Source organism: Oncorhynchus mykiss, chromosome 4 (assembly GCF_057628025.1).
Source record: "Oncorhynchus mykiss isolate SJ-2025 chromosome 4, ASM5762802v1, whole genome shotgun sequence".
Classification (NCBI taxonomy): domain Eukaryota; kingdom Metazoa; phylum Chordata; class Actinopteri; order Salmoniformes; family Salmonidae; genus Oncorhynchus; species Oncorhynchus mykiss.
The window spans coordinates 78,600,166-78,672,254 of record NC_143025.1 but is presented as its reverse complement, the minus strand read 5'-3'; the positions used below and the strand labels follow the sequence as shown (position 1 = coordinate 78,672,254).

General features: G+C 43.6%; 2 protein-coding genes and 1 pseudogene across 3 annotated transcripts in view; 2 read left to right on the top strand and 1 right to left on the bottom strand.

Annotated features, from left to right (window-relative positions):
- The window catches only part of LOC110522452 (bromo adjacent homology domain-containing 1 protein), a 41,885-nt gene extending 24,115 nt beyond the window's left edge, over positions 1-17,770 (bottom strand). Inside the window, exon 1 of one of the 2 annotated variants that reach the window (XM_021600854.3) lies at positions 17,232-17,770. The gene's annotated coding sequence lies outside the window, so the exon portion shown is untranslated. Of the gene's footprint in view, positions 1-6,231; positions 6,653-17,231 lie in introns of those variants that run through there. The other variant, XM_021600855.3, reaches the window with a different exon arrangement.
- Positions 17,771-22,497: 4,727 nt separating this feature from the next.
- LOC110521074 (uncharacterized) lies at positions 22,498-27,927 on the top strand (annotated as a pseudogene).
- A 6,249-nt stretch (positions 27,928-34,176) lies between these two features.
- Positions 34,177-58,005, top strand: LOC110521073 (uncharacterized). The gene is made up of 24 exons (XM_036976065.2): positions 34,177-34,306; positions 35,613-36,988; positions 37,146-37,890; positions 38,061-38,139; positions 38,354-38,488; positions 38,652-38,768; positions 41,297-41,843; positions 42,060-42,285; positions 42,375-42,603; positions 42,725-42,915; positions 43,112-43,273; positions 46,352-46,391; positions 46,512-46,753; positions 46,961-47,197; positions 47,447-47,774; positions 47,976-48,302; positions 48,388-49,274; positions 49,406-49,500; positions 49,602-49,641; positions 52,950-53,126; positions 53,333-53,444; positions 53,599-53,742; positions 54,328-54,480; positions 54,721-58,005. Exons 2-24 carry the CDS (start codon positions 35,718-35,720, stop codon positions 56,301-56,303), a joined length of 8,067 nt encoding a protein of 2,688 aa, XP_036831960.2. The 5' UTR covers positions 34,177-34,306; positions 35,613-35,717; the 3' UTR covers positions 56,304-58,005.
- Positions 58,006-72,089: the final 14,084 nt, after the last annotated feature.

Sequence of the window (72,089 nt, the reverse complement as noted above, 5' to 3'; positions counted from 1 at the left end):
GTCTCAATGTCCTTGAGTGGCCAAGCCAGAGCCTGGACTTGAACCAGATCTAACATCTCTGGAGAGACCTGAAAATATCTGTGAAGCGACGCTCCCCATCCAACCTGACAGAGCTTGAGAAGATCTGCAGAGAAGAATGTGAGAAACTCCCCAAATACAGGTGTGCCAAATCTTGTAGCGTCATACAAGATTCAAGGCTGTAATCGCTGCCAAAAGGTACTTCAACAAAGGGTCTGAAGACTTATGCAAATGTGATATTTCAATTTACGTTTTTATGAATATGCAAAAATTCCTAAAAACCTGTTTTTGCTTTGTCATTATTGGGTATTGCATGTAGATTGACGTTGGGGGAAAACGATTTTAGAATAAGGCTGTAACATAACAAAACTAATAAAAAGTGGTCTGGATACTTTTCGAATGCACTGTATACTGATTACTCATTCTCTGCTATCCATTTCTTACAGTGAAGTGGTAGGGGCCCTAGGGGAAGGGCTTAGGGGCCGAAATTAAACCATGCCAACAGGAGCCACATACCACAAAGAAGGTGGGTATCTATATCCACAAGACATTTCTCACAGAAAGAACTGTGTATTCAAAAGTTTCCAAAAATGAATTCTACCATCTTATCCATTACCTTCACTTATCCATTACCTTCTCTTATCCATTACCTTCTCTTATCCATTACCTTCTCTTATCCATTACCTTCTCTTATCCATTATCTTCACTTAACGTCAAACATGATCATATGTATCAATCAATAGTCTGGTAGAATCAGGAGGATTATTTTTTATAAGCAAACTCACTAAAAGGGATGAATAAAATGCAATGTGCTTTACGAAGAATCCAAACAGCCATTATTCTTAACATCCAACAGTATGGCAATTGATGGTTATTGACAGTCTTAAGTGTTTGGAATTTTATACTGAAGCTGAAAAAGGTAGTCATTATGTCTACATTATGAGCAACACAATTAAATACCCTATAATTTGTAGGTATGCACAATATACATCGGTGGGTATATCGGAATCGGACGATATTAGCTAAAATGCCAACATCGGCATGATGTCTAGTTTAGCGCTGATGTCCAAAACCGATGTCAAAGCTGACGTGCATACCTATATAACGTAGGCAGATGACGTGCATACCTATATAACGTAGGCAGATGACGTGCATACCTATATAACGCAGGCAGATGACGTGCATACCTATATAACGTAGGTAGATGACGTGCATACCTACAGTGCCTTGCGAAAGTATTCGGCCCCCTTGAACTTTGCGACCTTTTGCCACATTTCAGGCTTCAAACATAAATATATAAAACTGTATTTTTTTGTGAAGAATCAACAACAAGTGGGACACAATCATGAAGTGGAACGACATTTATTGGATTTTTCAAACTTTTTTAACAAATAAAAAACTGAAAAATTGGGCGTGCAAAATTATTCAGCCCCCTTAAGTTAATACTTTGTAGCGCCACCTTTTGCTGCGATTACAGCTGTAAGTCGCTTGGGGTATGTCTCTATCAGTTTTGCACATCGAGAGACTGACATTTTTTCCCATTCCTCCTTGCAAAACAGCTCGAGCTCAGTGAGGTTGGATGGAGAGCATTTGTGAACAGCAGTTTTCAGTTCTTTCCACAGATTCTCGATTGGATTCAGGTCTGGACTTTGACTTGGCCATTCTAACACCTGGATGTGTTTATTTTTTAACCATTCCATTGTAGATTTTGCTTTATGTTTTGGATCATTGTCTTGTTGGAAGACAAATCTCCGTCCCAGTCTCAGGTCTTTTGCAGACTCCATCAGGTTTTCTTCCAGAATGGTCCTGTATTTGGCTCCATCCATCTTCCCATCAATTTTAACCATCTTCCCTGTCCCTGCTGAAGAAAAGCAGGCCCAAACCATGATGCTGCCACCACCATGTTTGACAGTGAGGATGGTGTGTTCAGCTGTGTTGCTTTTACGCCAAACATAACGTTTTGCATTGTTGCCAAAAAGTTCAATTTTGGTTTCATCTGACCAGAGCACCTTCTTCCACATGTTTGGTGTGTCTCCCAGGTGGCTTGTGGCAAACTTTAAACAACACTTTTTATGGATATCTTTAAGAAATGGCTTTCTTCTTGCCACTCTTCCATAAAGGCCAGATTTGTGCAATATACGACTGATTGTTGTCCTATGGACAGAGTCTCCCACCTCAGCTGTAGATCTCTGCAGTTCATCCAGAGTGATCATGGGCCTCTTGGCTGCATCTCTGATCAGTCTTCTCCTTGTATGAGCTGAAAGTTTAGAGGGACGGCCAGGTCTTGGTAGATTTGCAGTGGTCTGATACTCCTTCCATTTCAATATTATCGCTTGCACAGTGCTCCTTGGGATGTTTAAAGCTTGGGAAATCTTTTTGTATCCAAATCCGGCTTTAAACTTCTTCACAACAGTATCTCGGACCTGCCTGGTGTGTTCCTTGTTCTTCATGATGCTCTCTGCGCTTTTGACGGACCTCTGAGACTATCACAGTGCAGGTGCATTTATACGGAGACTTGATTACACACAGGTGGATTGTATTTATCATCATTAGTCATTTAGGTCAACATTGGATCATTCAGAGATCCTCACTGAACTTCTGGAGAGAGTTTGCTGCACTGAAAGTAAAGGGGCTGAATAATTTTGCACGCCCAATTTTTCAGTTTTTGATTTGTTAAAAAAGTTTGAAATATCCAATAAATGTCGTTCCACTTCATGATTGTGTCCCACTTGTTGTTGATTCTTCACAAAAAAATACAGTTTTATATCTTTATGTTTGAAGCCTGAAATGTGGCAAAAGGTCGCAAAGTTCAAGGGGGCCAAATACTTTCGCAAGGCACTGTATATAACGTAGGCAGATGACGTGCATACCTATATAACGTAGGCAGATGACGTTATATAGGTATGCACGTAGGCAGATGACGTGCATACCTATATAACGTAGGCAGATGACGTGGATACCTATATAACGTAGGCAGATGACGTGCATACCTATATAACGTAGGCAGATGACGTAATGACGCCACAGAAAATACAGCGTTACACAGAACAAAAGCAGAAAAATACTAAGCGCACACTTCCAACAACTAAACAAGTTCAAGTCCAGCAGTCATTTGAAAGAGTAAGAACATTTCAGCGAGACAACTCAAAGGCGAAATCCATTAACGCCAAGATAATGGAATTCATTGCCCTTGACAATCAACCGTTCTCTGTCATGGGTGATGTTGGCTTTTGTCGACCAAGAAGGCACTCTTTTTCAGATGTTGCCCTACCGGAGTTACACAGTATTGTTGAAACACATCCATGAGCTACTTGCTATGGGCATCACTGCTATTAGCTTCACGACTGACATTTGGACCAACGATGTCAGCCCCATGAGCATACAGTCTGACAGCACAGTGGGTCAACAAGGAATTTGTACTGAGGAAAGCCGTATTGCATGCTCAAGAATGTGCCGGTTCTCATACCACTGCTTCCATTTCAATGGCACTTGAGAACATGTTTGAAACATGAACACACTCCTAGGGCCATTTTCTCTGAGCCTCTATACTGTGTCTCCACCATGATCGATGCTAGGTACAAGGACCGCTACTTCGATACAGACAAGAAACAGGGTTTACGTGAAATGTTAGACACAGCTGGACAAGATGGAAACGGACACAGTGATAGTGAAGCTCCGAGGAAGAGAGGCCACGGACAGACAGAGTTGAAACTTCACTGCTTGTCATGTATGATGAAATCCTGGTTGAGAATGAAACAACTGAACAAATTAACAATGAAAGAGCAAGTAAATGGAAAATAGGTTCCGATTATATTTTACTGGTAATGGGGACATACATACATGCCAACAAAATAACTTTGGTCAGTGTGTGTGTAACCTTTATTTAACTAGGCAAGTCAGTTATGAACAAATTCTTATTTACAATGACAGCCTAGGAACAGTGGGTTTACTGCCTTGTTCAGGGACAGAACAACAGATTTTTACTTTGTCAGCTCGGGGAATCGATTTAGCAACCTTTCGGTTACTGGCCCAACACTCTAACCACTAGGCTACTTGCCGCCATAATGTAGAATGTTCATTTAAATTATGTTAACTGATGTAGCTCATGCAATGGAATGCATTTTTTAATGCCAATTGAGCTGAATCAACTAATCACAACCCATATTGGGGCGGCAGGGTAGCCTAGTGGTTAGAGTAACCGGACGGTTGCAAGTTCAAACCCCTGAGCTGACAAGGTACAAATCTGTCCTTCTGCCCTTGAACAGGCAGTTAACCCACTGTTCCTAGGCCGTCATTGAAAATAAGAATTTGTTCATAACTGACTTGCCTAGTTAGATAAAGGTTAAAAAATAATAATAATAAACATTTAAAAAAAGTATTGATGGGTACACTTCCTGCTTAAACTGGGAACACACGCAATGGCCGCCACCCATTATGCCATCATTCATTTGAATGAGGATTCCTGTTCTATTCATTATATTTCTATGGCAGTACATGCATTTATTTTTAAATGTGTTAATTTAAAAAAATGTAGATAACCAATGCGATTCAAAACGGTTAAGATCGAGACCACGGCCGAGACCAATGTTCCATGACTGTCACAGCACTACCTTTTAATTCACAAATGTATATTTTAGTCAATAACATCAACACTAATCTACGAAATAATCCAATAAATCATGAAAATAGAGGTGTGTGTCAAAATACGACTAATCTATTTATGCTGAGCTGCGAATGATATCAATTTGGCCTTAAGTAGTCATAAAAAAAGGATTCCTTGAAATTCACTTTACATCTTCAGCAGAGATCATTGACCCTTCCACAGCACGATCATGTATAATTGGGTCGAACTGCACTTCACACCCGCTTGAGAAAATGTTGCTCTTGGTGGGTTTCTTTTTCATTTACTACCAAGAAGCAGTAAACTTTCCACAATGTAGTCTATTCCATATGCTTCTTCTGAAAGAACGTTCTGGAATTTCTGATTCGCTGTAAAAATGAAAATGCGGAGATGCTAAACAATACTTAATAAAAGGATTGCAGCAAAATCGAAGCGCATGCCGACGCACTCAAAGCAAACAATATTGAAGAGATGAAAATAGTCAAAACATGATTGGCCCGTTATCGAGTACGTGAGAGGTCGGGGAGATTTCCATATGCATGAAGACAATCTGACACATCTGGGCATTTTAAACAGAATGAAATTCACCAGACATTCTAATCCAGCAGACATTACATTTCAGCAAACATTCTGAAATCAGCAGAAACCAATTAGGCAATTACATATTATTTGTATGAAATAATTGTTACATGACTGTAGAGCCCACTGCCACTGGTTTCATTCGGTAAACAAGTTAGAAAACAAACAGTCATGTCCTGTGTTGCCTAGCCTACAGGCTATACAGACACCTAATAAGTATGTATCTATCTTGCCTACCATTTCTCAGTGCAAGCTACTCCACATTTAGACACAATTATTTCCATAACCAGGCATTCACGCTGACATTAATCTATGTAATTACACCTTAACACCGTGTGAGATATGGGGGCAATGACAAGGGGACCGAGAACTTCCCCAAAATAACCCACAGGGTAAGGTGTTTTGAACTGATACAGGGGGGTATTTTGAACACTTTCGATGCCCGAACAAAAACAATAAACACGAGGCGTCGGCTTGTTTGTCATGAAATGGTTTTCAGAGGGTCTACTCTACAATCCATCTAAATCGTTTTAAGCGCTACATGTAACACCTGAGTTTCGCCCTGGTGACCTATTTGACTTGCTCAAACATACACAACGTCCTATAGCCTACTTGAGGACATCGGGGCCGACATAACGTTACAGTAGGCAGGCTGCGCCTCGCTCGCTAGACGTCTGTGAGTAGCCTGCCATCTGAAGTAACTGCTATCTATGGGGCTGTGGGCGACCCGAACACAAACCGCAGCCAAAATAATGGTGCCACAAACACTTTTTCCATGCTATTTATGAAAATAACATCGAAATAATTAGCTATTATACCACTACTTAGTCTGAAACCCCAAGGATATCGTATGCTAGCAAGCTACAGCTATCGATTTTGCATGGCAGAAGGGGTTTCGTTCTCCGAAGCGAAAATCGGTTCTGCACTCCTTTTTGGACGGGCTCCGAACGCAACTTCAACACTCGGCACTCGAAAATCGTTTCGGAAGAAATATTTGAGAGATATTAACTTACACACTCCGACGACTCCGTCATACTATGCCTGGAGAAGCGTCGAAATAGTGCTGGACTGGTGTGATGGCTGAACTGATCTCTGTACTGACTGGGGGAGAGCTGGGGAGTGGAGAGAGAGAGGACGGTGGCTGCCTGCGCGATGTGCTTTGCTCTTCCTGGTTCGGCTTCACGGATTTGCAGAAAACTTCATTTTAACCAATTGCTATACAGACAAGCCTCGCTGACATCCCAGTCTTCCAATAGCGAAAAGGCCTGGCGGTTAATTTCAAGACTAAAACCCAAAATATTTGTCGAATATGCGTCCCCCTGCGAAGTGGCTCGGATTAACTTGATTCAACTCGGTTAATTGCACCGGCTATGGAGCGATGTTGTCCGCCCTCAACGCCAGCCTCACCCTGTCATTTTGTCGTGACCAGACCACATTGAGTAAACCAATAGCTATATTTCCACACGTCTTCTGGTGTGTACAGCTATCACAACATTGTAATGTACACCCAAGAGAATGTAAAACATGCAGGGAAACACCAGTTCATTCTCATTGCCTGTGGTGGAATAAAATGAGAATGCTTTTCAAATAATAACCCTCCATTTCATTGGCCTAATTGATTTCTTAGCGTGCCCAAACAGTTAATTGGATATGGAAATAATTATAATTTCAATCAATATATTACAAACCTCTCACTAGTATAGGGTCCAAATGATTGAACCTTTGGACCAGGCATAAGCTGTTTCATGTGCATTAGGCTACCGCTATTACCGGTTTTATTAATCGCTTTATTACAGTATCTATTGCTGTATTATAGGTACATGCAAACACCACTCAGTCATATTGCAGAGGAAATGAATCGAGCGCATTAATAATATGCGGGCCTCCACACTCCGTGTAATAACGGGCAAATTAATATGATAAATTATAGTTATCAGGTCCTAGTTTTGTGTAGGTGTCAGGTGATTACAATGTAATAATGCATAGGCAGCCATTCTCAATAGTCTGGAGTTGCTTCCTCTCATTGTCTCCTTTCCTTCAGCAGCACAGATATGAAGGAACTGGACAGCTGAAAGCAAATCCCCAGTGGGTATCCACCATATTGCTTTTCCTTGGTATGGGTTTTCAGATATAAGCAGATGAATGAGAGGAAGCTCCTTTAGACTATCGAGATTAAGGAGAGGAGACAAGTAGAGGAAGCTGTTGAACACTAAGATTAACCCTATACGATTTTAAATCCCCCACAACACCATGTGCATTAAGGTGAAAAATGTGTAATTTCAAGGCCGAGACATCTGGCCACGCGACCACCAATGTTCGCTCTTTCAGATGTAGGCTGTTTCCAGACTATCCATATCGAAGCCATGGTAATCTTTGTTAAAAAATGTAGTTGAATGTCTGTCAATTGCATCATTTCGGTCAGAAAATCGGTTGAGGAAAAGGATTTGGGCTGCAGACTGAACAGAATGTAAATTATCAGATGACTTGAAGGCTTCAACTGAGACAACTGACATTGTTTCTGTATGCCATTTCTATAGATAGAGCCATCTCGATAGGTGCAACATCTGTCCTATATACATACACAAGTTAAAAATTTCACTTTAAATTACACAGCAGCCATTCATGGATAATAATAACCAGTTCATAAACATTTTACACAGCCGCTCATATGACTGACAATTTGACATATTTCAATGATATGTCAATAACTGAGGGCACAATCAGTAGTCACTTCAGCTAAGCTAAACGCACTATCGTTTTTCAGTTTCACACTGCACTGTCACAACAGTCCCAAGCCAGTAGCCTATCGGGAGTCCACTGCATTATAGGCTGATGACACCTCTGTGACACAACCAAATTAAGCATAATGCAAACAAGAACAAATATCTTATTGTCACATACACAGAGAGATGCAGTGAAATGTGCTGTTTTACAGGGTCAGTCATAGTAGTACTGCAACCCTGGAACAAATTAGGGTTATTTGATTTTTCACCTTAACCACTAGGCTACCGGCTGCTTCCCTACAAAACTACAGCTAGTGACTGAATAACTTTTATATACTATAGCCAACTACAGTACCCTCTACCCCAGAGATTAATGTCTAATCGGCAACAAACCAGGACGTCAAAGAGTAACTTTATCTGTTCACCCAAAGCCTTATAATCCTGCAAAATGGAGACAAACATCACTTTAATAATATTAAAACAAAAACATAGAACCAAAAATCCTTGCATTGACTAGATTTAAACTACACTGTTTTAAGGTGATATATTAATCACAAACTCTATCTGTGGGCTGTTCACAAACAACAAAGTCATGGAATTGTTTTTCAGCTATGGTAATATGTAGCAGGAAGGAGAGAAAGAGCAGAGTGACTAATACAAAGTGGTAATTTCCCAAACCATTTATCTGATGACACTTCCATGCTGTACCATCTTCCCCACCTAATGGCAAGGGAACATTTCTGTGCTGTTGTTTCCAGGGGAGTTTTATCACAGTCAGTGACACCCTTTAGTTTAGAATGACAAATACTTCCCATTCTCCTGTCCTCCATACAGGTCTGACTGGACTTGTTGTAATGATGTTGCACCCCAAACTTCATCTACACCTGTGAGAGATGGGCTCTACTGTGTGAGGGGAACATCTGTAGAAGGGCGGTTTTGTGTAAAAGTCAACCTGAGCATGTGCCGCCACCTGCGCCAGCAAATAGCTAGCTTTTTGTGTGGCACCGACTGGTAACATGCTTCAGGAGGGCGGCTACGTGTGCTAGCAAGGCAGGGGTCCTGGGTCCGAGCCTCGTTTTGAGCCGAATCAGGAGGAAGCGGTACTGACTAAGCAAGAAGTGTGACGTCTTTTACACATGCACATTAAAGTTAGTAATTTCCATAATTATCCTTAAGGTCTACAGTATATGTTGGAGTTCAGGCTTTAATTATCCTTAAGGTCTACAGTATATGTAGGAGTTCAGGCTTTAATTATCCTTAAGGTCTACAGTATATGTTGGAGTTCAGGCTTTAATTATCCTTAAGGTCTACAGTATATGTTGGAGTTCAGGCTTTAATTATCCTTACGGTCTACAGTATATGTTGGAGTTCAGGCTTTAATTATCCTTAAGGTCTACAGTATATGTTGGAGTTCAGGCTTTAATTATCCTTAAGGTCTACAGTATATGTTGGAGTTCAGGCTTTAATTATCCTTAAGGTCTACAGTATATGTTGGAGTTCAGGCTTTAATTATCCTTAAGGTCTACAGTATATGTTGGAGTTCAGGCTTTAATTATCCTTAAGGTCTACAGTATATGTTGGAGTTCAGGCTTTAATTATCCTTAAGGTCTACAGTATATGTTGGAGTTCAGGCTTTAATTATCCTTAAGGTCTACTGTATATGTTGGAGTTCAGGCTTTATTTGAAAAGGATGAATTTTACTAAATTTTAACCATTACAGAGTAGGTGTCCAAGGCTATTAGAATGGGCACAAATAGCTTGTTTTTCCACTCACAGCTGTCCCCCAGTGTTAGTTATGAAGATGAGATGTTAATGAAGCAATACAAACCAAATTGAAGTGTCTTGAGTTTTTTTGTGCATTCTAGTCTTATAAAGATAGCAGGTGACTGGGACAGACAATGTTACAAAACATTTGTATGATTTTTTGGGGTAAAACATGCACCTTACATCAGATCTTGAAATGTTCTCTGTGAAGCTAACTTTCGTCAAGGTTATATATGGTCTATAATTGGTTACTCCCTTTTCATTGTCAGTATCCTTTTTCAGCATGTTGATATCTGTAACACCCGTAACAGCTGTGGATGTGATGGCTATTGAGATACATATATTACACACATATCATACACACAGTGCATTCGGAAAGTATTCAGACCCCTTGACTTTTTCCACATTTTGTTGCGTTACAACCTTATTCTAAAATTGATGGGAAAAAAAGCAATTTAATCAATCTACACACAATACCCCATAATGACATAGCAAAAACAGGTTTTGCATTTTTTGCTAATTTATTAAAAATAAAAAAACGTAAGTATTCAGAACCTTTACTCAGTACTTTGTTGAAACACCTTTGGCAGCGATTACAGCCTTGAGTCTTCTTGGGTATGACGCTGCAAGCTTGGCACACCTGTATTTGGGGAGTTTCTCCCATTCTTCTTTGCAGATCCTCTCAAACTCTGTCAGGTTGGATGGGGAGCGTCGCTGCACAGCTATTTTCAGGTCTCTCCAGATATGTTAGATCGGGTTCAAGTACGGGCTCTGGCTTGGCCACTGAAGGACATCCAGAGACTTGTCCCGAAGCCACTTCTGCGTTGTCTTGGCTATGTGCTTTGTGTCATTGTCCTGTTGGAAGGTGAACCTTCACCCCGTTCTGAGGTCCTGAGCGCTCTGGAGCAGGTTTTCATCAAGGATCTCTGTACTTAGCTTCGTTCATCTTTCCCTTGATCCTGATTAGTAAATCAGTCCCTGCCACTGAAAAACATCCCCACAGCATGCTGCTACCACCACCATGCTTCACCGTAAGGATGGTGCCAGGTTTCCTCCAGACGTGACGCTTGGTATTCCAGCCAAAAAGTTCAATATTGTTTCTGAATGGTCTGAAATTCCTTTAGGTGCCTTTTGGAAGGAATGACAACCAGAAGGACAACCATCTCTGCAGCACTCCACCAATCAGGTCTTTATGGTAGAGAAGCCAGACGGACGCCACTCCTCAGTAGAAGGCACATGACAGCCCACATGGAGTTTGCCAAAAGGCACCTAAAGACTCAGACCATGAGAAACAAGATTATCTGGTCTGATGAAACCAAGATTGAACTCTTTGGCCTGAATGCCAAGTGTCACGTCTGGAGGAAAACTGGCACCATCCCTACGGTGAAGCATAGTGGTGGCAGCATCATGCTGCAGGGATGTTTTTCAGTGCCAGGGACTGGAAGACTAGTCAGGATCGAGGGAAAGATGAACAGAGCTAAGTACAGAGATATCCTTGATGAAAACCTGCTCTAGAGCGCTCAGGACCTCAGACTGGGGCGAAGGACAACAACCCTAAGCACACAGCCAACAATGCAGAAGTGGCTTCGGGACAAGTCTCTGAATGTCCTTGAGTGGCCCAGCCAGAGCCCGGACTTGAACCCAATCAAACATCTCTGGAGAGACCTGAAAATAGCTGTGCAGAGACGCTCCTCATCTAACCTGACAGAGCTTGAGAGGATCAGAAGAGAAGAATGGGAGAAACTACCCAAATACAAGTGTGCTAAGCTTGTAGCATCATACCCAAGAAGACTCGAGGCTGTAATCGCTTGCAAAAGTGCTTCAACAAAGAACTGAGTAAAAGGTCTGAATACTTATGTAAATGTAATATTTCTGTTTTTTATATACACACTACCATTCAAAAGTTGGTCACTTAGAAATGTCCTTGTTTTCCATGAAAAACATGCATGTAGTTAGTTGCAAAATAATTGGAAATATAGTAAAAATGTTGACAAGGTTATAAATAATGATGTGTAATTTAAATAATAATTGTGTCCTTCAAACTTTGCTTACGTCAAATAATCCTCCATTTGCAGCAATTTCAACCTTGTAGACCTTTAGCATTCTAGATGTCCATTTTTTGAGGTAATCTGAAGAGATTTCACCCAATGCTTCCTGAAGCACCTCCCACAAGTTGGATTGGCTTGATGGGCACTTCTTACATACCATACAGTCAAGCTGCTCCCACAACAGCTCAATAGGGTTGAGATCCGGTGACTGTGCTGGCCACTCCATTATAGACAGAATACCAGCTGACTGCTTCTTACCTAAATAGTTCTTGCATAGTTTAGAGCTGTGCTTAGGGTCATTGTCCTGTTGTTGGAGGAAATTGGCTCAAATTAAGTGCCGTTCACAGGGTATGGCATGGAGTTGCAAAATTGAGTGATAGCCTTCCTTCTTCAAGATCCCTTTTACCCTGTACAAATCTTCCACTTTACCACCACCAAAGCCCCCCCCCCCCCCCCCCAGACCATCACATTGCCTCCACCATACTTGACAGATGGCGTCAAGCACTCCTCCAGCATCTTTTCATTTTTCTGCATCTCACAAATGTTCTTCTTTGTGATCCAAACACCTCAAACGTAGATTTGTCTGACCATAGCACTTTTTTCCAATCTGTGTTATTTTGCCCATCTAAATATTTTATTTTTATTGGCCAGTCTGCGATATGGCTTTTTCATTGCAACTCTGCCTAGAAGGCCAGCATCCCGGAGTCGCCTCTTCACTGTTGACTTTTAGATTGGTGTTTTGCGGGTACGATTTAATGAAGCTGCTAGTTGAGGACTTGTGAAGCTTCTGTTTCTCAAAGTAGACACTAATATACCTGTCCGCTTGCTCAGTTGTGCACCGGGGCCTCCCACTCTTTCAATTCTGGTTAGAGGCAGTTTGCGCTGTTCTGTGAAGGGACTAGTGCACAGCGTTGTACGAGATCTTCAGTTTCTTGGCAATTTATTGCATGGAATAGCCTTCATTTCTCAGAACAAGAATAGACTGACAAGTTTCAGAATGTTTCTTGTTTCTGGCCATTTTGAGCCTGTAATCGAACCCACAAATGTTGATGCTCCAGATACTCAACTAGTCTAAAGAAAGCCCGTTTTATTGCTTCTTTAATCAGAACAACAGTTTTCAGCTGTGCTAACAATTGCAAAAGGGTTTTTGTAATTATCAATTAGCCTTTTAAAATTATAAACTTAGCTAATCTAACACAACGTGCAATTGGAACACAGGAGTGATTGTTGCTGATAATGGGCCTCTGTACACCTATGCCGTTTCCAGCTACGCTAGTCATTTACAACATTAACAATGTCTAAACTATATTTCTGATCAATTTAATGTTATTTTAATGGACACTTTTTTTAAATTTCAAACACAAGGACATTTCTAAGTAACCATTAACTTTTGAACGGTAGTGTATACATTTGCAAAAATGTCTACAAACTTGTTTTTTCTTTGTCATTATGCAATTGCCGATATCTCTAACATTGTGTTCTAGCTAAGATTATTTTGTCAAATGTATGCCGAAATGCATTTATCAAAGGTGCATGCGCATACCTCAAGGTACAGCTCAGACCACGCGTACACAATTTCTGGTAGTTGATCAGTTGTATTGCAAGAAAATATTGTTCTTATGGGGAATTTGAAGTGTTTGATGCACAGGAATTATAATTACGGTAGGCTAACAAAAACTTCAAAAGCATGATAAAACAGTAGCAGCATGTAGCCTAATGTGTTTATTTTAATTTATAGGCCTAAATCATATGCTGCAGCACAGCTCTCATTTTCTGACATGACTGGGTTATTGCACAACAAATATTAGGCTACTATTTATCCATTGCTCATTCAATAGCCAAGTATGCGCGAAAGTAAATAAACCGGTAGCCTTTTGACAGTATAGGCTAGTATTGCTGTGTGGTAGGAGCACGAAATCGTAGCCTATTTAATCTCAGAGCCTATTTTTATTGTATTTGACCGTTATTTAACTAGGCAAGTTAGTTAAGAACTCGTTCTTATTTTCAATGATGGCCTAGGAACAATGGGTTACCTGCCTTGTTCAGGGGCAGAACGACAGATTTTTATCTTGTCAGCTCAGGGATTTGATCTTGCAACCTTACAGTTGCTAGTCCAACACTAACCACTAGGCTACCTGCCGCCCAAAGGCAGGAGATAGAAACACAATCATGTCCTGAAACAAAATATTTAACAACAATTTGTCTTTTGCATAGAAGTGTGGGCTGAAGCATTTACTTTTAAATAGTTGAAAAGACAATCTTGCAGAATGCGCGGCCAGTGTTTAGCACTCGCTATAGGCAGCATGCATTTTAAATTGGAAAAAGTCACTGCAAAATACCACTACAGAACTGTAATACATTTTTGCCATTGCGCTTTAGAAACCATCATGGCCCAGTTCCAACATCCAAAATCATACAGCAAATGAGAGCGTTGCTGTTAGCATGCAAGGTGAATAGAGGGCGTTTTCCAGGCTGGGTTGTAACCAATGATTTAAATATACACTAGATCACTGACAGGGGGCGCTTTATTATGAATATCTACATTTGTTTTTGCCACGTTTATTCTATTACAGAAACCTTAAATGCATACTTTTAAATTATGTGAGCTAAACATACAAAGAAAAAATATAAAACGTATAAAACATTTTCCTTAAATTGTACTTTTTTTTAAAGTTCTAATGTTACCTTCCCCCACCACAACAACAAAAATACATGTCATTTTGTCCTTGAAACATTTAATTGAAATACTGTAGAATTCAATTCATTCCTATGGAGGACTGCTCCTTCTGGGGAGTGCCAGTAAGGCCTATCGGTGGCTTCAAAGCCTCTCACTGGCCAAAACACAGCAGCAGCCATCCAGGGTTTATATCATTGGTTGTTACGCTTGTTCACGAGCGTAGAAATATACTATGGCTCTGATCTATTAATGAACACATGCGCATGTGACAGTTTGATAAATCCCAATAATTTATTGCGCACGCAAATCCAAGAATCTCCAAATATGCAAGAATTTCGTGAAAAATTTACACAGTTGATAAATTAGGCCCCTGGAGTCTTTTTCAAATGAAAGCCCCCCAAAATATAATGACTTTATCCAGTGTCTATTAAAGCAGATTGGCAGTATAGGCACACGTAAGGCCTATATGATCTAATTTGCATATTTTGATATACACTATATATACACACAAAAGTATGCGGACAACCCTTCAAATGAGTGGATTCAGCTATTTCAGCCACACCCATTGCTGACAGGTGTAATCTCCATAGACAAACATGGGCAGTAGAATGGTCTTACTCAAGAGCTCAGTGACTTTCAACGTTGCCGTAGAAAGGATGCCACCTTTCTAACAAGTCAGTTCGTAAAATGTTTGCCCTGCTAGAGCTGCCCCGGTCAACTGTAAGTGCTGTTATTGTGAAGTGGAAATGTCCAGGAGCAACAACCTCTCAGCCACGAAGTGGTAGGCCACACAAGTTCACAGAACAGGACCACAGAGTGCTGAAACGCGTAGCGCATAAATATTGTCTGTTCTCGGTTGCAACACTCACTACCAAGTTTCAAACGGGCTCTGGAAGCAACGTCAGCACAAGAACTGTTCGTCAGGATCCTCATGAAATGGGTTTCCACGGCTGAACAGCCACACACAAGCCTAAGATCACCATGCACAATGCCAAGCGTCGGCTGGAGTGGTATAAAGCTTGCCACCATTGGACTCTGGAACAGTGGAAATGCATTCTCTGGAGTGATGAATCACGCTTCACCATCTGGCAGTCCGACAGATGAATGTGGGTTTGGCGGATGTTAGGGGAACACTACCTACCCGAATGCATAGTGCCAACTAAAGTTTGGTGGAGGAGGAATAATGGTCTGGGGCTGTTTTTCATGGTTCGGGCAAGGCCCCTTAGTTCCAGTGAAGGGAAATCTTAACGCTACAACATACAATGACATTGTAGACGATTCTGTGCTTCCAACTTTCTGGCAACAGTTTGGGGAAGGCGCTTTCCTGTTTCATAATGACAATGCCCCCATGCACAAAGCAAGGTCCATACAGAAATTGTTTGTCGAGATCAGTGTGGAGGAACTTGACTGGCCTGCACAGAGCACTGACCTCAACCCCATCGAACACCTTTGGGATGAATTGGAACACCAACTGCGAGCCAGGCCTAATCACACAACATCAGTGCCCTCCCTCACTAATGCTCTTGTGGCTGAATGGAAGTAATTCCCCTGCAACAATGTTCCAACATCTAGTGGAAAGCCTTCCCAGAAGAGTGGAGGCTGTTATAGCTGCAAAGGAGGGACCAACTCCATATTAATGCCCATGATTTTGAAATGAGATGTCCGGTGTCATACGCACACACACCATGATACTGACTCTGAGAGAAACATGCAACAAAGAACATAATAACAATATAAGTTAAAGAAGCACAAAGCTTAATACATGTGTTATAAGGGATCGTAAGAAGGATATAGTTTTAAACGAAACTAAATGTTATGCTCGTTGTTGAGTCATGCATCTAGGTGGCTTAGCAAGCTAATAATAATTTGATGTGTGAAATAGGACAAATAAGCACATATGTGCATGTTTGTATTCACAAGCATGTGATGAATTTGAAATATGTCTTTGTGCATATCCCACTCTCCCTAGCCAGAGTGGGGTCACCGCCAGGTTCTATCAATGACGACCCTGGAGCAATTAGGGTTTAGTGCCTTGCTCAGGCGCACGTCGACATTTTTCACCTTGTCGGATCGGGGATTCGAACTTGCGACATTTCGTTTACTGGCCCAACGCTCTAACTGCTAGTCTACCTGTCACCATATAAAATAATATATTAGGCTGTAACATTGCCTAATTGTTGTATTTATTGAAGGCGAAACATCAATTTATTGGTAACTACACCAGATTTCAGAACTAATTGCACGCTTTTGAATCACAACATCGACTCTATTGCTCCGAATGCTCACTTCTTGGCTAGCACGAGTAGCAGTGACACAGTAGCATAGTGGTCTCCAACCAGGGGGTACTAGGACTCCTGGGGGTACTTGGCCTATCCACAGGGGGTACTTGAGTAGACTCATGAGACCATAGACTTACTGGTAAAATGCACATGAGTGGTTACTTCAGGGGTACTCCGAGCAGAGCAAAGTTCAGATGGTGGTACAGTAACCGAAAAAGGTTGGGAACCACTGCAGTAGCATACACGGGCTGGAGTGGATGACCACTATACATCGCGCACGCTTTTAGGCTAGCAGCACAGCCAAGTACCACTCCCCTAAACAATTTCCTATTTTCATGGCTACTTGACTCATTAATGCACACACACACACGACTCGAAACAAACACAGCAAACGCAATCGCCATCACTGGAAGAACAGAGAAATAGTGTGGGCTAGTTTAGTGGCATTATCTAGCTAGCTAGCTACCTAGCTACTCCACGAACGAACCCATGAGAAAAGAAGCAGCAACGCAAGCTACTCACCCGTATGGGTCTCCGTGGCACTCCTGTCCTAATTTGCACGCTAACAATCTGCAATCTTGGTATAATACTCTCCAGGACACCGTGTTGTTTAACAGAGGTGGATAGCTAACAACTACGAACAATCTAGCTAGCTAGTTGTCCGATGCTGGGGCTGCTGGATTCTGCTCTTTACTTGAAGTGCTTGTCTCAGCGAACGTCAATGTCGCCGAATTAGATGTGGCTTCCTCTAGCATTTCCACACTCTTTTCGAGGACCCCCCAAAAACAATCGACGAAAGAAGTAAACAACTCCAAGCATCATCCTATTCGCCGAAAGGTACTCCCTAGTGTTAGCTACATCAACTCAAACACGGACCTATTTCCACACACGAGTTGATACCGTTGATTGGGGCGGGCTAAAGTGTAGAGATACACGTCGCTTTATCCGTTATGCACTGTACAACCTAACTGCAATGTGTGGCAGTTTCAGTTGCGCACCAGTGACAAATAAGGCTGCTCGCCAGAAACCCAAGTGCTGTAGCTAAGCTACTCTGTTGCACTGGCTGTGAAAAGTGTACCAATCCTCAGCAGACCCGGGCTTCAAAGCAGGTAAAACATCTCAGAACTGTTTTCTTTGCATGTAAAAAAATATATATATACATTTTTTGGCAGTGTAGCGTATTTTACATAACAGCATCACCCAGGAGGGGTGTGTGTCCGATCACATTTGAGGTCAACATGGAGATGCTTTTAAAAGGGGCATCCAGCGCTTGGTCGGCAATCTTTCAACAGCAATATAGGGGGTATTGGGCCTTTACGGGTCCTTCCTCCAGGATGCAACTTTTTATTTAGCATAGCCTAAACTTGAGTTCATGAACATGCATCCATTTTAGACAAGGCTACCACAAAATTAACAGGTGGAGACACTCGAACACAGGCTATCCTCCTGCAAATGTTTCTATTATTTAGCATATTTGAGGAATCCCAGGCCTAAATAACCACGGATCTGAGCATCTTTGTATATGAGATCTGGAGACTACCACTGCAGACGACATAGTAAATGGCCCAACAGCATTTCAATTAGTTCATTCATGCACGGCTACCTACTCAATTGTCTTCACAATCCTTTTTGAGGCAAATAGAGGCTGGACTTCGCTCTAATATTGCCTTTGATATTGGGTGCGTTCGTAAATTCAATCTGGAGTGCCAGAGAGCGCTCAGAGTGAGCTCTGGACGTTCGTAAATTCAGAGCGTTTCTCACAATGGCAGTCAAGCACCCAAGCTAACTGGCTAAAGTTAACTAGCTTGCTAGCTATTTCCAGATATTAACGAGAGAACTCCTCACTCTGACCATTTTACTCGCCCTAGCAGAGCTGTTTATACGTTTTCATGTTATCCAGAGCGTTGGTGACTAACTGTGCTTCCGGCCACAATTTAATTAAGCTTTTTTGCCGATTTTTACAACACCCGCCATATTCAACGGGTGTTGAGCGCCCTTAGTCAGCAACTGTTGTTGCAGAATGTGAGAATGTGAAATGCATTGGTTGCCATGGTTTTCAACCACCCCTAACCAACCCTAATCACCTAAATCAAGATTGGGTATTGAAAAATCATTAGTGACCCTTAACTCAGCAAAGTGGCACAAACCTCCCTGAATACAAGAAAATGCTTTCTTTCCCTAGCAGTAAGGAGCGTGAGACTGTAGCCTAAATGTGTTACTCTCCAGCAGCATTTGATTTAATAGTTGGAGTTATGATGCATTCTATATTATAGAATGAAATCAATATCAGTGCTAGCTTAGCCATATTAGCTTCCTCCCTCTCCACGAATACAACTCGGGGTAAACGGTCTGTACCACAGTTCAAACCCAGTGCCCTCTCCCTCACTAAAACAGGTGACTGCCCTCCTTGACAACATACTAACCAGTTGAGCTATGGAAAAGGATCCAATTCAGCCGCTACATTGGCAACATTTCCAGCTAGCTGTGGAGTAGAGCTTTTCACGGGTCCTGGTGGGATCTAATTACCCAGGACCCGACCCGGACCCCATTGGGTTTGAGTCCAAAACTCAAACTTTTCCCTCAGGTCTGGATCGGGTCCTGTTCTATTGTCATCAGGTCTATGTAACCTAAGCTGATAGACCTGAGTGGACTCGAATGGACCTGACCACGGCTCTGCATAGCCTATAGCATATTTATTTTCTAATAAGGTGAATTTACTGACTTATAGAAGGCCTAGCACACATATAAAGACCTATTTGTTTATCAGAAGAGCAACTTGGTTGATAAACACAATTTTTTTGTCACTCGGGTCCAATCGGTTTTGATCTAGACAACGGACCAATTAGGGTACGGGTTGGGTCTAGGTCTGGTTGTCCTCCGGTCCATTCGGGTTTGGGTCCCCATTTAATAAAAAATATCGGGTCCGTTCATATCCGGGTCTGATTGTCCTCGGGTCTGTTCGAACCAACTTTTGGACCCGAGAAGACCTTGTCTTCGTTACACAGTGACATGCCCCTGGTCACTTTATATTCTGCTGTGTTTTTCATGTTGGTTTATTTTCAATTTTTTCGTGTTTTCGGTATCCTCTTTACCCGGAGCAACAACAATGTCACAATGCATATGATGTAGGCCTTTGTAGGCCAATTTGGAAACTGTAGAATGTCTACATTACCCACAATTCCATCTGCTTCCATGTCATTATGTGATGTCATTTAAATGCATCATAGTGGATGCATCATAATGCTTTGGTAAAAACCTCAATGACCAAACTGTATGACTCTGCAAAACAGGTGTTGGAGTGAAAAGGTTTCCACTCCTATATCAACAACTGCATATCCCACTTAAACCATGCCAAACCTGCTGATTAGAAGGTCCTGTGTAGATTGTATTTTCAACCAGCAACTATCAGGAAATAACGCTGATCTATTGTTTTCCACTTTTGTACAATATTATACAAAACACAGGAAATCAAATCCTACGAATAAAGTCATGTTCATAATGAGTCAAATAAGCACTAGGCCAAAAACATAAGCCACAAACGTAAACTGGTAGATTACTCGCCCCACACTGGAGAGGGGGAAAATTGATTAGAAACGTTACTTTTTCTTTCAAATGCAAGTGCCATGATCCCACATGAAATATGGGAGTTTTTTTAAATGCTCCAGATTTAAGAATATTAGCATCATATTCAGAGACCAAAAAACTTAACAGATCAACATATTTTTGAGGGAATCAAATGATACATTTCCAATTATTTACCATCTGTAATGGTTGATTTTCTTTATCTAAGGCTCATAAGAAGTGCATTGTCCGGATACATGCCATAGGCCACTTTATATTCCACTATGTTTTGTATTTTTGTTTATTTGTCCGTTTTTATTTTTTTATCTTGGTAACCAGAGCAACAACAATGTCACAATGCATATGATGGAAAATGACTTAATTACTCATAATGCTTATTGACTTAACATTCCATTGTAATTCCAATTATCATGGCAATTATGTGTCACAATACTAATTATATTTATATGCTGTATGGCAGGCCAGTGACTTTTGCAACCAAATTATATTACTTTGTCCAATCGCACACAGGATTTTATGGTCACACAAGGTGCCACCTGTGGATTCAAAATGAGTAGCCTTACAATTATATACATGGCCCCAGTTCCATTTGCAACCAAATACGTTTTTGAAAAATAACCATAACATTTCAAATAGATACTAAATTGTAGTTCTCAAAGATGCAATTGCAAATGAATTAATCAAATCCAATGATTTACCAACAAGTATAGACAACCTAGATGGGAAACTATTGAGAATGGTAGTAGACGGTATTGCCACCCCTATTTGCCATGTCTTTAACCAAAGCCTAAAGGAGTGTGTATGTCTACAGGTGTGGAAGGAAGCTAAAGTAATTCCACTTCCTAAAAATAGTAAAGCACCCTTTCCTGGATCAAACAGCCACCCAATCAGTTTGCTGCCTGTTCTTCGTAAACTGATGGTGAAAATTGTGTTTACGGTATCCCTCAAGGAAGTTGCCTTGGGCCAATGTTTTTTTTTAAAGCTAAACTTGCTTTTTGCCTTAGTAATCTCTGGTGGCATAGCATTCCACGATGACTTTATACATACAGTGCCTTCAGAAAGCATTCACACCAAATGTTGTTGTGTTACAGCCTGAATTTAAATTTGATTAAATGTAGATGTTTGTCACTGGCCTACACACAATACCCCATAATGTCAGTTTTTTTTTATTTGACAAATTAATAAAAAATGTAAATCCGAAATTTCTTGAGTCAATAAGTATTTAACCCCTTTGTTATGGCAAGCCTAAATAAATTCAGGAGTAAACATTTGCTTAACAAGTCGGACAATACGTTGCATTGACTCACTCTGTGTGCAATAATAGTGTTTAGCATGATTTTTCAATGACTACCTCATCTCTGTACCACTAACATACAATTATTTGTAAGATCCCTCAGTCGAGCAGTGAATTTCAAACACAAAGACCAGGGAGGTTTTGCAATGCCTCGCAAAGAAAGTCACCTATTGGTAGATGGATACAAATGTAAAAGTAGACATTGAATATCCCTTTGAGCATGGTGAAATTATTAACTATACTTTGGATGGTGTATCAATACACCCAGTCACTAAAAAGATACAGGTGTCCTTCCTAACTCAGTTGGAAACAGCTCAGGGATTTCACCATGAGGCCAATTGTGACTTTAAATCAGTTACTGAATTTAATTGCTGTGATAGGAGAGAACTGAGGATCGATCAACAACATTTTAGTTACTCCACAATACTAACATAATTGACAGAGTGAAAAGAAGGAAGCCTTTACAGAATACAAAATATTCCAAAACATGCATCCTGTTTGCAACAAGGCACTGAAGTAATACTGAAAAAAAGGTGGCAGAGCAATTCACGTTTTGGCCTGAATACAAAGTGTTATGTTTGGAGCAAATCCAATACAACACAATACTGAGTACCACTCTCAATATTTTCAAGCATAGTGGTGGCTGCATCATGTTATAGGTATGCTTGTAATCATCAAGGACTGGGGAGCTTTTCAGGATAAAAAATAAATAAACTAAATGAAACTAAGCACAGGCAAAATCTAAAACGCAAGGCTAAATCTACACTGGAGTTGCTTAGCATGAAGACAGTAAATGTTCCTGAGTGGCAGAGTTACAGTTTTTCTTGAAACTCTATATCAAGACCTGCAAATGGTTGTCTAGCAATGATCATCAACCAATTTGACAGAGCTTGAAGACATTTTAAAAGAATCATGGGCAAGTGTTGCACAATCCAGGTGTGGAAAAGTATTTCTTACCCAGAAAAACTCACAGCTGTAATCTCTGCCAAATGTGATTCTAACATATTGATGGAGTGAATACTTATCTAATCAAGATATATTATGTTATGTTTTATGATATGTTGTATTTTTCATACATTTTGCAAATGTAATACTTTTTCTTCCACTTTGACAGAGTATTTTTTGTAGATTGTTGACAAAAAAACTGACAATTAAATCCATTTTAATCCCACTTTGTAACACAACTAAATGTGGGAAAAGTCAAGGGTTTTCATACTCTCTGAAGGCACTGTAAAAAGCTAACCAAAATCCTTTGTAGAATTTGTATGAAGCCATATCATATCTCTATTAAAACATTCAGTTCTAACAGCAGCATTAGGTAAAGCCACTGGAGCATGTTCAGATTTTTGGCCCATGCAGTCTGGCGTGCTACTGTTAGAACACTTACTATATGTGGCGGTCAGTCAAGTGGCCATTTTGTCCTGTTTAGGTCAAAAAAGATAATGGCAAATGGCCAACAGCGAGGGCACAAGAAGCATAGCATAGTAGTCTCTATTACGCAACGAATGACTCGTCTTTATGATTCTTGTTTGAGGTACTGTATTTGAAGGCATTAAAAGCCCCTTGGAAGCAACCAGTTTTATTCAGATAAAATAAAAGCACACACTTGGAGGACGAAGGGGGAATTCAATGTTCCAAAGCGTTATTGTCCATTTCAGGATAAACATTTCTATTCCATTTTGACATGGTTTCCACAGTAGACACACATACAATTGATGATTAAAAGCTGATGCAGGAGGGAAGTGGGTCTGTTTGTAAGAGAGTAGAGGAGAAGTAACGGGTTTAAACAAGGCTGTGTGGTGGTAGCTGGAGACCTCGTTTGGAGACTGTTGGAACAAACAGACAAGATGGGACATGATCTAATGTGCTATGGTGTTAGAACAGCAGGGCTGAGGACATTTTATCTCTTCACTCACGCACCAGCAGACACTCACTTACCATTCTGGATTGCTGGGGATACATCTCAATAGTCTAAAGTGGTTTCCTTTCCTTGTCTTCTTTTCCTCAGTTATATTTTAAGGCCACTTAAAGGAAAACTCCACCAAAAAACTATCTTTTGGTATTTGTTTGGGATTAGTCCATTGTTGATATAGTCCCAAAATGCTTTGCATGACAGAAATCAAGTATTCAAGATACAGTTTATAACTTTCAAAATACAGAAATTACAGCAGGCATTCCTCCCATCATCTCCTGTCCTCACCACCAGGCACTCGCTCACTCTCTCTATGCATCTCAATCCACAAATTGTTTCCTCTCCTTGGCCCTTGTCCACACTCATAACCACTAGGCACTCTCTCTCTCTCTCTCTCTCTCTCTCTCTCTCTTTCTCTCTTTTTCTCTCTCTCTGGTCTGACTGCATCTCAATCTCATTCTAGTAAATTGACCCTTCCCTTCTGCTCTCGTTCACTCCCCTTTGCAGATCTCAAATGAGACCGGGTAAGTGTTAAAGACAGACTTGTCAGTGCTGATGGAGAAAAAGAGATGTGCCGTGAAATAACACTGTCTACCTGTGAATCATAGACTGCCTGCTGAAATTGGCAAAAGCTTTTCATCACGATTTTACACTCCTCCCTCACAATCCACCAGTGTAGTGATATTGTGTTATTACAGATTTCCGCACTCTGTACTATCCACTGAAAATCAATCCCCACATCTTTACTCGCTGTCCTATTTTGCTGAGTGTGTCTTGCTTCATGAAGGCTTCCTTAGAAACAAGAGAAATGAGAGAGGGGGTGAAGAGATGAGATAGAGAGGGTGAGGGGTTAGAGGAGTGAAAGATGGAGAGAGTATTACAGTAAGAGAGTGAAAGTAAGGGAAGGAGAATTAGGACAGGGAGATGGAATGAAGGGATGAGAGATTGAGGACAAAGACTTGAGGGAGTGAGCATGAGGTATTAAATGAAATAATAAAGAGAGATGGTGAGATAGAAAGGGTGAGAGTCTGAGGGATTGAAAGATTGATGAGAGGAACGCGGAAGAGTGTGAAAGGATGAGTGAACGTTCAGTGATTTTGAAATAGGTGTGTTTTACGTGCACCAAATACCTGTATGCTGTACTAATTATAATTGTACCTACATTTTATGCTCTCGCTCCATTTCCTGTTAATCTCTCTACTAATCCACACTGTGTAACCGCTGACAACCTAGAAATGTAACCAATTTTCTATTTGTTGTCCTTACAGGAAGGGCCTTATATGGAACTTGTCTGACTTCGGAGTAATTCTAAGTGGGAGGAGAGGTTTTGTTTAGGCACTTTTACATCCTATGTCTGAATTAAACCCATATTATGATCGTCAGAATTGAATTAAATTAAATTCTTAGAGGTACTGATTTTTTGCTTCCATGTGATTTTAGGTGACACATGTTTGCAATGGAAGTAATAACTCAGAGGAAGATTGTGTGAGTTGAGTTCAATGGGTAGAAATCAACCTCTACCTCCTTCCGCAACAACCCAATTTAATTATGCCAGCTAATTTATTTGTGCCATGCAGTGGTATAAATGTTGAAAGTTGAGGCTGTCCAAACGAAGCTCCAAGGTGCAATTTAAGAGACTCCCAGTCCCAGGCCTCCGCTTTTCCAGCATCCTCTGCTTCCTTGTCACCTAATGAGCTCAACCAATCAGCAGTCTGGGTTCAGATGCCTTTGAAGGCATGACAACAGAGCTTGAGGTCACTGAGGCGGAAAAGTAGAAAGAAATGGAGAACAGATCAACTATAAGCTCACACACACACACACACACACACACACACACGCACAAGAAGTGTATTGGTGTGTGGAGAAGGACAGAACAATGGTTCTTCAATCAATCAAATTTGATGTGTATATTTATTTTTGCAAATAATCTGAGCCTCCCAACAAGCAAGCAGAGGCGACAGTGGCAAGGAAAAACCTGCAGAGGCACCAGGCTCGAGAGGCAGTCCATCTTCTTCTTGCTTGCCAAGGCAAGGGGTTCTTAGAAGCACATTGGCCAAGTTTCCAACAGATCACCATCTTGGGCATTATGGGTAATGTAGTCCTGATCCTGTCTTTAATAAAGAACCAGATCTCCCATCTGAAAACCTTTGAGGTGTTTCTCCTGAGCCTCGCTGCCTCCAACCTGTAAGAGCTCCTTGTCGTAAACATCTGTAACATCATCATGTTATTTATCTGTCCTCACCACCTTGTCCTGCCGGACGCTCAAGTTCTTCATGGTGAGAGTAAAGTAGAGTACAGTATACAGTGCCTTGCGAAAGTATTCGGCCCCCTTGAACTTTGCGACCTTTTGCCACATTTCAGGCTTCAAACATAGAGATATAAAACTGTATTTTTTTGTGAAGAATCAACAACAAGTGGGACACAATCATGAAGTGGAACGACATTTATTGGATATTTCAAACTTTTTTAACAAATCAAAAACGGAAAAATTGGGCGTGCAAAATTATTCAGCCCCTTTACTTTCGGTGCAGCAAACTCTCTCCAGAAGTTCAGTGAGGATCTCTGAATGATCCAATGTTGACCTAAATTACTAATGATGATAAATACAATCCACCTGTGTGTAATCAAGTCTCCGTATGAATGCACCTGCACTGTGATAGTCTCAGAGGTCCGTTAAAAGCGCAGAGAGCATCATGAAGAACAAGGAACACACCAGGCAGGTCCGAGATACTGTTGTGAAGAAGTTTAAAGCCGGATTTGGATACAAAAAGATTTCCCAAGCTTTAAACATCCCAAGGAGCACTGTGCAAGCGATAATATTGAAATGGAAGGAGTATCAGACCACTGCAAATCTACCAAGACCTGGCCGTCCCTCTAAACTTTCAGCTCATACAAGGAGAAGACTGATCAAAGATGCAGCCAAGAGGCCCATGATCACTCTGGATGAACTGCAGAGATCTACAGCTGAGGTGGGAGACTCTGTCCATAGGACAACAATCAGTCGGATATTGCACAAATCTGGCCTTTATGGAAGAAGAAAGAAGAAAGCCATTTCTTAATGATATCCATAAAAAGTGTTGTTTAAAGTTTGCCAAAAGCCACCTGGGAGACACACCAAACATGTGGAAGAAGGTGCTCTGGTCAGATGAAACCAAAATTGAACTTTTTGGCAACAATGCAAAACGTTATGTTTGGCGTAAAAGCAACACAGCTGAACACACCATCCCCACTGTCAAACATGGTGGTGGCAGCATCATGGTTTGGGCCTGCTTTTCTTCAGCAGGGACAGGGAAGATGGTTAAAATTGATGGGAAGATGGATGGAGCCAAATACAGGACCATTCTGGAAGAAAACCTGATGGAGTCTGCAAAAGACCTGAGACTGGGACGGAGATTTGTCTTCCAACAAGACGATGATCCAAAACATAAAGCAAAATCTACAATGGAATGGTTCAAAAATAAACATATCCAGGTGTTAGAATGGCCAAGTCAAAGTCCAGACCTGAATCCAATCGAGAATCTGTGGAAAGAACTGAAAACTGCTGTTCACAAATGCTCTCCATCCAACCTCACTGAGCTCGAGCTGTTTTGCAAGGAGGAATGGGAAAAAAATTCAGTCTCTCGATGTGCAAAACTGATAGAGACATACCACAAGCGACTTACAGCTGTAATCGCAGCAAAAGACCTAGAAATACTGTCACCCTGGATCTCGAAATTGCTTTTCTGGCTCAGTGGTAGGCTATTGACAGTGCTTTTTGTTGTGTTACAGTGTGGAGGGTTATATGAGTTTGTGCAATGGTCAGGCGGAATTTACACAGTCTCATAAGTACAAATGTACTTATAAATCATTCCTGTCAGAAACAAGTTGACAGCAGCTGATATAATTGTATAATCTCATAATGTATTGATCTATTTGTTTGGAATGTAGGTGTTCGGCGAAATCGGCAGCATCCTCTTCACATTCCTCATCAGCATCTTCTGGTACCAGACAACATCTGGTTGGCCTGGGCTGTGAGTGGGATGTGTGTGATGCTAGCCATGTTCCTGGAAGCTCCTACCTATCTCATGAACGTAGATGGTCATATGGATAACTATACGCAAGACGGAGGCTGCCCTCCAGACTTCATCCAGTGTCCCAAGGAGAACTGCCCGACCATTAACTGTGTCTTCAGGTATATTTTCATCCTGCTCTGCAACCTGCTGCCTCTATTCATTGTCATCGTCACCAGCTGTCTCATTGTAAAGGTCTGTAACCACCTTGGAGTCGGTAGAGGTTGCCCCTAACCACATCCCTCTAATAGTTAATAAGGTTATTTTTGAGGGTGGAGTGATCGGATTCTAGATCTGTGGATAGTGGCAATGCTCTGTCTGTGACCACTTGTTTGCTTAGGGTTGTCCAGTTGACAGACACATTGTCAACAACATTAGTTGAACATACCTACCGTATTATAACTCATTATGTATAGAAGTTTTACTGAATGACTAAAATGTTGGTGAACCAGGTGCTGCTGGTTCAGAGGAGGGTGGTGGTGCCAGCGCTGAGTGCAGCAGGGGCGCCAGTGGAGCAGCCTCCCAGGAAGAAGGTCTCTACCTAGGGATCGAAAGGAACACAGTGGGCATCCTGGCTGCCATGGGGGTGTTCCAGGCGGAATGGATCCCCTTTTGGACCGAGGTGGAGTTCTTCATCACAACGTCCTATACCACAATCAGCCCTTATGTGTATGGGATAGGGAGTAACCTGTTTTCTGTGAAACACAGTTAAGAAGTAATGGAAGAAATAATTTTTAGGCCTTAAGCAATTTTCTGTGCAGTATGATTATGGGATAAGGGAATAACCTCTTCTCTGAAACATGTAACAAAGTAATTGTGGTATATTTATAAACCCTCTGTGTTAGATGTAGGTGATTCTCTATTTTCTCTGAAGTAATTTTAAGAAGTCAAAGCACGGTTTTTAGACGTAAACTACCGGTCAAAAGTTTTAGAAATCCTACTGATTCCAGGGTTTTTCTTTATTTTTTACTATTTTCTACATTGTGGAATAATAGTGAAGACATCAAAACTATTAAATAAAACATATGGAATAATGTAGTAACCAAAAGTGTTAAACAAATCAAAATGTATTTTATATTTGAGATTCTTCAAATAGCCACCCTTTGCCTTGATGAAAGCTTTGCAAACTCTTGGCATTCTCAACCAGCTTCATGAGTTGAATGTATTTCAATTAACAGGTGTGCCTTAAAAGTGAATTTGTGAAATGTATTTCCTTCTTAATGCATTTGAGCCAATCAATTGTGTTGTGAGGTAGGGGTGGTATACAGAAGATAACCCTATTTGGTAAAATACCAAGTCCATAATATTGCAAGAACAGCTGAAATAAGCAGAGAAACGACAGTCCGTTAATTTAAGACATGAAGATCAGTCAATCCGGAAACTTTCAAGAACTTTTAAAATGTCTTAAAGTGCTGTTGCAAAAATCATCAAGCGCTTTGATGAAACTGGCTCTCACGAGGACTGCCACAGGAAAGGAAGACCCAGAGTTACCTCTGCTGCAGAGGATAAGTTCATTAGAGTTACCAGCCTCAGAAATGGCAGCCCAAATAAATGGTTTGCAGAGTTCAAGTAACAGACACATCTCAACATCAACTGTTCAGAGGAGACTGCATGAATCAGGCCTCCATGGTCAAATTGCTACAAAGAAACAACTACTAAAGGACAACAACAAGAAGAAAAGACTTGCTTGGGTCAAGAAACACGAGCAATGGACATTAGACCAGTGGAAATCTGTCCTTTGGTCTGATGAATCCAAATTGGAGATTTTTGGTTCAAACCGCTGTGTCTTTTGAGACGCAGAGTGAACGGATGATCTCCGCATGTGTGAAGCATGGAGGAGGAGGTGTGATGGTGTGGAGGTGCTTTGCTGGTGACACTGCCTGTGATTTATTCAAGGCACACTTAACCAGCATGGCTACCACAGCATTCTGCAGTGATACGTCATCCCATCTGGTTTGCGCTTAGTGGGACTATCATTTTTTTTCTCCAAAAGAACAATGACCCAAAACGAACATCCTTGAATAAATCACAGGCAGTGTCACCAGCAAAGCACCTCCTGTGTAAGGGCTATTTGACCAAGAAGGAGAGTGATGGAGTGCTGCATCAGATGACCTGGCCTCCACAATCATCTGACCTCAACCCAATTGAGATGGTTTGGGATGAGTTGGACCACAGAGTGAAAGAAAAGCAGCCAACAAGTACTCCGCATATGTGAGAACTCCTTCAAAACTGCTGGAAAAGCATTCCTCATGAAGTTGGTTGAGAGAATGCCAAGAGTGTGCAAAGCTATCATCAAGGCAAAGGGTGGCTACTTTGAAGAATCTAAAATATATTTTGATTTGTTTAACAATTTTTTTTGTTACTACATGATGTGTTATTTCTTAGTTTTGATGTCTCCACTATTATTCTACAATGTAGAAAATAGTGAAAATAAATAAAAACCCTTGAATGAGTAGGTGTGTCCAAACTTTTGACTGGTACTGTGTGTGTGTGTGTGTGTGTGTGTGTGTGTGTGTACAGTTTAAGTCTTAAGTTTACATACACCTCATCCAAATACATTTAAATTCTGTTTTTTTGCAATTCCTGACATTTAATCCTAGTAAAAATTCCTTGTCTTAGGTCAGTTAGGATCACCACTTTATTTTAAGAATGTGAAATGTCAGAATAATAGTAGAGAGAATGATTTATTTCAGCTTTTATTTCATTCATCAAATACCTAGTGGGTCAGAAGTTTACATACACTTAATTAGTATTTGGTAGCATTGCCTTTAAATTGTTTAACTTGGGTCAAACGTTTCGGGTAGCCTTCCACAAGTTTCCCACCATAAATTTGATTAATTTTGGCCCATTCTTCCTGACAGAGCTGGTGTAACTGAGTCAGGTTTGTAGCCCTCCTTGCTCGCACACGCTTTTTCAGTTTTGCCCACAAATGTTCTATAGGGTTGAGGTCAGGGCTTTGTGATGGCCACTCCAATACCTTGACTTTGTTGTCCTTAAGCCATTTTGCCACAACTTTGGAAGTATGCTTGGGGTCATTGTCCATTTGGAAGATCTAAGCGTTAACTTCCTGACTGATGTCTAGATATGTTGCTTGAATATATCCACATAATTTTCCTTCCTCGTGCAGCTATCTATTTTGTGAAGGGCTCCAGCCCTTCCTGCAGCAAAACACGCCCACAACATGATGCTGCCACCCCTGTGCTTCATGGTTGGGATGGTGTTCTTCGGCTGGCAAGCCTCCCCCTTTTTCCTCCAAACATAACGATGGTCATTGTGGCCAAACAGTTCTATTTTTGTTTCATCAGACCAGAGGACATTTCTCCATAGGTACAATCTTTGTCCCCATGTGCAGCTGCAAACCGTAGTCTGGCTTTTTTTATGGAGGTTTTGGAGCAGTGGCTTCTTCCTTGCTGAGCGGCCTTTCAGGTTATGTCGATATAGGACTCGTTTTACTGTGGATATAGATACTTTTGTACCTGTTTCCTCCAGCATCTTCACAAGGTCCTTTGCTGTTGTTCTGGGATTGATTTGTACCTTTCGCACCAAAGTACGTTAATCTCTAGGAGACAGAACGCGTCTCCTTCCTGAGCGGTATAACGGTTGCGTGGCCCCGTGGTGTTTATACTTGCATACCATTGTTTGTACAGATGAACGTGGTACCTTCAGGCGTTTGGAAATTGTTCCCAAGGATGAACCAGACTTGTGGAGGTCTACAATTTAGCTGATTTGTTTTTATTTTCCCATGATGTCAAGCAAAGAGGCACTGAGTTTGAAGGTAGGCCTTGAAATACATCCACAGGTACACCTCCAATTGACTCAAATTATGTCAATTAGCCTATCAGAAGCTTCTAAAGCCATGACATAATTTTCAGGAATTTTCCAAGCTGTTTATAAGCACAGTCAACTTCGTGTATGTAAACTTCTGACTCACTGGAATTGTGATACAGTGAATTATAAGTGAAATAATCTGTCTGTAAACAATTGTTAGAAAAGTGACTTGTGTCATGCACAAAGTAGATGTCCTAACCGACTTGCCAAAACTATAGTTTCTTAACAAGAAATTTATGGAGTGGTTGAAAAATGAGTTTTAATGACTCCAACCTAAGTGTATGTAAACTTCCGACTTCAACTGTATATATAACATTGAACTCTGTCTATGATTGAATGTGCCCATGACACTTGACAACAATGAAAATAAGTCTTGACTTTTTGTTTATGTAACCTCAACAGGTTTGGTATATGTATCTATTGCCTGGTGCAACATTTTGTGTATTTTAAGTTGTCAAATAAAATCATACTGGGAACTATCCACCATGGTGTGTTAGGAGTACAATAACTGTATGGAATAGGGAATATTCTATACTTCTCTAAAACATTTTCAAAGTATTTAGGAAATGGATCTTTCAATTTGTTTGTGTGGAAACCAGGGTCAAAATGTTTGTAAGAGGATAGCTTACTAGTAACACATTTATATGTTTGTTTGAAACCAAATCTGATCAGTAGCACACTTGGAGGAACAACTGACCATACTCATTGTGTAAATATAAATATTTGACATGCATGTTGTTACATTCTAAGCAATTTTAACTGGTATTGAATTGCATCTCAAATAAATAAGGAATAGAGTGATTTAGATTCATTGATCTGTCAATAGTTACAGGCTGCAATGTGCAGAAATGGTAAAGGCTCAAGTCATCTCATTTCTCACTCCACTCACAATAGGTGTTCAACTCAACATGATAATCTAAACCACATCACAGTCATATAAGATCTATTGTCAGACAGGGAATTTTAATTAACAAAAAAAAACCTATGTCGGCTTCAGACTCGTTTTAACTCAAAATAACTGGTCAAATCCTGTTGAAATAATCAGTGATTAATCATCAATAGTAGTGATGATTATTGATTGATAATCATGAACGATGGATTTCAATTGACAAATGTAATTAGTTCAATGCCGAATTACAATAGAATAGACTAGCCTAGTCTACTTGTATTTCCCAAATGCGTCTTGATGCTGTTATTGTTGTTGTGAGATTTATGCCATACACAAGTCGCCACTATTATAAGACCACTCATTCGTTTTTGCTTCTCATGATTACTCATTCACGATATAATTTAGATGCAAATATTATTTTGATATTTCGTAGATCTGAAATGTCGTTTTTGTCTTTTAAAACATTAATCAAACGTGCGGGTGAGGCCTGTATGTGAGTCTAACTCCTGACTGGGTAGAAACAGCGAGACAACGGAACATCATTAGGGAAGTGTTTAAGCATGCTTATACCGACACTCGAAATGTTATAAACGATTGACTATTCGAAGCATTCACAAAATAGCCCGAAAAGTGTTTGCCGGCTATTTATTTTAGGATGACAGGATGTAGATGTTTGTGGCAGGATTTTGTCTCTAATTCATTTTAGTGTTCTAACCTAGAAAGAAAATTGTTGCGGCCCTCACAGCCTGTCGAAGGCGGCAATAGGTTGCAATACTCTGCTGGCCCTGGAGTCCTGTATCTGGGCTCCTTGTCCTTCACTCTCCCCCCGAGGTGGGCTGAGGAGTCAGAAATCACGTTGCTGATGTTATTCCAGTGCGAAAAAATGACAACAATGGCGCATATAAGAGCATAGGAAATTTGGCCATTTATAGGACAGAAGTTACAAATTGAACACAAAATATGAACAATTGTCACTCGCGCTGAAATAACATTAACAAAATGTCCTATATGGTACTGATATAAAAATACGGGGCATAAACCATGCAGACTAACGCGTTTACATAGGGCTACAATTGTGGCTAACAGTTTGGGTGGTTTAAGTTGTAACAATTTGCGCTGTGAGCTTTTATATTTCACAGCAGTAACCATGGACATGATTAATAGACTGGATGGTCAATATTGACTTTTAATAACTAGGCTATTTTACAAATCGCATCATTTCTATCACACTTGCCTAGCCTACTGTAACATTGTATTTGGCTACATTTGGAACTTTCTGACATTGCAGTTTGGCTGCAACAATGTAACAACTTTAACATGGGAAAATAATAGCACAGGCTGTCAATTGGCTCCTGTCCCATATGGTAAATATGTTTATATGTATTATTCAGTGTATTGATGGCATAGTCTATGGTGTATGGTTATAACCACAGCCTATAGGCCTATAAGTTGTGGGTAGACTATAGCGTACTACTGTTAGTGAAAATATAACTTGTAACTCAGCTGTTGACAGACAGACATACCATCATCAGACAGACAGATCAAGACAGAGATCACAAGTCAGACAGGCAGACCAAATCTCAGGCAGACGTCCAACCATCAGAAAGACAGGCAGATAAACGCACATTTCACACACAGATAGGCTACAGCAGGAATACAGGCTAAAATTGCCATTTCCCCCAATGGAGGTGTTCAAACAGAGCAGATAGGCTAAACGTTCTTTTCCGCGTTATCAGCCGTACTAAAGATTGAATCGTATTTTATGCTTTTTTTGTGGCAGCAGGACGGAAGAAATAACTGCCCGCTAAACCTCTGGAGGGAGCCTGCGCAACACACACCGACCGAACCTGAGTGTGTGTGCCGCCATGGTGACTTACGTCACACCCCGAGCACGGATGTGTGTGTGTGTCTCCGTGGAGTGAGAATGTGTAGATAGATGTTCGAAAGGAGTGAGAGATAGCCTGGAAGTGGACGGACATGCACAAGATTCGAAGAGAGTCACAACAGACAGTTCGCTATCCGATTCCTGCACGATTCACAAAGGTAGAGTCAATTTGTGTATTTGTTATTTATTGCACAGACTTTTCGCCGGAGTTGTTCGAGGCCACGAATTAGACTCGAGGTGGCAGAGATCCCCGGGATGGACTCCCGCTTTTCCTCGCGCTGGCGTGGGAAATCACGCGCCATTGAGGGTTGATGTTGTGCATGCGCCTTGGTAGCCTGTGTGCATGGTCGATGCTAGGCTACATTGCGTGGCTTCGGCGGCCTCCATTTGCGAATTTATGTGCACGCTCGAAGATTATTTCGAGGCCTTTTGTTTCGACGACGGCACGCAACAGTTGGAGTTTGCTCTGTTATTATTGCTCTCCAAAAAGCGCAACACGCCATACGGTGGTGGAAGGTAGGCGTCAGTGAATGTCCAACTTTTTAACTTGCTGGCTAAATATCTGGAGGCCTACAACAAGGCTTGGGGAGGAGAGGACGAGGGGTGTTGTCAAGCAACTTTTATACTCGACACTGGCATGTGTTTTTGAAGAAATACGCGATTTAAAGCTCATGGAAAAATAATACTGGTTTGATAGTTGAGATGGAAATATAATTTGGAATAACCATATTTAACAAATAATAACGGTAACACCTCCAATAAGCACTTCTATAGGCTACATGAAAGAAAGTCGTGGTATTTGTATTGTTTCTGAACTTAAATTGACAAGGACATTCCAGTTAATGTCATATTTGCATTTTAACCTGCACACGAAAATATTGTTGTAACGTTAGCCTTGACGTTTAGCTAGGCTAATTTAACCTAATCAGTTAAGGTTTTGTAATATAGGCCTAGCATCTATGTAACTTAAACTAGTAACTAGGCTAATCAATTGAGTTCCATAGGACCCAACTCAAGATTGTGTTATCCATCTGAACTAAAGCCTTATGGCAACTTACCAATGAAGAGAGCCTAGTGAGCTGACCAACCTCACCTGCTACACTTGAATGACACATTACATGAATACAATGCCATTGTTCAAGAAAATCCAAAAACAACTAAGAGCTGATAAACATAACATTGATGTAACGTGTTGTTTCCGATAAAGTCCAAGCTTTAGGGATCTGCCTACTGCTTTTGGGTGACACTAAACTTCACATGAAAGGTCACACATCTGAAAACAATGTATTTTTGATAAATTAAAATCTTATTTAATCTCCATGTTTTTCTTACAATTTTCACAATGTATATATTATGCTGTAATAAGTCATTTAGACATGTCCTTACATGTTGTTAGTTGGTTCACTATCTGGCCATTCACATGAGACATTTTTCTAACATAACATTATTTTTTCATTATTCCAGGATGTCAACGGAAAATAACCATAGTTCAACTTGAGGTGCTTTTTTTTTTTTATTTTTTTTTTTTAGTGAAGAAGAATAGTATACAACGTTTACTCTGTCCCATCTATGGAGGATCCTACTGTACTGGAGGAGAGGGTAGAGGACTCGGCCATTACTACCTCTATCACCACATCAATCCCATTTGACAGCGTCACCATGGAGCCAGGCCTGGCCAACGAGGATGTGGTGGAGGACCAAGAAGCTGTAGCCATGACAGACAAGGATGCAAGCTTAACCATCATAGCCATGGCTTCATCCACTGACACCATAACAAACACTGAAGTCAACCTAGCTATGGCATCATCCACACACAGTGAAGTGAACTTAGCAATAGCTTTATCCACTGATGTCATTACAAACAAAGAAGCGAGTGGAACCATAGCCGTACCCATGGATAGTGGGATAAACTCTGATGCTAAGCCAGCTAACACACCCATAGTATCAGCATCTTTATCACCAGCTGCCACTGTGACAAACACTGGTGCCAACCCAGCCCTCCCCTCACCATTTTTATCATCTGCTGCCAGTGGCCCAGCCCCCGGAGGCCTGCATCCCGAGGAGGAAGGCCTCTCAGCGATAAGCTCATGTGGTAGTGTGGGGGTCACTCTGGAGAACAGCAATGTCTGGAGGGAGTTCCACTGCTGTGGAACCGAGATGATCCTCACCAAACAGGGCCGGCGCATGTTTCCCTACTGCCGCTACCGCCTGACGGGTTTGGAACCAACACGTCGTTACTGCTTGGTCCTGTCAATCACCCCCGTCGACACGTACCGCCATCGCTGGAACCTGAAGGAGTGGGAACCCAGTGGTCCTGGAGAACCACACACCCAGGCCTCATGCCGACTCTTTCCCCACCAGGACTCATCAGCCCTGGGGAAGGTCTGGATGGCCAGCCTGGTCTCCTTCTATAAACTCAAACTGACTAACCACTGCCTGGACCAGGAGGGACATGTGTTGCTACACTCCATGCACCGCTACAGGCCCAGTTTACACGTGATCCCCGTCGCAGATGGAGACGACCTTGGCTTTGACCCTAAGCTGCTTGACCTCCAGCTCCTCGGCCCGGAGGTCATGACCTTCACGTTCCCGCAGACCGAGTTCTATGCAGTGACGTCGTACCAGAACACCAGGATCACCCAGCTGAAGATAGATTATAACCCCTTTGCTAAGGGCTTCCGGGAGGACAGCGGCAGCCCGCGCCTCACAAAGCCCAGGCCGGAGCACCCTCAGGCGGGGAAGGGAGATATCCGCTCCCCTGGTCGTAGCACTGCTAGGTCCAATGGTGGTGAGGGGACTGAGCATATTGTTACTGTAAACAATGCTGTGGCTGATATCAGGTGAGTGAAGCTTTCTGTTATCGTGTTGTACTATAATTCCAGTGTTTTCCTTACAATTCACTGAATGTTAGTGTTTTACTGTTGCGATTCAGTTTTCCATTTGTTCTTGATACACCGCTAATAATTTTTTTCACCTGCACCCCTCATTGTCTTGTAGCATGAAGAAACGTTCTCTCCCTACAACTCACCCTGTGGGGGAAGTCTCAGGGAAGTTGAGGAAAGTAGCTCCTGGTACAGCAGATTCAGACGTCAATCAGACTGATGTGTCTGCCAGTGAAGAGGGGATGGATCTGGACTACAGTGACCATGTCTTCCACAGGCAGTACCTCCGAGCCCAGCTAGCCCTGCCCTCAGGAGCCTCCAGGCCAGAGAACAGCCCGGGGGCTGGGGGGGAGAGACTGGGTGCTGGGATGGACCACTCCAGACAGGCCAGCCTGACTGCTAACCCTCAGAATACTACACAGTCTACTGTGTTACACACAAACAGATGTTCAAAGCCTTTAAAACGTTCCACTGTAGAACCAATGGACTCTGAGGTTCCGCCTTCACAGAAGGTTCCGCTTGTAGAGCCAACCATGACCGCACCCATTTCGCTTACAGAAACTCAGGAGGACAAGGCTGCGAGCTTAACCCCTAAAACATCCAAACCTCAAAAGATTGCACCCAAGCCTTCTCCTATCCCCTCACCTCTGACCCCCACTGCGTCCCCCTTTGCCGTTCCTAAGCCATGGAAGAAGGGGCGTAAACCAGGGGGCAATCGGTGGGGCAGTGTCGGAAAAGTCTCTAAGGGTACCAAGGCGGCGACAGCGGCTGTCACTGCAACTAGCAGCCCGATACCTGTTGCTATGCAACCCGAACTGGATGACGTAGAGGGTCTACTTTTTGTGTCCTTCACTTCCAAGGTAAAACACGACACTTGTGTGCGGTCAGAGTTATGGGAAATAGGAATTTCAGACATCCGGAAATGTTCATTTAGAAACCCCAGAGTCGGAAATATAGGAGGGAAACTTTGTTTAACTTTGCTGAAGGTGCAGACAGTATTGACACGGTTATCTCTTCCTCTGTGTCACAGGAAGCTCTTGGTGTCCATGTGGAGGACATGCCATCCAATAACACATCACCAGTCACTCAGGAACAGCCAGAGAAAACTGGTAAGTGGGAGCGAAGAAGTTATATTCTACTGGGGCTTGTCAATTACAGTGTACTTGGCAACAAGACCTGCTGGAGACACAAAATAGAACATCAACACCCACTACTGTTTTCACTGATTGACATTCACAATACCACATGCATTTCTGAAAGTCTCCAATAATGATGACACTGGTCTATTCTATTATTTTCTAACCTAAGTGTGTGTGTGTGCAGTACTGGAGAGTGTTGAGGAGAAGATTGCAGTACTGGAGAGTGTTGAGGAGAAGATTGCCGGTCTGCAGACTATCTTACTGCAAGACCTGAACACACTCAAACACAGACAGGTCATCCACCCTGTCCTACAGGAGGGTGAGTGGACAACACACTCATGCATGCACTCTCTGTATTTCTCTCTCTTCCTCCCTCTCCATCTCTCACCACACAAACCTACCAGTCTCTGCCCTAAGAGAGTTAGATATTTCACAGTAATGTTCACCATTGATAACCCTGTGTGTTATTCCCCTACCTATAGTTGGGCTGAAGTTGAGCTCCCTGGACCAAGGCCTGGCCATCGATCTACAGTATCTGGGGGTGCGTCTACCGCTGTCTCCGCCTGTGTTCACTGGGCTGGGCAGCGCTACCTCCACTGGTGAGTTACACTTAAGTGATGGGTAATTTACTAGCAATGTAGGCCACATACAGTAGCAATAAGACCAGCAAAACAGCAGTGAGATCACTGGTTGTTTCTAAAAATGGTTGAAACTCATATCTCAGAGCTCTCCAGTGATCATTATATGGGACACCAACACAATACGTATTATTTACTTTCACTGTTTTATTATTGGTTTGAGTAGAGCCATAGGTAGAGGCCGTAGGCATGTTGTCGTAGAGGCCGTAGGCATGTTGTCGTAGAGGCCGTAGGCATGTTGTCGTAGAGGCCGTAGGCATGTTGTCGTAGAGGCCGTAGGCATGTTGTCGTAGAGGCCGTAGGCATGTTGTCGTGGAGGCCGTAGGCATGTTGTCGTGGAGGCCGTAGGCATGTTGTCGTGGAGGCCGTAGGCATGTTGTCGTGGAGGCCGTAGGCATGTTGTCGTGGAGGCCGTAGGCATGTTGTCGTGGAGGCGGTGTCGTGGAGGCCGTAGGGATGTTGTCGTGGAGGCCGTAGGCATGTTGTCGTGGAGGCCGTAGGGATGTTGTCGTGGAGGCCGTAGGGATGTTGTCGTGGAGGCCGTAGGGATGTTGTCGTGGAGGCCGTAGGGATGTTGTCGTGGAGGCCGTAGGGATGTTGTCGTGGAGGCCGTAGGGATGTTGTCGTGGAGGCCGTAGGGATGTTGTCGTGGAGGCCGTAGGGATGTTGTCGTGGAGGCCGTAGGGATGTTGTCGTAGAGGCCGTAGGCATGTTGTCGTGGAGGCCGTAGGCATGTTGTCGTGGAGGCCGTAGGCATGTTGTCGTGGAGGCCGTAGGCATGTTGTCGTGGAGGCCGTAGGCATGTTGTCGTGGAGGCCGTAGGCATGTTGTCGTGGAGGCCGTAGGGATGTTGTCGTGGAGGCCGTAGGGATGTTGTCGTGGAGGCCGTAGGGATGTTGTCGTGGAGGCCGTAGGGATGTTGTCGTGGAGGCCGTAGGGATGATGTCGTGGAGGCCGTAGGGATGTTGTCGTGGAGGCCGTAGGCATGTTGTCGTGGAGGCCGTAGGGCATGTTGTCGTGGAGGCCGTAGGGCATGTTGTCGTAGAGGCCGTAGGCATGTTGTCGTGGAGGCCGTAGGGATGTTGTCGTGGAGGCCGTAGGGATGTTGTCGTGGCGGCCGTAGGCATGTTGTCGTGGCGGCCGTAGGCATGTTGTCGTGGCGGCCGTAGGGATGTTGTCGTGGAGGCCGTAGGGATGTTGTCGTGGAGGCCGTAGGGATGTTGTCGTGGAGGCCGTATGGGATGTTGTCGTGGAGGCCGTATGGGATGTTGTCGTGGAGGCCGTAGGGATGTTGTCGTGGCGGCCGTAGGCATGTTGTCGTGGCGGCCGTAGGCATGTTGTCGTGGAGGCCGTAGGCATGTTGTCGTGGAGGCCGTAGGGATGTTGTCGTGGAGGCCGTAGGGATGTTGTCGTGGAGGCCGTAGGGATGTTGTCGTGGAGGCCGTAGGCATGTTGTCGTGGAGGCCGTAGGGATGTTGTCGTGGAGGCCGTATGGGATGTTGTCGTGGCGGCCGTAGGGATGTTGTCGTGGAGGCCGTAGGGATGTTGTCGTGGAGGCCGTAGGGATGTTGTCGTGGAGGCCGTAGGGATGTTGTCGTGGAGGCCGTAGGGATGTTGTCGTGGAGGCCGTAGGGATGTTGTCGTGGAGGCCGTAGGGATGTTGTCGTGGAGGCCGTATGGGATGTTGTCGTGGCGGCCGTAGGGATGTTGTCGTGGAGGCCGTAGGGATGTTGTCGTGGAGGCCGTAGGGATGTTGCCGTGGCGGCCGTAGGGATGTTGCCGTGGCGGCCGTAGGGATGTTGCCGTGGCGGCCGTAGGGATGTTGCCGTGGCGGCCGTAGGGATGTTGCCGTGGCGGCCGTAGGGATGTTGTCGTGGCGGCCGTAGGCATGTTGTCGTGGCGGCCGTAGGCATGTTGCCGTGGCGGCCGTAGGCATGTTGCCGTGGCGGCCGTAGGCATGTTGCCGTGGTTGCCAACAAGGGGACGTATTAATAGACATGTTATTATTTCCTGATTGAGAAATGTGACTGCCTAGTAGTAAATTAATTACACTTGAAAGATGATAGCGCTTTTTCAATTGCATGGCTCAGCTAGTTTAATACATCAGAGTCACTGAGCACTTCATACCCAGTTTACTGTCATCATCCACATTGAAACCCCTCGTCAGTCAGGCAGATAATAAGGCAAGGCAATTATGGGATTTACACCAACTTAAACACTCAGAATTAGCCCTAGTAATGTGACTCCCACCACTGTGGTAGAATTGGGGAGTGGTAATGGGCGAGGTTATTATTTGGTCTGATGATAACCCACAAGCCCCAATCCTGTCAGTATTTGCAAATATGAAGGGACTGGATAAGTGCAATATAATGATGGCTCTACTTAGTCTCCAAACAACAGAGAGGTAGAGGCTAGGTGAAGGGTCTAGAGGTTGATTTGGAATTGGGCCCGTATCTCTTCTCAAACGGCCTTGTCTCTTCGCTGTGCAGATGGAAGCAGGTCCTTTGTCTCCAGGACGGGGAAGACCAGTGACCTGACCAAGATCAAGGGCTGGAGGGACAAGTTCATCAGGACCAAAGAGACCTCTAAGAACCACAACCCCAACCGCTCGGCCTTCTGCAGCGAAATGCTCGACCAATACCTGGAGAGCGAGGCCCAGCGAATCAGCGACCGCGCTGCTGCCTTCTCCCACAACCCCCTGGGCTCAGTGGCCTATCAGCTGCCTGTGACCAGCACCAGCTATGTGCGGACCCTCGACAGTGTTCTGAAGACACGTGCCCCCCCGCCCCCCGCCTTCTGTAGACCCTGCCCCCTCTCTCGGAAACCCCTCCTCTACGCAGCTCTAAAGAAACCCCCTCCACCCATCAACAACCACAGGACCCCTCCTAAAGCAGCCAAACCCAAACCCACACCAGCCCAGGGCAAAGCCAGATCTGCCTCTGTGCTACGGCCCATCCAGGTCACCAACAGTAACAAAACTACTGCTGCTAAAGCTACAGCTGGGGTTAAAGTCACCAGCCCTCCTACTGCACAGCGGTAAGGAAATGCTGCTAAAGACATGCTATACCCATGCCAAAGCATATAGTTTACACATCTATACTTGTTGTTGTCCCAAAGCAATATGGGTCTGAAATGCCAGTAATGTTATGTAGATATTTGGGATTGAGCCTGTCAAGCCTACAACAAGTTTCCTTTTTTTACCCTAAAATGGACAATAAAGCCTTTCATTAAACATTTTACTCGTACCTCCAGGTCTCCTCCAGGCCAGGGGGCTGTGAGGAGGGACTCCAGCCCAGGGAGAGGCCTCTCCAGCGGGTTGACTGGCCTCTCTAAGAACCAGCTCAGACTGGTCGGTCTCTCTAAGATCCAGCTGAGAATGATGGAGATGGAAGATGCCACCTTCTACCAAGGACACGATAGAACACACATCACTACTGAGAGGGTGGAGAGAGCCCTGATGGCACTGCTCACTGCGCAGGTAGGACTTAGATTATAGACACACACACACATAATGCGCACACAAATTTTCTGATGGTCTATCTCTTCTCTGTTGTCTGTGCCCTCCAGGGTCTCCCTAAGAGCCGTGCCCCCCAGGCCAGTCCAGTGGACAGTCCAGAGTGTGGTTCTGAGTTCTGCAGGCTGGGGTGTGTGTGTTCCAGCTTGGCCCGGGTGTCCAGGGGTCCGCTCCACTGTTACAGGCCTGACTGTATGCTGGGCTGCTCCTGCTTCAAACGTAGGATCACCAAACAGACCACAGCAACAGAGAACGACCAGCACCAGACACTGCCTGTTTACAGTAAGTTCATACCCAGGGTGCATTTGGGTACTTGTGAGAGTTGTATTATATTCTATATTGACCAAATGAATGACACATCAACTTGAACAAGCTAATGAACGTGTCTTCTCTCCCTGCCCAGCTGTGTCTAACGTGGAGCATGAGGTTCAGCCCAATCGAGGTGTCCGTGTCTCAACCCTGTGGGACTGCACCTCAGGGGTGGACCCCGAGCCCCTCTTCAGCCCGAAACCTGCCCCAAACATACCCATCAAGCCGCTAACCAGGATCTACAACCCTGGTCCAAAGCGCTACGTACCTCGTCTCACCCCCGAGGTAAATTCCTCTGTCATAGTATACTGTGGGCCCTGGTAGTGCACTATGCAGGGAATGGGGGAACATTTGAGACACATCCTATGTTGTCAAACTACCACCCCAAATTACTCAACTGTAGTGATATGATGGAAACCTCGATTTGACAAAAATTGTATATGAAAAAGTTATGAGGGATTGTGTGTGTGTGTGCGTGCAGCTGCGAGAGGAGGACAAGGACCCAGTCTACAAGTACTTTGAGAGCATGATGACGTGCGCCCGTGTCAGAGAGTTTAACAGTAAACCGCCGCCCCAGGTGCTGCCGCCACAGGTCCACCTCTTTAAGGACAATAATAGTTCCATCATCCCCAGCAGCAGAAAGGTGAGGCACAGGACACACACACACTAAATATTTATTGTCAGAGTAGATGCATTAAGGAGTGCGATCAACTGGTCAATCTTCAAGCCATTCCTAGTCAGCCATCGAACATTTCTGTAGAAAAAGCCAATGATAAAGCCTTGTGCTCCTATAATTTGTTTTCCTGTCTTGCGCTGTTGGCCGTAGGTGGACTTGATTCAGGACCCCTGTGAGCTGGGTAGGCAAAGTGTTCCCATTGTGAACCATTTTAATTTGTCTGAAGGAACAAACTCCGCCTACCCGGCAGACCAGGAGCACTGTGACTAATTCAAGTGTGCCTACTGTGCTGGCCAATCATATAGCTCAAATCATCATGCCTACAGCTTCCATGACCCCACACCGAAGTTTGATACTAGCCTACGTGAGATTTCAGAACTCTTAAAACCATGACCAGAGAGAGACTGTCAAAGAGTACAGCAAACAGCTGCTGTTTTTAGGAGTGAGTTCATGTTTTTATTCAGCTCTGTCAACACTGTTTTTAGGAGTGACTTCATGATTTTATTCAGCTCTGTCAACACTGTTTTTAGGAGTGACTTCATGATTTTATTCAGCTCTGTCAACACTGTTTTTATTGAACACTATTATAAAACATAAAACGCGCTTCTCCCTACTTCTACTCGCGCTGCAGCCAAGTGTATCGATAGGACTGTGTTTTTATTATTAGCAGCTCGTTGTGTCTATTTAAATATTGAGGAATATTTCACTTTCTCTGGTCATAGGAACAACATGAATTTGTGCATGAGACAGATGCCGTGAGACTCGATCATCAGGTGGAAGACGGTATCCCCTCTGTCTGGTCAGTCTCACTGGAGGAAAGAGGAGAGCAGGGACTGTGAGAGGTCGACCCTCTGTCTTGTCAGTCTCACTGGAGGAAAGAGGAGAGCAGGGACCGTGAGAGGTGGACCCTCTGTCTGGTCAGTCTCACTGGAGGAAAGAGGAGAGCAGGGACTGTGAGAGGTGGACCCTCTGTCTGGTCAGTCTCACTGGAGGAAAGAGGAGAGCAGGGACCGTGAGAGGTGGACCCTCTGTCTGGTCAGTCTCACTGGAGGAAAGAGGAGAGCAGGGACCGTGAGAGGTAGACCCTCTGTCTGGTCAGTCTCACTGGAGGAAAGAGGAGAGCAGGGACCGTGAGAGGTGTCCCCTCTGTCTGGTCAGTCTCACTGGAGGAAAGAGGAGAGCAGGGACCGTGAGAGGTGGACCCTCTGTCTGGTCAGTCTCACTGGAGGAAAGAGGAGAGCAGGGACCGTGAGAGGTGGACCCTCTGTCTGGTCAGTCTCACTGGAAGAAAGAGGAGAGCAGGGACCGTGAGAGGTAGACCCTCTGTCTGGTCAGTCTCACTGGAGGAAAGAGGAGAGCAGGGACTGTGAGAGGTGGACCCTCTGTCTGGTCAGTCTCACTGGAGGAAAGAGGAGAGCAGGGACTGTGACTCTGTCTGGTCAGTCTCGCTGGAGGAAAGAGGAGAGCAGGGACTGTGACTCTGTCTGGTCAGTCTCACTGGAGGAAAGAGGAGAGCAGGGACCGTGAGAGGTGTCCCCTCTGTCTGGTCAGTCTCACTGGAGGAAAGAGGAGAGCAGGGACCGTGAGAGGTGGACCCTCTGTCTGGTCAGTCTCACTGGAGGAAAGAGGAGAGCAGGGACCGTGAGAGGTGGACCCTCTGTCTGGTCAGTCTCACTGGAGGAAAGAGGAGAGCAGGGACCGTGAGAGGTAGACCCTCTGTCTGGTCAGTCTCACTGGAGGAAAGAGGAGAGCAGGGACTGTGAGAGGTGTCCCCTCTGTCTGGTCAGTCTCACTGGAGGAAAGAGGAGAGCAGGGACCGTGAGAGGTGGACCCTCTGTCTGGTCAGTCTCACTGGAGGAAAGAGGAGAGCAGGGACCGTGAGAGGTGGACCCTCTGTCTGGTCAGTCTCACTGGAGGAAATAGGAGAGCAGGGATCGTGAGAGGTGTCCCCTCTGTCTGGTCAGTCTCACTGGAGGAAAGAGGAGAGCCGGGACTGTGAGAGGTGGACCCTCTGTCTGGTCAGTCTCACTGGAGGAAAGAGGAGAGCAGGGACCGTGAGAGGTGTCCCCTCTGTCTGGTCAGTCTCACTGGAGGAAAGAGGAGAGCCGGGACTGTGAGAGGTGGACCCTCTGTCTGGTCAGTCTCACTGGAGGAAAGAGGAGAGCAGGAACCGTGAGAGGTGTCCCCTCTGTCTGGTCAGTCTCACTGGAGGAAAGAGGAGAGCCGGGACTGTGAGAGGTGGACCCTCTGTCTGGTCAGTCTCACTGGAGGAAAGAGGAGAGCAGGGACTGTGACTCTGTCTGGTCAGTCTCACTGGAGGAAAGAGGAGAGCAGGGACTGTGACTCTGTCTGGTCAGTCTCACTGGAGGAAAGAGGAGAGCAGGGACCGTGAGAGGTAGACCCTCTGTCTGGTCAGTCTCACTGGAGGAAAGAGGAGAGCAGGGACCGTGAGAGGTGTCCCCTCTGTCTGGTCAGTCTCACTGGAGGAAAGAGGAGAGCAGGGACCGTGAGAGGTGGACCCTCTACTGCTCTCTCTCTCTCTACCTCCACTGAGACTGACCATCAGATGCAGGTACCATCAGTCTAGTAAAATAAAATGGCGTATTATTTGCTCCGCTGTGCCTCACCAACCGATCTATTTTGTTATCAAAGCTTGCGTTTTGAAATATAATATGTTTGAGAAGAACAGTATTGGCAGGCCAGGCATAAAGCTGATATGCTGTGATAATGTATTAGACCTACTGCACAAACCTCATTCCTACCTAAGTGTTTTATTAGGTAAATGTTGCACAGGCTTACATTTTTTAAAGTCATGTATAAAATCAATTCTGAGCGGTTGATCTCGGCTTGCTTTTTGACTGCGAAAATGATCGTGACTCAGAAAAGGTTGGTGATCACTGATTTAGGAAGTTAGTCTAGCCACTAGGGGCAGACAAACATTTTTTAATGGCTATGGAAGAGGAGTAACCAAGCTAGTCTATCTTGGTGATGTAAGACTGAGTCCCTCTCAGTTAATGTCATTTATAAATGTTCTTGTCTTTGCAGAAAATGATCGCTGCCATCCTCTCAACTCCAAATAAACCAGGTAAGATGGAACACAGAATCACTGCTCACCACAGTTCTTAAGAGGCTGTTCAAGATGTTATGTTTTAATCTGTTTACCCCTAAACCCTTAACCTGTGACATCTGACCTTTCCCCCTGTAGTAGTACGAGTGAAAAGTCCCTCCACCCAGGCCAAGAAGCCTAAAGTTCCTGAACCCACTAGGCAGCTGGAGATCCAGTCAGAGTGTAATTGGGACCAGCACCGGAAACTGGTCCTGGGGGTTCTGTGCCGACGCATGACCCAGAACCGTCTGTCCGAACCCTTCAACATTGGCCCCTACCACGTCCGCCTCCTCTCAAACACACACAAACGCAAGGCTGAGAGCACCATCATCATATTCAAGGTAGGGGAGATAATAACCATATAGAATTAAGCAATAAACATGCAATTTCCGTTCCTGTCTTAAAGAAGCAGTTATTTGGACCAACTCATGCTGTCATACATAATGTTCAGAATTGCTCCATGTTTCAGATTTTAAATGCATAACTTGATCAGTGACAAATGAATGCTCATGAGTGTGATTTATTATCATCCACTTCCTTACTTCAAGGTCTGCATCAGTAAGGCTGAAGACGGTGATACCGATGATAGTGATGAATCCGATAGTGAAGTCACAGACAACAGTAGTGACGACAGTGATGAAGACGAGGAGGAAGAGGGCATCCCTAAGCCTGAGGAGCCAGAGATGCAGGTTGGAGTGACTCCCTTCCTAACAGGAGTAGTGCCAGCAGGCAGACTGAAAGCCAGGAAGAAACAACCAACCTGCCCTGCTGTAGGACTAATCCAGGTGGGTTTATTAGGTTCACTACCTCCATTTTGGACATTTTTTTAATCCATTTTTGAAAAGAGACCTAGCCATAAAGTGTAGTTTGTAATGTTTTTTTTTTATATTGAGGAGCTCCGAGTTATTTCTAATTTAACAATTATACCTAGATTTTGTGAAAAGCTCTATCCTCCACAGGGAACCTGTTCTTTATGTTAATCTGTTCTGCCTATATCTCCATTCTTTCTCTTCTTTATTTTTCTTCCTCCCCAGGTGAACGGTAAATCCTACTCCCAGGCCAGATTGCTGCTGGGGCAGATGGGAGCTCTGCACCCGGCCAATCGGCTAGCTGCGTTCGTCACCGGCAGGTTGCGCTCTGTAGCCAAGGCCCCTCAGAAGGCCCCTCAGAAGGCCCCTCAGAAGGCCCCTCAGAAGGCCCCTCAGAAGCCTCTAAACTGCTTCCCCAGGGCGAAGAAAACATCTGTGGGTGCTGGGCACTTGAAGACCGCAGTCACTGCTGTTGCTCCTCAAGGCAGTAGTAGCATTACAGCTATGGCTAAGAAAGGAGCTTTGGCCCAGAAATTATTCCAGACACCAGCAGGTAAGATCCTTTCACTGCTCCTCAATAGAGGCTTGAAGTAGAAGTTATCAACTTAACCTTTACATTTTGTTGTACTGTATTAGTTATGATGTAATTAGACAGTTGAGTAACCGAAGCCTGATGGTTCAAGGATGGCGATAGTTCTGTATTCTCTCAGAAAAGGCCTCTCTTTCTTACACTGTCACTGTGGTCTGTTTCCAGGGAAGAACAGGCCTCCTCCGTACAGACCACCATGGTCCCTAGGTGTCACCAAATCTAAAGGCAAAACCTCTACCAGTCAAAGCACCACAAACCCTAAAGACCCAGTCGGCTCACCCCTGCTCCTGGTACCCATGGCCCCTCCTCCTGCCCCAGGCACCTCCCAAGGCTCGCCCCCTGTATCGCCCCCTGCTGGAAAGATGCTACTACAGACAGTCTCCTCCTCCCAGGGCTGTAAAATGTATCGTCAGCCCAACGGACAGTTGATCAAGCTGGTACCTCTGAATCGTATGCGTCACATAAAGGCCAAGAATCAAGACAAGCTCACTCGTGAGTCCATGTACTGATTATTGTACACACGCACATGCACAACCACATCCTCAACACCCTCTAATGTCTTGTGTTGTCCCAACAGGTTTTGCTACCAAGACATTCCCACCCCCCCCCCCTCTCACCTCCATCCACCCCCCTCGCAGCCCCCCTCCCCACGCTCCCCTCATCAAATTCATCATGGGCCAGTTGGGTGCCATCACCCCATCCCAGACCTCTTCCTCTTCCTCCCCCTTGTCTCTCACTGTCTCCTCCTCCCTGAAGACCCCCAGCTTCCTGGGCCAGACTGGGACCTACTCCTTCAGGATCTGTCCTCCGACTGCAGGGGACCAGGGCTCTAGGGGTCCAGGCCAGGGCACCGTGGGAGGCCCAGCTGGAGTGTCCCTGCCTGGGGGCTTCACCCTCATCCAGCTCCCTAAGCCTGGAGGTACTGGAGGAGGTGCTCCCAGGCTACCTGAACTAATCAGAACCACAGGTGTGGGTTTTGCTGGACCTGGAGAGGTAAAGGCACAGAAGAACCCAAGAGGAACCTCTTCTTCCTCTCCCTTGCCTCTGGCATTGACACCAGTTAAAACCGAAGACCACTCCTACACCCCAGGGTTAAATACCAATACATCTGACTCCAGATCAGCTCTAGCCCAGAAAAAGGACCTTAAGACTCAGTCAAAGGACCTTAAATCTGACCGTAGATCAGCCAAAGCCAACACCTCTTGTCCCGTGGAGCCCAATGAGTTGACCTGTGATGAGAAGATGCTGTCGGACGAGAGTGATGCAGAGAGAGGGGAGGTGGGGGAGGGCTCGGGACTATGGAGCCCAGAATCATGGAAGAAAGACACTGAGTTCAGTCGGTTTACCACTCTAAGAATGCATGAGAACGGACATCCTGATTTTAAGGTTGAGGACTCTAATTCGGACAACTCCTCGGACGACTCCTCGGATGACTCGGATTCCGACAGTGATGAATATGCCAACGTAAGCAAGCTTGATTTTTGATGGTTAATTTTTGTAATTTTTGTATTCTGTGTGTAACGTTCACTGCAGTTGCACATGGTTGGGTTGTGGTGTAGTGTTTTGTAAAGCCAGATTGTTGTCTCTCACCCCAGGAGGACGAGGAGGAAGCAGTGGACATCGAGACGGTGGAGGAGAGGAGACAGGGAATCACCATCGCTCAGATGAGGGCCGCTGTCAAACACACACTGTAAGACTGGAGTGTGTGTGTGTAGGCTATTTAGCTGTATGATTTTGTATAACTGTCTCAAGGAAGCTGGGGTTAATAAAATGTATATTTTGTCCTAACAGAAAAACTTGTCAGGATGGGGAAACGGCACCAAAAGAAAAGGTAAGACTTCTCCCATCTGTCCATTATAACTGCAGAGCAACATCTTGTTTTGTAGTGTTCTTAGGCCCTCTTACGGAGCTGTCTAGTTAAGGTCTTAGCTCTCATGTATTGCAAAAAACATAGTTTAAAAGGGAATGAAAGCACTAGGCTTTAGAACACCAGCTTACTGGAATTGTAAATTGGCATTGTTGCATCACTGGCAGGATTTTCCTAAAATGGCTGAATCCCAAAACTGTCTGAAAGACCATGAACACTGCATGCGTTAATGAGCAAAATTGACTGGTTTCCAACCATAAATGAAAACATCACAGCGACGGTGGCTGAATGTCTGGGGCGGAAGTTGGTTGGAGTTGTCAACAAAGCAACATGACAGAAAATATGATGCCAAGTTTTCAAACTACTGATAGTTTATTTAAGATATGTAATGCAATCTGTGCATTTTTCAAATCAAATTTTATTGGTCACATATACATGGTTAGCAGATGTTAATGCGAGTGTAGCGAAATGCTTGTGCTTCTAGTTCCGACCATGCAGTAATATCTAACAAGTAATCTAACAAGTGGCATTGTTTAAAGTGAATAGTGATACATTTATTACATCAATTTCCATTATTAAAGTGGCTGGAGTTGAGTCAGTGTGTTGGCAGCAGCCACTCAATGTTAGTGATGGCTGTTTAACAGTCTGATGGCCTTAAGATAGAAGCTGTTTTTCAGTCTCTCGGTCTCCACTTTGATGCACCTGTACTGACCTCGCCTTCTGGATGATAGCGGGGTGAACAGGCAGTGGCTCAGGTGGTTGTTGTCCTTGATGATCTTTATGGCCTTCCTGTGACATCGGGTGGTGTAGGTGTCCCGGATGGCAGGTAGCTTTCCCCCGGTGATGCATTGTGCAGACCTCACTACCCTCTGGAGAGCCTTACGGTTGTGGGCAGAGCAGTTGCCGTTTAACAGCATAAATACACCTGTTTCAATTTTGCATGTTGAAAACCAAATGACCAGTGCTGCACATGCTGCCACTGTTTTGAAGATATTAGATTATACTATTTAGAATGAGCAGCCAGCTCACAAAAGAATGTCAAAGATTTTACTGAGTTACAGTTCATATAAGGAAATCAGTCAATTGAAATACACTGCTCAAAAAAATAAAGGTTAACACTTAAACAACACAATGTAACTCCAAGTCAATCACACTTCTGTGAAATCAAACTGTCCACTTAGGAAGCAACACTGATTGACAATGAATTTCACATGCTGTTGTGCAAATGGAATAGACAACAGGTGGAAATTATAGGCCATTAGCAAGACACCCCCAATAAAGGAGTGGTTCTGCAGGTGGTGACCACAGACCACTTCTCAGTTCCTATGCTTCCTGGCTGATGTTTCGGTCACTTTTGAATGCTGGCAATGCTTTCACTCTAGTGGTAGCATGAGACGGAGTCTACAACCCACACAAGTGGCTCAGGTAGTGCAGCTCATCCAGGATGGATCAGCGTAGTGTCCAGAGCATGGAGGCGCGACCATGTGACAGGCCAGTATATCAGGAGACATGGAGGAGGCCGTAGGAGGGCAACAACCCAGCAGCAGGACCGCTACCTCCGCCTTTGTGCAAGGAGGAGCAGGAGGAGCACTGCCAGTGTGGTTTTCCACTCCAAATCCAGACCTCCATGGGTTGATAAATGTCATTTCCATTGATAATTTTTGTGTGATTTTGTTGTCAGCACATTCAACTATGTAAAGGAAAAAGTATTTAATAAGAATATTTCATTCATTCAGGTCTAGGATGTTATTTTAGTGTTCCCTTTATTTTTTTGAGCAGTGTATATTCATTAGGCCCTAATCTATGGATTTCACTAGAAATACAGATATGCATCTGTTGGTCACAGAACTTTTTTTGTTAAAGTAGGGGCGTGGATCAGAAAACCAGTCAGTATCTGGTGTTACCACCATTTGCCCCATGCAGCGTAACAGATCTCCTTCACATAGTTGATCAGGCTGTTGATTGTGGCCTGTGGAATGCTGTCCCACTCTTCAATGGCTGTGCGAAGTTGCTGGATATTGGCGGGAACTGGAATAACCTGTCGGTCCAGAGCATCCCAAACATGGTCAATGGGTGACATATCTGAGTATGCAGGCTATGGAAGAACTGGGGACATTCTCAGCTTCCAGTAATTGTGTACAGATGTAGACATGGGACCATGCATTATCATGCTGAAACATGAGGTGATGGTGGTGGATGAATGTGGCATGACAATGGGCTTCAGGATCTCATCACAGTATCCCTGTGCATTCAAAATGCCATCGATAAAATGCAGATGTGTTCGTTGTCCGTAGCTTATGCCTGCCCATACCATAACCCCACCCCCACCATGGGGCACTCTGTTCACAACGTTGACACCAGCAAACCGCTCGCCCACACGACACCATACACGCTTTCAGCCTGGTATTGTTGAAAAGGGGATGAATCCGTGAAGAACACACTTCTCCAGCGTGCCAGTGGCCATCGCAGGTAAGCATTTGCCCACTGAAGTCAGTTACAACACCAAACTACAGGTCAAGACCCTGGTGAGCATCCCTGAGACGGTTTCTGAAAGTTTGTGCAGAAATTCTTCATTTGTGCAAACCCAGTTTCATCAGCTGTCCGGGTGGCTGGTCACACACGATCCCACAGGTGACAAAGCCGAATGTGGAGGTCCTGGGCTGGTGTGGTTACAAATTGTCAATATGATAATTTTATTTTGTACAGTTACTTCAAAACGACAAGACAAGATAGGAGCTAAATCAACTAGCTTGCTACCTTGCTTCATTTTAGCTGACTGTCTACTCGGCTTGTTGGCAAGTCACATACTCATTAATTGGGAAAAAAATACTCTAAAATGTACAAATTATCACATAGTTTCTTACCTTAATATTGTTGTCCTGATCTCAATGACAAATCTGTCAAAAGTTGTGAGAAACCTTTCAGGTCCAGTGGGGCGAGTTGCCTCCTGGTGGCAACATTCACTTTCAGTCCCATGCCAAAACTCACAATTTGCTCCAATGACGCATTGGCATCAGTCGCTACTATGGCAATTCAAGATGGCGCTACCCATAACTCTAATAAATGTTGTTCAATATCAAAATCCTAAAAATAGAGGTGCATATATGTTAAATGCACATGTTTAATATTAGTGGATGGAATAAATCTCTTTTCTTAGTTTTACTTCCTAAAGTGTTTCCATTCCCCTTTAAGAGGTCTAAGAATACCTTGGAATACCCAATAGAATGCTCAATAACTCTCAACCCTTAACCTTTGACTCCTGTTCCCTGCAGCATCAGAGGGATATGAGACAGGAGGAGGGGTCTGGTGAGGGAGGGGGTCGTAAGAACCGCACCCTGACGGAGAGGCTGCGTCGCGGCGAGCACCAGAAGCTCTTCACCAGACTCAAACAGGTGCTGTTCATGGAAGAACTGGACCCCAAGGTCTCCAAGCTACACCTCCTCTCACAGGTATGGGACAGTATGTTATGTGGCTGTGTAAGCAGCTATATGTTATGGTTAATTTTGTGCTGTACTGTGGTAGACACAACAACTATATGCTATTTTCATACCCTTTAATAAATAAAGTCAACTTTTTCATGGTCACATTTTTTGGTATAGATGGTTAAAAATACAGGTGTATATAAAAGGGATTTTAACATGTATTATTTCATCAGGCTCTGAAGGAAATTCGTACCCTGTCGGTGGACTCTGAGTCTCTGGAGGAGAAGAAGAGGATGCTGACTGAGATCCAGACTGTCTATGTCAAGGAGATCGCATACATGTCTGGTGCGTCTGACTGTAGCTACTTATCACTTATTTAATCCCTTTCTTACTTAAACATGACTTACTTCACACAGACTTACTTTAGATACTTTTATTATGTGATTGCAAGAAGCATATTAATGTGAACTCTGGTGTGTTTTTTTAATTTGTATTGTAGGAAAGCCAGAGGAGCTGATCAAGGCCAAGCTGAAGGAGATCTGGGAGAAGAAACGGACTCTAGCTGCCCAGAGGAGAGCAACTGTCCCCCCTACCTCTAGCCCCACCTCCTCTACTTCCACCCCTAGTCCCAACACCATGACGGGTAATTATAACCTGCTTCTTATGTCTGACAACAGGAGGTATAGCACTAAGCTGGATCAATGAATTAACCAGCTCACTTAAATAAACATTCAGATGTGACACCTTTTAATAATGATCCTTTTACTGCAGTGGGCTAAATCAGGGTCACACAGAGTGCTTCTTGGTAGTCTTAAACAAATCTACTTTGAAACTAAAGTATACACATCACACACATGGTTGTGGGCTTAAAACAAAGAAGACACCTTTAGAGGTTTCATCCCAATATTACACTTTCTATACATCACAGAATACAAAATATAACAAAACCGGTTGACATAGAAACACCAGATTTTCTGCACATTTTTAAAAATAATGTTGATTAATAATGGTCCACCCATGAGGCCACTAGAGGGCAATTTGGTCATTTGACTGCAAGAATGGCCAGCCTTTCCATCCCTACACCTATGCACCTGATTCACCTTTTTCTGTGTCCCAGTGTCCCAAGGGAGTATGGACACTAAGCAGGATCAATGGGTTAGCCAGCTAACTTTGATAAACCATTTAGATACAGCTCTTATTTATGAGTATATTTATCTGTATATTCCAGTGTCCCAGGTGTCTCAAGCTAGCTCTCTGGGTCAAGCAGGAGCAGCTAGTGGCTCTGTGAAACCAGTGGCTGCTGTTTTACGCACCAAGAGCGGCAAGATCATACTTCCTGCTTCCATGCTTCCCCCTTCCATGTTTCGTGCTTCCAAACCAGGTGAGTTCATACAGGAACAGGACACCCATATTTGGTCTCACACTCTTGTTTAATTGGTTATGCAAGTTCTACATCTCAATATGAAATATCAACGATGCTGATTTGGAAGAGCGTAATAATTCTTGAGGTCCACTATATGGGTAAAATGTGCCACGGGTTATGATCGTTAGACTGGCATTCTGACTAGAATATGTTGTTGTGAGTCTCATTCTAACGGTTGAGTATTTCCTTTATCCACAGCAGGAAGATCGGTCTACACAGTGAAAGTTATGAAGAGACCAACAGTCACCACCCTCTTAACCCCCACCTCCTCAGCAGCCATGGAGGTTGTGGAGAAGGAGAGAGCTGCCTCTGGCCCTGAGAAGGACCAGGAGAGAGTGTCTGGGGAGGCTGAGCAGCCCTCCGACAGCCCAGTAGCAGAGAGGCCAGAACTAGGTAAGGAGGAACCACAGGCCCCTGTCTGTAATGGATCCATGGAAGAAGAGACTTCCACAGAGAAGGATAACGGCTCAACTCCCAAAAAGAAGAAGTCACTAATCAATAAAAACTCAATCAAGAGGCTTTCTGGTATGAAGTGTCCCCTTGTGGAGATCGCTCCCCTAAACAGTGCCATCTGGAGGCCGTTGGAGGAACCACAGATGGGGGGTGAGAGTGATGCTGGAGGCTGGGGCCTGTCTCTGACCAAGGGAGAGGCAGCCATACTGGTGAAGGCGCTCTCTGAACACCAGGGCATAGTAGTGGGGCGGAAGGGCAAGGATAGCCTGGTACAACACAATGGAAAGAAGAGCTCTGTGACACTAAAGGGCAAGGATAGCTCAGAACTACAAAAAGAACAGGATAGCACGGTGTCACAGAAAGAAACTGATAGCTTGGTCCCACAAAAAGGAGAGGATAGCTCAGTCACACCAAAGGAAAAGGCAGAGGTTGGCTTGGTGACATCAAAGGAAAAGGATTGTTTGTTGACACAAAAGGGAGAGGGAGGCTCGACAGACAGCTCAGAGGCTCAACTACTGAAGAGAAAACGTGGAAGGCCTCGCTTGGACATAAAAACACCACAAACTGACATCAAAACACCACCAACTGGAGATATCACTACTAACCCTGCGCCGCGGGGTCGGCCCCGTAAAGTATCACGGATTGGGGTGAATATCCCTGTGGTGACGACCGGTGGCAACGACCAGGCCAACGTGACACAAACCGCAGGTAGTGCTTGTAACCCTACCTTAGTCACAAGAATACCCCCAGGTCGAGACACTAATACTGGGGGTGGTGAAATCCAACTAACACCAAGGGAACGTAGCCTAAGCCCTACGAGGCGGGGTAGAAGGCCTAAAGTATCACAGGTAGGGGTTACTACTAGCCCTGTGGTGACGACTGGGCCTGGGGGTAGCCCAGCCAGGGTGACTCAGGCTGGGGGTAGTACCCCTACCCCAGTGACTCAGGCTGGGGGTAGGCCTGTGAAGAGTGCTGCCGGTAGCCCTGCCACTTGGGGTAGGGCACCAAAGGTGCGGAGAGCTGGAGATAGTTCTAGTCCGGCCAAGGTGACTAGGGATGCGGTTACTAGCCCTGTAACTCGGGCTGGGTTAAACCCGGCGAGATGGACTCGTGCTGGGGGGGGTATCCCTGTGGTGAAGACTGAGGGCAACCTAACCAAACCTCCACGAGGAGGAGCTGAGGTTACTAGCCCTGTAGCGACGACTAAAGGAAGCCCAGGTAAAACGCCACAGGCTGTGGGTCGGCCTGGAACTCGACATGTGACCCGCGCTGTATCGGTGAAGGGCCTTGTCAGTGGGAAGAGGACAACAAGGTCTGATAAGGCCTAGTGAAACTGAGACTAAGGCTGCATTTCCACACTGTTTCCATTGGTGCATCTCAATACTGTAGTAGTCTAAAATGGCGTCCACAACTTGTTTTCTCTCCTTCCACTCCGATGATGCTGCATTTCAGCCTAGCTCTAACCAGAGGATCAAGAGAATCGTACTCCTGACAGATGTGCCATTAACTGTCATTTAAAGCTAGAATCCTTAGTTGCTGCATCCATTGATTCTTGAAGAATATAACTTTATAATTAAATGCCTCATGAGCTTAGTTCAACTGTCGTACCTCATCAGAACCCAAAATATAAGCTTGTTTTACTCCAGTGTTTGTAAACAAAGTAAATGTAAACGAACACTGTATAGCCTCAACACAGTTAACCTTTTTTATGTCTTGGATGGTTAGTCATTACATCCATAGTTTTTTCTAAGAATTTGAGTGGTTACATTTCTCCAGGCCTGTCCCTCAGCTGTTTTTTTTTTTTTTTTTACAAAGAGGCGGGGAATCGCTTTGTTATTGTTTCAATTAAGGATTCAAGCTTTAAATTGTGGAAAGAGGTCCTGAAATCCCATTGAGACCACCGCATGTGCCTGTTCACAAATCCAAAGGACCCTGGACAGTTATGCCTGTGTGAGTTGACCCTCTCTTAGCTTTAGCACTCATCTGCCTTCTCTGGAACACAACAAAGTAGACAATAACTTACACCTAAGGGACAGTCCCTTTTCCCAACATCCTAAATCTTTGAGCAAAACATTAAATTAATGTACTGTATGAATGTACTGCAGGTTTGACTGCCGTTTGAGCCGTTGTACAGGTACATAGGACGTTAGCCCCATATTGGGGTGAATGTGACACGTCATGCATTTTTGATGAAGACTATTATTATGTTCTAGAAAGTTGATTTCTTGTTATTTAATCATCAAACCACTACTTTTTGAAGATTACGGTATAGGGAAGGTCTGTATTTTTTTCTCTTCAGTATCACGGTTTGTTTATGACTTCACTCCCTGTGTCTTTATTAATATAGGGGTGTGTTGTCTTCGATTTAACCTACAAAATGATGGACATGCATGAACATGACAACAAAACAGATCAATTACTTTCTGGCCCAATTAGACATTATCAATAGGCCCTGAAAATCATTAATTTGAGATGTACAGCATTCATGTTTGTTCATGTCAAAAACACTGTAAATGTTCTTTCTATGCCACTGTAAAGACTTTTTGTATTTTAGCTGTGGTTGGTGCGTCCAGTCTTTCAAATACACTCTTGCTTCCCAGGCCTATGAATTAAAAAAACATCTGAATCAGCACTTTAAATCTTCTGTAACTTCTACACTGTCACAACCATGTTGAATATTTAGGTTTGCCTTATGGATTGTTTCCCCATCTGTTTTTCAATGATTCCTATGTCTGATTTTTGAGGAACTTGTGCATAACATGTATTAAAAAAAAACACAAAAAAAACTATTATTTGTAGTCGAGACATTTGTATTTCAACCTCGTGTGTGACTCATCATGACTCAATCTAAGCTATACTGTAATCTATGAAAATAACCTTTGTAAAATGTGTTTTATTTTTTATAAGTCTGTCTTGTTGTATAATGTTCCTCTTTCCTTTTTTGTAAAGAAATGACCGTTTTACTTCAGTCACTCAGATGTGCTGGCAAGATACTGTGGCCTTGAAAATAAATAAACCTGTACATGTGTTTCTTTGCTGTGGCAGTTGTCTTAACCTCCATGAAACTCAACCAATTCACAATGTGATGCTGTAGAATATTATAGAAGAATCCTAATTTGACTAGTCATTCTAGCTGTAATTGGCAAGTAATTATTGCAGCTATCATAGGAATTAATTATTGTGGTTTTGTTATTGGTTCTAATGGCACAAAGCTTAAACAGATGTTACACTGGCGAATACGGGTAATGATTGCATTATAGCACAGATTATCCATTATATTGACCAGATACTCAAGTGGCTCTAACAATGACAAGTAATGTCTTAAAAAATGAAAATCAGTCGGGAGGAGGCAAGATCAGGTGGGACCATTCTAGCCAATTTTTTATTTCACCTTTATTTAACCAGGTAGACCAGTTGAAAAAAAAGTTCTAATTTACAACTGCGACCTGGCCAAGATAAAGAAAAGCAGTGCGACACAAGGAGTTACATATGGAATAAACAAACGTACAGTCAATAACACAATAGAAAAGTCTGCAGTGTGTGCAAATTAAGTAAGATTAGGGAGGTAAGGCAATGAATAAGCCGTAGTGGTGAAATAATTACAATTTAGCAAATAAACACTGGAGTGATAGATGTGCAAGTATAGATATTGGGTTGCAAAGGAGCAAAAAAATATATAAATAATACGGGGATGAGGTAGTTGGATGGGCTATTTACAGATGGGCTATGTACAGGTGCAATGATCTGTAAGCTGCCACGATAGCTGATGCTTCCAGTTAGTGAGGGAGATATGAGGCTTCAGTGATTTTTGCAGAAAACTGGAAGGAAAGGCTGCCAAACGAGGAATTGGCTTTGGGGGTGACCAGTGAAATATATTTGCTGGAGCACGTGCTACGGGTGGGTGCTGCTATGGTGACCATTGATCTGAGAAAAGGCAGAGCTTTACCTAGCAAAGACTTATAGATGACCTGGAGCAAGTGGGTTTGGCGACGAATATTAAGCGAGGGCCAGCCAACGAGAGCATACAGGTCGCAGTGGTGGGTAGTATATGGGGCTTTGGTGACAACACGGATGGCACTGTGATAGACTGCATCCAATTTGCTGAGTAGAGTGGAGGCTATTTTGTAAATGACATCGCCGAAGTCAAGGATCGGTAGAATAGTCAGTTTTACGAGGGGATGTTTGGCAGCATGAGTGAAGGATGCTTTGTTGTGAAATAGGAGGCCAATTCTAGATTTAATTTTGGATTGGAGATGCTTAATGTGAGTCTGGAAGGAGAGTTTGCAGTCTTACCAGACACCTAGATATTTGTAGTTGCCCACATATTCTAAGTCAGAACCATCCAGAGTAGTGATGCTAGGTGGGTGGGCAGCAATCCGTTGAATGCGTTCAGTTTTACTTGCATTTAAGAGCAGTTGGAGGCCATGGAAGGAGAGTTGTATAGCATTGCAGCTCGTCTGGAGGTTAGTTAACACAATGTCAGATACGTGTGTGCACAACTTGGGTATAAAGTGTTTTTCTCAAAGTTGTCACGTGTCCTATTTATATCAGTACACTCGTAACAACCTAAGCCAGAGACGGGCAACTGATAGGGGTGGGGGCCACAAAAAAACATAATTCATCATGGGGGGCCGCAGTGGGTCTGCGTACCCACACCATGCCCAACTTGCGAACAAAACATTTGAGTTTTAAAGTTAATTTCCTGAAATTCTACACATTTTGCCTTGGGTGGATAGAGAATGTTGCAATTCTACTTATTTTGCTATGGAAAGGAAAGAAAAATGTGCTGTTTTACAGCAAATTTCTTGCAATTCTACACATAATGCCATAAGGTGGAAGAAAATGTTTGCAGTTTTGAATATGATAACTGATGATCAATGGGCCCCAATTCAGTAGGTTTTACTAAAGTTTACATAGCTGGCCGCTAGACTAACTTACCAATCAAACGTTAAAAATAATTGCTGACATGGGCTAACTGAGTGACTGCTGTTGAACAAACAAATGTCGAAATTGCACCATGTGTATTCTAAGTCAACAGTAAATTGAGACCCCCACTGAGTGAAATTGCACCATGTGTATTCTATTATTCTAAGTCAACAGTAAATTGAGACCTGTGTGAAATTGGTCCGCAGGCCTACAAAACGGGGTCTGCGAGGCAGCCTGGATCTTTAACTTAAAGACCCTTGCTCCTTTCGGTCTCAATGTAGACTTTGATCTGAAGCCATTCTTGTGATTATTGTGACTTTGCCATTGTAATTGTTTGTAAGCTTGTGTAGTCGAAAATGAATTTATGATCGTATGCTATCCATTTGTTGTTTGTATGCTGTTCTTTGTATGCCATTTTAATATTTGATAAATAACCAATGATATTAGGCCACTCTTGGCCGTGATTACAGACACCTGTGTCTTTTGACACTATATAAAACAAGTCGTCATCCCACAGTGTTTGTGATTATACCCTGATGAAGACAGCTTGGCTGTCGAAACGTTGGTAATTACATTTTTGCATCTGAGCTCCTAGAGTGTGCGGCTCTCTTTTATTTTCAAGTTTTCTACTCCGCTAGCCAGCACCTCGTCTTAATAGGTGTTCTACTCCACTAGCCAGCACCTCGCCTAAATAGGTGTTCTACTCCACTAGCCAGCACCTCGCCTAAATAGGTGTGCGTTTCTTTTTCTTCTAGATTCGTCAGGACCTCCAACAGCCGAAGCTAAGTAGTAACATTAACATGATGCCTTCTAATTGCAGTCGCTGTACTCATAATATACAGGAGAACGATCGCCTTACGGCGAGGATAGCTCAGCTTCAGACACAATCTTTAGGCAAGGGTAATTTAAGAGTAGGAAAGGATGAAACAGCGTCTGTGCCACCAGTAAGTACAGATAGTAGTATAAATGACCTCGCACAGTCACCGCAGCCGGACAATTTTCTCATGGCTTCTGGAAGGATCCAGCCGACAGAAACTTTCAAACGGTTTTCCTAATTAAGCAGCGAGTCTGAGGCCGAGCCTTCTCTGGACTCTACTCCTCCCGTTACGGGGTCTGAGATGCCGAAGCCTCCCACCATTAGCTCTGACAAATTGAAAACACTAGTCATTGGCGACTCCATTACATGCAGTATTAGACTTAACACGAATCATCCAGCACTCATACAGTCGTGGCCAAAAGTTTTGAGAATGACACAAATATTAATTTTCAAAGTCTGCTGCCTCAGTTTGTATGATGGCATTTTGCATATGCTCCCGAATGTTATGAAGAGTGATCAGATGAATTGCAATTAATTGCAAAGTCCCTCTTTGCCATGCAAATGAACTGAATCCCCCAAAAAACATTTCCACTGCATTTCAGCCCTGCCACAAAAGGACCGTCTGACATCATGTCAGTGATTTTCTCGTTAACACAGGTGTGAGTGTTGATGAGGACACGGCTGGAGATCACTCTGTCATACTGATTGAGTTCGAATAATAGACTGGAAGCTTCAAAAGAAGGGTGGTGCTTGGAATCATTGTTCTTCCTCTGTCAACCATGGTTACCTGCAAGGAAACATGTGCCGTCATCATTGCTTTGCACCAAAAGGGCTTCACAGGCAAGGATATTTCTGCCAGTAAGATTTCACCTAAATCAACCATTTATCGGATCATCAAGAACTTCAAGGAGAGCGGTTCAATTGTTGTGAAGAAGGCTTCAGGGCGCTCAAGAAAGTCCAGCAAGCGCCAGGACCGACCGTCTCCTAAAGTTGATTCAGCTGCGGTTTCGGGGAACCACCAGTACAGAGCTTGGTCAGGAATGGCAGCAGGCAGGTGTGCGTGCATCTGCACGCACAGTGAGGCGAAGACTTTTGGAGGATGGCCTGGTGTCAAGAAGGGCAGTAAAGAAGCCACTTCTCTCCAGGAAAAACATCAGGGACAGACTGATATTCTGCAAAAGGTACAGGGATTGGACTGCTTAGGACTGGGGTAAAGTCATTTTCTCTAATGAATCCTCTTTCCGATTGTTTGGGGCATCCGGTATAAAGCTTGTCCGGAGAAGACAATGTGCATGCTACCATCAGTCCTGTGTCATGCCAACAGTAAAGCATCCTGAGACCATTCATGTGTGGGGTTGCTTCTCAGCCAAGGGAGTGGGCTCACTCAGAATTTTGCCAAAGAACACAGCCATGAATAAATAATGGTACCAACACATCCTCCTAGAGCAACTTCTCCCAACCATCCAGGAACAGTTTGGTGATGAACAATGCCTTTTCCAACATGATGGAGCACCTTGCCATAAGGCAAAAGTGATACCTTTTTTGGCTCTGGGAACAAAACAGATATTTTGGGTCCATGGCCAGGAAACTCCCCAGACCTTAATCCCATTGAGAACTTGTGGTCAATCCTGAAAAGGCAGGTGGACAAACAAACAAAAAATAAATTCTGACAAACTCCAAGCATTGATTATGTAAGAATTGGCTGCCATCAGGATGTGACCCAAAATATAATTGACAGCAGGCCAGGGCGGATTGTAGAGGTCATGAAAAAAAAGGGTCAACAAAGCAAATATTGACTCTGCATCAACTTAATGTAATTGTCAATGAAAGCCTTTGACACTTATGAAATGCTTGTAATTATACTTCAGTATTCCATAGTATCATCTGACAAAAATATCTAAAGACACTGAAGCAGCAAACTTTGTGGAAATTAATATTTGTGTAATTCTCAAAACTTTTGGCCACGACTGTACACTGTTTACCAGGGGGCAGGGCTACTGACGTTAAATCTAATCTGAAGATGGTGCTGGCTAAAGCTAAAACTGGCGAGTATAGGGATATTGTTATCCACGTCGCCACCAACGATGTTCGTATGAAATAGTCGGAGGACACCAAGCGCAACATAGCTTCAGCCTGTAAATCAGATAGAAAGATGTCGGCATCGAGTAATTGTCTCTGGCCCCCTCCCAGTTAGGGGGAGTGATGAGCTCTGCAGCAGTCTCACAACTCAATCGCTGGTTGAAAACGGTTTTCTGCCCCTCCCAAAAGATAGAATTTGTAGATAATTGGCCCGCTTTCTGGGACTCACCCACAAACAGGACCAAGCCTGGCCTGTTGAAGAGTGACGACTCCAAAAACAAATCAAAATCAAATGTATAGCCCTTCGTACATCAGCTGATATCTCAAAGTGCTGTACAGAAAACCAGCCTAAAACCCCAAACAGCAAGCAATGCAGGTGTTGAAGCACGTTGGCTAGGAAAAACTCCCTAGAAAGGCCAGAACCTAGGAAGAAACCTAGAGAGGAACCAGGCTATGAGGGGTGGCCAGTCCTCTTCTGGCTGTGCCGGGTAGAGATTATAACAGAACATGGCCAAGATGTTCAAATGTTCATAAATGACCAGCATGGTCAAATAATAGGTCTGGGACAGGTAGCACGTCTGGTGAACAGGTCAGGATTCCATAGCCGCAGGCAGAACAGTTGAAACTGGAGCAGCAGCACGGCCAGGTGGACTGGGGACAGCAGGGAGTCATCATGCCAGGCATGGTCCTAGGGCTCAGGGTCTCCGAGTGAGAGAAAGAAAGAGAGAATTAGAGAGAGCATACTTAAATTCACACAGGACACCGGATAAGACAGGAGAAGTACTCCAGATATAATAAACGGACCCTAGCCCCCCGACACATAAACTACTGCAGCATAAATACTGGAGGCTAAGACAGGAGGGATCAGGAGACACTGTGGCCCCATCTGATGATACCCGCGGACAGGGCCAAACAGGAAGGATGTAACCCCACCCACTTTGCCAAAGCACAGCCCCCACACCACTAGAGGGATATCTTCAACCACCAACTTACCATCCTGAGACAATGCCGAGTATAGCCCACAAAGATCTCCACCATGGCACAACCTAAGGGGGGGTGCCAACCCAGACAGAAAGATCACATCAGTGACTCAACCCACTCAAGTGACGCACCCCTCCTAGGGACAGCATGAAAGAGCACCAGTAAGCCAGTGACTCAGCCCCTGTAATAGGGTTAGAGGCAGAGAATCCCAGTGGAAAGAGGGAAACAGGCCAGGCAGAGACAGCAAGGGCGGTTCGTTGCTCCAGAGCCTTTCCGTTCACCTTCACACTCCTGGGCCACCTTTACACTCAATCATATGACCCACTGAAGAGATGAGTATTCAGTAAAGTCTTAAAGGTTGAGACCGAGTTTGCGTCTCTCACATAGGTAGGCAGACCATTCCATAAAAATAGAGCTCTATAGGAGAAAGCCCTGCCTCCAGCTGTTTGCTTAGAAATTCTAGGGACAATTAGGAGGCCTGCGTCTTGTGACTTGTATGTGTAGGTATGTACGGCAGGACCAAATCAGAGAGATAGGTAGGAGCAAGCCCATGTAATGCTTTGTAGGTTAGCAGTAAAACCTTGAAATCAGCCCTTGCCTTGACAGGAAGCTAGTGTAGGGAGGCTAGCACTGGAGTAATATGATCAAATCTTTTGGTTCTAGTCAGGATTCTAGCAGCCGTATTTATCACTAACTGACGTTTATTTAGTGCTTTATCCGGGTAGCCGGAAAAGTAGAGCATTGCAGTAGTCTAACCTAGAAGTGACAAAAGCATGGATTCATTTTTCTGCATCATTTTTGGACAGAAAGTTTCTGATATTTGCAATGTTACGTAGATGGAAAAAAGCTGTCCTTGAAACAGTCTTGATATGTTCGTCAAAAGAGAGATCAGGGTCCAGAGTAATGCCAAGGTCCTTCACAGTTTTATTTGAGACGACTGTACAGCCATTAAGATTAATTGTCAGATTCAACAGAAGATCTCTTTGTTTCTTGGGACCTAGAACAAGCATCTCTGTTTTGTCCGAGTTTAAAAGTAGAAAGTTTGCAGCCATCCACTTCCTTATGTCTGAAACACAGGCTTCTAGCGAGGACAATTTTGGGGCTTCACCATGTTTCATTGAAATGTACAGCTGTGTGTCATCCGCATAGCAGTGAAAGTTAACATGATGTTTTCGAATGACATCCCCAAGAGGTAAAATATATAGTGGAAACAATAGTGGTCCTAAAACGGAACCTTGAGGAACACTGAAATGTACAGTTGATATGTCAGAGGACAAACCATTCACAGAGACAAACTGATATCTTTCCGACAGATAAGATCTAAACCAGGCCATAACTTATCCGTGTCGACCATTTTGGGTTTCCAATCTCTCCAAAAGAATGTGGGGATCAATGGTATCAAAAGCAGCACTAAGGTCTAGGAGCACGAGGACAGATGCAGGGCCTTGGTCTGATGCCATTAAAAGGTAATTTACCACCTTCACAAGTGCAGTCTCAGTGCTATGATGGGGTCTAAAACCAGACTGAAGCATTTTGTATACATTGTTTGTCTTCAGGAAGGCAGTGAGTGTCTGTGCCACAGCCTTTTCTAAAATTTTTGAGAGGAATGGAAGATTCGATATAGGCCAATAGTTTTTTATATTTTCTGGGTCAATGTTTGGTTTTTTCAAGAGAGGCTTTATTACTGCCACTTTTAGTGCGTATGGTACACAGCCGGTGGATAGAGAGCAGTTTATTATGTTCAACATAGGAGGGCCAAGCACAGGAAGCAGCTCTTTCAGTAGTTTAGTTGGAATAGGGTCCAGTATGCAGCTTGAAGGTTGAGAGGCCATGATTATTTTCATCATTGTGTCAATAGATGTAGTACTAAAACACTTGAGTGTCTCTCTTAATCCTAGGTCCTGGCAGAGTTGTGCAGACTCAGGACAACAGAGCTTTGGTGGAATACGCAGATTTAAAGAGGAGTCCGTGATTTGCTTTCTAATGATCATGATCCTTTTTCTCAAAGAAGTTCATGAATTTATTACTGCTGAAGTGAAAGCCATCCTCTCTTGGGGAATTCTGTTTTTTAGTTAGCTTTGTGACAGTATCAAAAATAAATTTCGGATTGTTCTTATTTTCCTTGGAAAAATAGGATGATCGAGCAGCAGGTACTGTCTTTCTAAGCTAGTCGGAAGACTTCCAGTTTGGTTTGGCGCCATTTCCGTTCCAATTTTCTGGAAGCTTGCTTTAGAGCTCGGGTATTTTCTGTATACCAGGGAGCTAGTTTCTTATGAGAAATGTTTTTAGTTTTTAGAGGTGCAACTGCATCTAGGGTATTGTGCAAGGTTAAATTGAGTTCCTCAGTTAGGTGGTTAACGGATTTTTGTCCTCTGACGTCCTTGGATAGGCAAAGGGAGTCTGAAAGGGCATCAAGGAATCTTTGTGTTGTCTGTGAATTTCTAGCACGACTTTTGATGCTCCTTGGTTGGGGTCTGAGCAGAGTATTTGTTGCAATTGCAAACGTAATAAAATGGTGGTCCGATAGTCCAGGATTATGAGGAAAAACATTAAGATCCACAATATTTATTCCATGGGACAAAACTAGGTCCAGAGTATGACGGTGACGGTCACATTGAGTAGGTCCAGAGACATGTTGGACAAAACCCACTGAGTCGATGATGGCTCCGAAAGCCTTTTGGAGTTGGTCTGTGGACTTTTCCATGTGAATATTAAAGTCACCAAAAATGTGAATATTATCTGCTATGACTACAAGGTCCAATAGGAATTCAGGGAACTCAATGAGGAATGCTGTATATGGCCCAGGAGGCCTGTAAACAGTAGCCATAAAAAGTGATTGAGTAGGCTGCATCGATTTCATGACTAGAAGCTCAAAAGACGAAAATGTCGTTTTTTTTTTTGTAAATTGAAATTTGCTATCGTAAATGTTAGCAACACCTCTGCCTTTGCGGGATGCTCACTAGTGTGGTCATGGTCACTATGCTCACTAGTATGGTCACTAGTGTAACCAGGAGGTGAGGCCTCATTTAACACAGTAAATTCATCAGGCTTAAGCCATGTTTCAGTCAGGCCAATCACATCAAGATTATGATCAGTGATTAGTTCATTGACTATAATTGCCTTTGAAGTAAAGGATCTAACATTAATTAGCCCTATTTTGAGATGTGAGGTATCACGATCTCTTTCAATAATGACAGGAATGGAGGAGGTCTTTATCCTAGTGAGATTGCTAAGGCGAACACCGCCATGTTTAGTTTTGCCCAACCCAGGTCGAGGCACAGACACGGTCTCAATGGGGATAGCTGAGCTGACTACACTGACTGTGCTAGTGGCAGACTCCACTAAGCTGGCAGGCTGGCTAACAGCCTGCTGCCTGGCCTGCACCCTATTTCATTGTGGCGCTAGAGGAGTTAGAGCCATGTCTATGTTTGTAGATAAGATGAGAGCACCCCTCCATCCTAGCTGGAGGGGTGCTCTCATCTTATCAACAAACATAGACAGGGCTCTAACTCCCCTAGCTCCACAATGAGATAGGGTGCAGGCTGTTAGCAGCCTCACATCTCAAAATAGGGCTACTTAATGTTAGATCCCTCACTTCCAAGGCAGTTATAGTCAATGAACTAATCACTGATCATAATCTTGATGTGATTGGCCTGACTGAAACATGGCTTAAGCCTGATGAATTTACTGTTTACACTAGTGACCATATCCCCCCGAATCCTGCAAAGGTGGAGGTGTTGCCAACATTTACAATAGCAAATTTCAATTTACAAAAAAAAAACTGACGTTTTCATCTTCTGAGCTTCTAGTCATGAAATCTATGCAGCTTACTCAAACAATTTTATAGCTACTGTTTACAGGCCTCCTGGGCCATATACAGCATTCCTCACTGGTGCATTACTTCCAGGAAAGCACATGACAACAGACGCTAATCTAGCAAGGTTAGTGTGTGGGATGTCGTTCTCTTTGAAGTGGATAACGACCGTGCTCCATCTCTGACTGAGCGGTGTCTCAGATGTTTTCCATTCTTCAATCAATCCCCCCTTTAGGAACTCTTGCAGGCCAGTAACCTCGTCAAACAATGCATCCTCATTGATGGTCACATTGGGGCATTTTTCCTGCAGTGTGCCTGCTTCCTGAGCGGTATGACATCTGCGTGGTCCCATGGTGTTTATACTTGCGTACTATTGTTTGTACAGATGGATGTGGTGCCTTCAGGTGTTTGGAAACCAGACTTGTGGAGGTCTACACATTTTTTTCCGAGGTCTTGGCTGATTCTTTTTGATTTTCCCATGATGTCAAGCAAAAAGGCACTGAGTTTGAAGGTAGGCCTTGAAATACATCCACAGGTACACCTCCAATTGACTCAAATGATGTCAATTAGCCTATCAGGAGCTTCTAAAGCCATGACATCATTTTCTGGAATTTTCCAAGCTGTTTAAAGGCACAGTCAACTTAGTGTATGTAAACATCTGACCCACTGGAATTGTGATACAGTGAATTATAAGTGAAATAATCTGTCTGTAAACATTTGTTGGAAAAAATGACTTGTGTCATGCACAAAGTAGATGTCCTAACCAACTTGCCAAAACTATAGTTTGTTAACAAGAAATTTGTGGAGTGGTTGAAAAACAAGTTTTAATGACCTAAGTGTAACCTAACCTGGTCTAGGTCCTGTGTTACCATAGTAGTTTCCCATGTTGCTAACACGTTACTCACTATGGCGTCAAATTTTGTCCTAGCACATGTAAACTTTGGCTCATAAAGCTTCCGTGTCAGTTGTGCTGTGCAGTCCATAGATCTGTAACTATGATTGTGTCGCATAGTGTGGTATGCAAAGACACCCTCCTGCACAGCTAAATCATATTCTTCTTGGGAAGGCTCTACCTTCTTGAAGAATGTGGTGACAGAGGGCATACCAACACGGATATCAGAGAGGCTTTATGCTTTTTAGTCTGTCGATGTTCTATCACTGCCGTTCTTCTCTGGCTGCCAATTGAAAAAGAGGAATTACAAAGGGTGCAGCGAACCATTTTATCGTCTTGACCTGAGTGTATAAATGGAAATTCTCTCATCATGTTGTCATAAAAAGTGCATTTCCATTTCTTGGAAATTGTTCATTGTACCTCTGTCTGCTCTTCTTCACTCTCCTTGTGTCACTCTTCTTCTTCTCTTTTTATTCTCCTCCAATCTTTCTCCTCGTCTTTCTTCCTTTCATTCTCTTTTACCTTTCCACCTCACTCTTCTACACTCTCCTCGCTTCACTCTTTTTACTCCCTTCATTTTTCCTTGTTCTTCTCCAATCTTTAATAATAAATAGTACACTATTAGACAAAATACTTTGGTTAAGAGATTCCCATTGCTTGCCTCATTTTTGTATTTTATCTCAAAAACATTGTTTGGAATAATAAATTGGCAGGCTCTGTAATCATATCTTTTACCTTTCCTCCTCTATCTCTTTCACTCTTCTTCCTATCCAGTCTTCCTCCTCTCCACTGCTAATGTTATCCATGGAAATTTAAAAATATATTTTCACACTACTTATTATAATGCCAAACCATTAAAATTTTAATCTACAAAAATATTCTCATAATTAATTGTGCAATCATTTAATATAATCATATATTCAAAATAGCCCATCCACTGCATGTTTACATGTGAACGTTTTTTAACCTAGCAACCATAACAGTAGCGGGCTAACCTAGCTAACTAACTTAGTCTACATAGCTAACATAGGCTAGCATAACTTATTTAAAACCCTATAGAGCAGATCATCTATCTATATAATAAATTGTGACATAACATCATCAGCTAGTATCTCAAACGATTGTAATTTACCTGGCTTGAAAAGCCGTTTGTGGTGATGTTGTGGATTCACTTGACACTTGTTAGCTTCTGGCCTAGTTTTCCATAGCAGTTTTCTCTAAAACTAGCGCGAGCAAGTAGTTAGTAGAAGAAGAAGAGTGGATGAAGCTGTTATAGCGAGCAGCCCCCTCTGTTGGCCAAAACAAGCACAACGCGATTGAGACGTCAACCGGTAGGCTCCGCTGCCCGGTCATTCTTGCCAAGTAAAATATTTCACTTTGCAGTCTGTTTTTAACACACAGTCATAACGAACTAGCTCCCTGGTATACAGAAAATACCCAAGCTCTGAAGCAAGCTTCCAGAAAATTGGAACGGAAATGACGCCACACCAAACTGGAAGTCTTCCGACTAGCTTGGAAAGACAGTACCGTGCAGTATCGAAGAGCTCTCACTGCGGCTCGATCATCCTATTTTTCCAACTTATTCATTGAGAAAAATAAGAACAATCCAAAATGTATTTTTGATACTGTCGCAAAGCTAACTAAAAAGCAGCACTCCCCAAGAGAGGATGGCTTTTACTTCAGCAGTGATAAATTCATAAACTTCTTTGATGAAAAGACCATGATCAATAGAAAGCAAATTACGGACTCTATAAATCTGCGTATTCCTCCAAAGCTCAGTTGTCCTGAGTCTGCACAACTATGCCAGGACCTAGGATTAAGGGAGACACTCAAGTCTTTTAATAATATATCTCTTGACACATTGATGAAAATAGTCATGGCCTCTAAACCTTCAAGCTGCATACTGGACCTTATTCCAACTAAACTACTGAAAGAGCTGCTTTCTGTGCTTGGCCCTCCTATGTTGAACATAATAAACGGCTCTCTATCCACCGGATGTGTACCAAACACACTAAAAGTGGCAGTAATAAAGCCTCTCTTGAAAAAGCCAAACCTTGACCCCAAAAATATTTAAAAAACTATTGGCCTATATCGAATCTCCCATTCCGCTCAACATTTTTAGAAAAAGCTGTTGCGCAGACACTCACTGCCTTCCTGAAGACAAACAATGTTTACGAAACGCTTCAGTCAGGTTTTAGAACACATCGTAGCACTGAGACTGCACTTGTGAAGGTGGTAAATTACCTTTAATTGGCATCAGACCGAGGCTCTGCATCTGTCCTCGTGCTGCTAGACCTGCTTTTGATACCATCAATCCCCACACTATTTTGGAGAGATTGGAAACCCAAATTGGTCGACACGGATAAGTTCTGGCCTGGTTTAGATCTGTCGGAAAGATATCAGTTTGTCTTTTCGGATGGTTTGTCCTCTGACAAATCAACTGTAAATGTCAGTGTTCCTCAAGGCTCCGTTTTAGGACCACTATTGTTTCACTATATATTTTACCTCTTGGTGATGTCATTTGGAAACATAATGTTAACTTTCACATCTATGCGGACAACACACAGCTATACATTTCGATGAAACATGGTGAAGCCCCAAAATTGCCCTCCCTGGAAGCCTGTGTTTCAGACATAAGGAAGTGGATGGCGGTAAATGTTCTACTTTTAAACTCGGACAAAACAGAGATGCTAGTTCTATTTCCCAAGAAACAAAGAGATCTTCTGTTGGCTCTGACAATTAATATTGATGGTTGTACAGTCGTCTCAAATAAAACTGTGAAGGACCTCGGCGTTACTCTGGACCCTGATCTCTCTTTTGACGGACATATCAAAAATGATGCAGAAAAATGAATCCATGCTTTTGTCACTTCTAGGTTAGAATACTGCAATGCTCTACTTTCCGGCTACCAAGATAAAGCACTAAATAAACGTCAGCTAGTGCTAAATACGTCTGCTAGAATCTTGACTAGATCCAAAAAATTTGATCATTTGATCATATTACTCCAGTGCTAGCCTCTCTACACTGGCTTCCTGTTAAGGCAAGGGCTGATTTCAAGGTTTTACTGCTAACCTACAAGCATTACATGGGCCTGCTCCTACCTATCTTTCCGATTTGGTCCTGCCGTACATACCTACACGTATGCTCCGGTCACAAGACGCAGGCCTCCTTACTGTCCCTAGAATTTCTAAGCAAACAGCTGGCAGGGCTTTCTCCTGCAGAGCTCCATTTTCATGGAATGGTCTGCCTATCCCATGTGAGAGACTCAGACTCGGTCTCAACCTTTAAGTATTTACTGAAGACTCATCTCTTCAGTGGATCCTATGATTGAGTGTAGTCTGGCCCAGGAGTGTGAAGGTGAATGGAAAAGCACTGGAGCAACGAACCACCCTTGCAGTCTCTGCCTGGCCAGTTCCCCTCTCTCCACTGGGATTCTCTGCTTCAAACCCTATTACAGGGGCTGAGTCACTGGCTTACTGGTGCTCTTCCATGCCGTCCCTAGGAGGGGTGCGTCACTTGAGTGGCTTGAGTCACTGACGTGATCTTCCTGTCCGGGTTGGCGCCCCCCCTTGGCACATTGCCGTGGGGGAGATCTTCGTGGGCTA

Coding starts and splice junctions, on each gene's coding strand:
- LOC110521073 (XM_036976065.2), top strand. CDS start 35,718: ATGGAGGATCCTACTGTACTGGAGGAGAGGGTAGAGGACTCGGCCATT. Junction 36,989..37,145: donor AATGCTGTGGCTGATATCAG/GTGAGTGAAGCT, acceptor ATTGTCTTGTAG/CATGAAGAAACGTTCTCTCC. Junction 49,642..52,949: donor AAACGGCACCAAAAGAAAAG/GTAAGACTTCTC, acceptor TGTTCCCTGCAG/CATCAGAGGGATATGAGACA.